Genomic DNA, 60,948 nt, shown 5'->3' on the forward strand with positions numbered 1-60,948 from the left:
CCCACCAAAGGACAAGAGTCAAATCCTCAGCTGGTCCTGAATGCAGCCTGCTCCACTGGATGTCCTCTCCCAGGGTTTGTTCCAGGGTTTGCTCTCTGGGGAGCAGGGATCCCCCCGAGAGCCCGAAACACAACCCAGAGCAGGTGAACAAATGCTCATGGTAAAGGGACTCTGAGTATGAAGATAAGGAAGGGACACTCCGGATCCGCCGGAGCTGTAACTGTTTAACTGCTCTGAAATTAATCTGTTTCCTTCTCCCTGTTCTACTTGGTGCTGTGCTGCATTCTTCAAAGGCAACGGTTGAATTCCTCGATGCTGACTCAGAAAGGAAGGCTCCTTTCCACTGCAACCCGTAACCGCATCCTTGCAGCGCCTATAACTTTCCCCACTAAATGGACTCATTCATTAGTACAAGTTTTTTATTTTATAGAGCTTGCATTCCACCTCCTAGGGGTGAAAAAGTATAGAAGAGAAATGTCACGGTGCGCGGCATGAGCACAGTAACCTGAGCAGCCCCGGTAATGTAAGATGGAACAGAGCTGGCCAGCACAGCTGAGCGAGAGAGGGGACAGTGGGACACTTGCGGATCCCCAGTTAGAAGGGGGTGTTCAGGAATAAAGGATGAAGCAAGCCATAAATAAAAATAAATCAACAACAACGACCAAGAACACTTTACTCTACAGGACTAGCTCCACTACAACTATATACATCTGATAGGCTAGTATTGTACAAGAAATCTGTAGAAATGCAGAGAACTTGTGGTGGCAGAACGTAATTCCGGATGGGATACAGCCAGGACACCAGAATTTGTGCTTTATAAAGAAGCTACAAAGAAAGGGTAAGTATTAGTGTTCGAGACTCAAAGCTCATCTCCCCACCTGAGTCACCTTTCTGTCCTTCGCTCCTGTTGGGAAATATTTAGAATATACTGCAAATATTTAAAGAAAAAAGCCCATGTAAACAGTTCACATGCTGTACTTATAAATTAACCAATAAAGCAAAGCCAGGAGGGCAAAGGGCTGGTAACAAAAGAAAAGAAGGACCTGGCTTTAGACGTGTGACCATCCTGGAAGTAATTTCTAGGAATACAAACCAGCAGCTGTACTTCAGACTGACACAGCTCTCGCCTGCACGATCCTGCCTACCGCGTTTAGCCAAAAGAGTGAGATTGTGGCAAGTTTAGACAGAACCTGGGCTTTGGTGCACTGGCCTGCGTATTTATGCTTTATAACCACTGTCTGCATTTTAAGCTTCTACTTAAAACCAGGTTTCAGCACAAGCCTGACGTTTTCTTTTCTCCTTGCAGTTCGAACACAGGTATCTTGTAGGAAAGGAAAGAGAGCAATTGAGAGAGAGATGGAAGAAACTTAGGAGGGAAACTGAGAAATAGCCTTTTTTTTTTTTTTTGTCCGAAATGCCAGCTCTCAACCTTATCTGCCTAGACTTCAGAAACAGAGCATCACTGAATGAGTCTAGAGCAAGACCATTTATATTAATAGGCTTTTACGCATGCATCACATATTTCACTATGGGGTTTTAATACCACAGTTTAAAAATGAGATTTTAAAAAGTATTATTTAAAACCTATTGAATTTATTTGTAGCACAGATTTTCTTGAATAATTAAAGCTGATGGTGTTTGGGGCATGTATTTCAATATTCAGTATAAATATCAGACATACTCCCCTTCATCTTAACTGCACATTTATCTATTTTAACGCAATCAGCTCCAATCTTTTGCTTTAGACCTTTAGCACTACCTACTTAAAAAAATAACAAATCAGTCTAACAATAATCATCAACTAATAAAGAGACAAATCTGCAGTTATACCCTCCCAATACATTTGCCTTAAACACAGTAAACCAGAGGTAGGAGTGGTTTGGGGCACCTGTCCCCCGCCTTCTCCCCACCCTGGGGCTGCTGTTGGAGCCTGGGAGCCATCCCTGCATCCACGCAGCCCTGCATCCCTGCCATCCCTGCATCCGCGCATCCCTGCATCCCTCCCATCCCTGCATCCGCGCATCCCTGCATCCGCGCATCTGCACATCTGCGCATCCCTGCATCTCTGCATCCGCACATCTGCGCAACCCTGCATCTCTGCATCCGCGCATCCCTGCATCTGCGCATCTGCGCATCCCTGCATCCGTGCATCCCTGCCACTTAGGAAGTTCCTGGAGTTTTTAAGAAACAGGACCCTCTAGGGGAAAGGGGGCGAGAACTCACTGGGAGATGTTAACGCTCTACCACCATTTCTCTGTGCTTTCACAGTTCCTGCAAGGCGCCTGCCTCTTGGCAAGAAAATTGCTCCCCAAAACTCTGCCAGGTGCCCTTGCTGTGCTCTTTCGCTGTTTCTAGTTACCTGATTCTCTCATAGGTTTTCCACTTTATTATGTTTAAATACCTTTCTTTAGTTGTGCTTTCTTTAAACTTTGGAACTTGCAAGACTGCTTTGTTAATTTGTAATTCACTCAGTTTCCAAGCCACCGAGCACTGAAGGAATAAGCAGATTTTGTCTTTTTCTCCTCAGTTTCTCTCATACCTCTTCAACATGGGCAACTTATTACAGCACAACCCCAAATTTGGGCTGTGGAGCTGACACCCCACTGAAGAGCCGTCCCAGCACAGGTAGATGAGAGGACACGGCAGGAACCTCCGGGTCAGTTCTGCTCGGCTTTTGGCTTCTGAAACTATTGATGGGAAGCAGCTCCTTGGAGAGGAGATCAGCCCTAGCAGACAAATACATCATTATTTTCAGGCTATTCTGCATTCACCATAAACGCCAACCGAATTCACCTCCATCAGTGACCACACCTACTTTGAACTTGAGCTTTTTACCGCAGGGGACGTTCATTTACACATTCTGTAAGCTACCAGCCAGTTGTGGCTCTGTGGAATTAGCAAAGACTTAGAGAAATGACAAGGGATTTGTTAACAGCGTGCACGCACAAGGTCAGCTTTTGCCTTTTTATCCTACAGAAAAGGTGGAGTTACCTGCTGGGAAACTTCTCTGCCCTTCAGGATGCGGCAGAGCCTCTGCCCGCATGCGATGGCAAAGCACGCGCTGCCCCCAGGGCAGCACCAGGCGCTAAAGAATCACACTGAAGAATCCGACTCTATACGCACACTGTCTCTCTTTTCTTGCATCTGAGCACGTATGTGTGCGGCTCTCAAACTCTCCTTAAGAAATTTATTTGAGAGATGTGCTTAATGGGATAAAAAACCCCAACATCTTACCTCTTCAGAAGTTTTCATTCACGACCTAGTAGACATGATAGAGATTCACAGCTACTACTTAAATTATCCAGTCAGCTGGAAGGGAAACCAAACCAAACCAAACCAAACCACGCCAAAATGCAGACAAATTAAAAGAAACATTGCCAACAGCGCAGCGCTGGTGTCAAGACAGATGCCGAATTTTGGATCAAAGCCTGTCTTCTAGGGCTTGTCAAGCTGTTTCGCAGAGATGCTTTCTTTAAGTGTTACTTTAAAAAGAGAGAAGAAAAAAAAAAGGCATCTTAAGGGAAGCTAGCATAGCCATACTGAAATGAGAGCGTGCAGGTGAATGAATGCGAGAGCTCAGCTCCCCGCTCCCGCAGGTGCCTGCTGCCCCCAAGTGATGGGAGGCAAACTCCAGGAGAGTCTTACTGATTTCTAATTCTGTATCTATTAAACTTGGTATTACTTGAAGCACAGATGATGTACATTGGCCAGATGAATGCCGAGATTTGTGTGTCACACCTTTCTCCCAAGAACATTTGACACAGGATTTGGGGGCTCCTGGCTCCGTAACGAGGTGGTTCTGGTTTGTTGTTGCCGGTTTGTGTGTTTTGTTGGTGTTGTGCTTTGTGTTGGGTTTTTTGTGTGTGTGTGGTTTGTGGGTTTTTTTTGTTTTGTGTGGGGTTTTTTGTTTGTTTGTTTGTGTTTTGTTGTTGTTGTTTTGTTTTTTCTCGCTTAAATACAGGTTGTTATACATAAGATGTTTCAATGACTCCAGCTCAGGTCCTCCAGATCAACCAGCGATCTTCCCTGGAACCATGGAACCTTCAACAGATAATCTTAAGATCCAGATGCGCTAAAGCAGGTGAGTTTTCTGTTCAGAGAAGTTGTGCAGCTTCACACCAGGGTAACTGACTTGGGTATTTCTTTTGCCAAGATGCCAGCATCTGGGAAGTACAGCTTGCAAGGGAAATGCTGTTGTGTGTTAAATAAAAGACTTTCAATTATAGAAGATATTTAACGCCACCAGCGACATCAGATTTTTTTTTTAATACAGTCGTAGCTAAAATAGACTGATTTGAAACAAGAAGGTTCACACACTCTCTTAACCCGAAATAACTGAAAGCCTAAATTAAACAAAACTAAATGTTTCAGTTACTATTTCTGTGCAACAAGCCTGTAATTTTCAAAACCATGAGTGCTATAAACTGTAGGTTTCCACACCTGTTGGGGCACATCAGGCCAATGGGAGTCGGTCCAAGATGATGAAATTACAGGGCTGTGTCTCGATTGAAAGCAAAATCCTTCGTCTTGGAAAGACTTGGATGCAAACTTAGTTTCCCGCACAGTGAAGACAAAGACTCATTCTGCCTAAAATTAGTGGTCGCTAAACGTGTGCACAGCAGTCGGTCGAAACAAGGCGGCCTTGACAGGATTGTGTGTTTGTGAAGGAGTGACGGCCCAGGCTGGTGAGAACGGTATCTTGGGCCGGAACACCGTCCCCATGTGTATGATGTGTGAGTGTTGGGCCTGTTCATGTGTGTTTGGAATAGCATCAAAAAAACCAACAAAAACAAAACCCCGACAACCCGTTTAACCTCTTAGTCCAGGCCTGTATCTGTAAAGCTATAAATTAAGAAAGGCTAATTAAAGAAGGCTCAGCTCGGCTCACCTCTGCCCGGCCCTGCTCCCGCTACCAACAAGAACTCTGGGTCTACATCTCTGCGTTTCCGTATGCGTCTGTAGGCATCGTTCTTAGCACCGCAATCTTTTCCTGCTGTTTCTGCTCCTCAGGGCTTCAAACAGTTCAGGACAGCATCTGGGCTTCGGCAGGAGATCCGGGTTAGATTTCAACCCAAATGATTATTTTGGGGGTGGGAGCCCGGCCATGTCCATGAGAGGAACACCGGAGCGCTCACACTGAGCTTTCCCCACCACTTCGCGCTTGGCACTTTTCTTTGGGACACGGAGTGACCACGAAACCAGCACCCAGCAGCCAGACTCTTCCCAGCAGCGCCCGGCGAGGGAACGAGCAACAGCATCGTGGAATGTCCCGCGGAAGGGACCCACGAGGATCACCCAGTCCGAGTCCTGTCCCCACGCAGGACAGCCCCAAAATTCACACCGCGTGTCTGAAGAGGCGACAGGCACAAACTGAAACAGAGGAAATTCGACACCACTTTTCACTGCGAGGGTGAGTCACCACTGGAACAAACTGCCCAAAGAGCTTGTGGAGATATTAAAAATCTCAGTCCTGCTTTGACAGGTTTCGACTACGTGACCTCCTGCAGTCTCTTCCAGCCTCGGCTACTCCGCAATCCTGTAATATAGCGATGCTCTTTATGTGAGAATTACCCCACCGTCTCCCAACCTTCCCTCACAGCCCTGGCGAACAGCCCCGCGGCTCCGGGTGGGCCGAGCGTCTCGCCCAAGGCAACGCCGTTCAGCAGAGCTGCCGTAAGAAACCCCGATCCTGCGCCTTTCGCCAAACAAGCGAAAAAAGCAGGAGCGCTTCACCTTTCCCGTTTCAGCCAGGGTGCTCCTACCTGGGGGAGACGAAGCGCACGTGAGAGGCAAAGCTGCTTTCGGAACCTCCGTCCCGGAGCAAGAACAGGGGAAATTGTGCACAGCTGGAGGCACCATCGCTTAAGTCAGCGAAAGAAATATTTAAAGGAGATCACAGAACATGATTTAAACCAGTCTTCGGATGTTACCTTTTTATTATACAGCTTATAATTGCCATTATAATGACGGAGGCACAGTCTTAAAAGAATAGGGAGTGCGAAGATGCGCGTTTCTAGATGTAAAGAAATGCCACAGCACTACATTAACATTCCACAACAGCATTCATTTCTGCATTCTTCATACCAAAATTGAATTAAAAAAAAACCTCTCTCAAGTTTAAAACATATTGTTGGAAGTTCTAAGCAAAAAAATAAACATAGTTTTTAATAAATAAAAATACTTGCTTGCTTCCATTGTGTTTTGTCAGCTTCACATTCCTTTTCACATAAAATTTCAAGTGTCTACTCTTTCAAAAGTTTATTGGTAAGATTCAAAGAGCAATTTTTAAAGCCTCAAGCATATGTACTTTTTTAAAATAGAGCACAGGTTTTATAAATAGCTAGTTACAGAATAGTTACAATACACAAACTAGTAATAAAATTTTGTTTGTAACTGTGTTTCCAAGTGATATTTTAAATTCCTGAATCCAAACTGTCTCCAACAGGAGTAACATATTTACATATTAAAACATTTACATTTGGGAAAACATTTCACTCCCACATTATTTCACTTGCACTGTACATTCAAACTGAAAAATATTTTGGTTCTTGAACAGAAAGCACCTTATATAATATTTTAATCACAAGATAAACATTCCGTAGTCAATGTCACACCTTTGGAGGGGGGAGTGTTGGACAGAAAACCTGTTTCCAAAGTTCTGAACTCTGAATCTCTTAATCAGCTACACGTTACTCAAACACACCAGGCACCAAATTCAAGTTCAAAAGACAAGCACAGACAGATTTTCGCGAAGAGTAAAACTGGATTTAAAAGGCCTTTGTGGGTCAGTCAGCCCCGGTGGCTGCTCTTCCTGGCATCTTCACACAAGCCTCTTCCAGAAATGAAAGCAATTTGCTTTCCACCCAGCCAAGCGCCAAGAGAAGCCGCCTTGGAACCTGCCAGCTGTTGGCATTGGACACCTTCACCTCGATTCCAGCCTGGTTTATCACGACCGCCTCGTACCCGTGCGTTCCTGGGCTAACGCTGGTCTGTGGCTCAGTTCTTTCCCCTCTCTAGAGTCTGGTCCCAACGGCACCAGGAGCTGCAGCCCCGCTCCCGCTCGGCCAGCGTCCCGCTGCTCCTCATTCCCCCATCCTCACCTCTGCGCCGCACTCCGTATCCTCATTTTGAAAAGCACAGTCTTATTTTGCTCTACCTGGATCCACTGCCAGGTTTCACAGAAAATTGGAAGAGCCTAGAAAAACACATCTGTATTGGCAAAGCGGTGATAAAAGCCACCGTAAACACGTAGCCAACGTACAACGCGGACAAAAAAAGGCCGAAGCCACAGCGCTCTAACACATTCAGAAGTAATTTAACAAATTCTTCAAGGTCTTTTATCTACCAATCAGGAATTTAACCCTAAATCACTGTATTTCCTGCAGTAAGAGTGTGATGTCTGTTGTTTACGTGCCATATATACCATAAGCAACACCTGCAGCACTGGACCTCCCACGGGAAAGTGTGAGCGGATCTGCTTTCTGTCCTCCCCCATCAGCACAACCCAGACAAAAATACACACAATAATTCCCTTTCATCTGCAGAACCCTGCCAAGAACGCCACCGAAAATGAGTGTGGAGGAACAAGAAAACTGAAGTCTTTGGACACAGTTTGCATGGTTGTGAAGCATTAAAAACCCATCATAATAACACGATCAAACAGTTTTTAGGTAACTACCTGCTTTGTAAGAAACAGCTTTGTTGCTGAAAACTGAGAACATCTTACGGAATGACTTTACAGAGACGTGTCTCAGCATTTCCCAACACTACAACACATACATATAGCCATAAGCTAATTAAAAAAATAACCCATATTCATGTATAGATATTAAGAACCTAAATCCTGCAACAGAAATATTGTTTCTTAAACTAGCGGCAGCAACAAATGTCGTTGTTCTCCTCATAGCAATATAACAAATATACTGATTTACTAACACCACATTCCACAGCACAACTCTTCTGTTTTCATACACCGATATTTTTCTGGTAGTTCTCAGATAAAATGCAAAAGCTATTGACTTAGGACTTTTTACATACACACTCTCTGAACTGACATCTGACTTCCAGTTAAACACTAGAACATTACAGAGGTGTCTGTATCATACTCCAATCTGAACATTTCTCCCCTACCAGCACAAAATGGAATGACACGTTTACACCATGGACTGCATCTCATAATGTAACTCAACACTATTGAACCTACTAATTGCTTTAGATAGCTGTCTCCGCAGAGGATTGAAAGAACCAGGCTTATTAAGTAACAAACGGGTAGCTACTGGGTGATGAACACCTTTATTCCTCACTGAGAATAGTTTTAATATTAGTGATTTAATGATCAAACCCCACATTTTGCTATTTCAGTTCAGTAACAAAGACTGTCTCAATTCACAAAGCCTGGATCTGAACATCCCAAGCAAATGAGGTTTGGATCAACCTACAGGGCGGATTCTGGACCATTCCTGGTACGCGGCCACTTGTCTTTACAAGTAACTGATGTTAGTGCAGTATCTGACACACAATCAGTTCTTTGGTGGTGTTAGATATCTGTAAAGACTGAACTGTCAAGATTTTACGAGCAGTCTGCACGACACCCGTCCCAACTCTCCTGGTTCATTTCAGGAGCGCCAGGAGACACCGGCAGCGAGCACTGACTGCACCGCTGCCTTCCGAAACGCGGAACATCTCGGCTAATGCCACGTCACATTCACGCCGTGTTCAGATGGCGCAGGAGTTTTTGGCTGAGGAGAAGCTGGGAACGAACCAACCTCCCAACCCATCCCACCTTCAGGCAGACAACGGCGGGAGCAGGAGAGCGCCGGGGCGCGGATGTGCGGAGTGAACGTCAGGATGAGCTCTGAAAGCAAACCCCAAACCTCGCAGGAATCCAGATCACTAACAGCCAGATGATCGGAGGCCAGGAGCGCTAAAAGCTGGAACCAGATGTTTGTAAAAAGAAAAGGCATTTGAGAGGAGACATTTCTGGTAGAAGGCAGGCTACGGAAACAAGAGGGGCCCCGCTAGGTTTGGAGTAAGGCACATCTATCTGCAAACACACAACTTTTAGTATTTCGCAGATGCAGTAAGTTATAATTTTTTAAACACAGTACTAAACCTGACTATGCATAAAGTAGCCTATTATAACGCTGGGAAACAAGTCTCTGGTTCCTTCGTTTCCTTAACTGTATTTTGACATTTTGCCCACACCAGACTATACTGCAAGCTTCATGGAACGGTAACACAGCCCTGTCTGCGAGCACTAACAGAGCCTGCACCATTTTTTGGTAAGACTAGTTTTAAAAAAAAAAAAAAAACCACCCTGGATAGTCACTGCAAAAACTAGCTTTCTACATCAAACAAGAAATACACCTGAAGAGACCTCCAGACATGCACACGTACATGCACAGACTTGTAGACAGCTGTTTTGGTTGGTTTTTTTCAAGGCAAGGGGTGAGTCTGTCACAATGCGGTGTCGTCATCTTCTCCAAAATCTCCCACCAAAAGTGAATGCTTATCTGGTTCGTTAAGAACTACGCTGTTCACTGAACGCTTGTCTGAAAAGAGAGAATTTATAGAGGCTCTGCTGTAATTGATGATTCGATCCATTAAGCTCAGTTTAGGAGAGCCTGTCCCAGTCTCATCAATTCCAACGTGGACACTGATTTCCGACGGGCTCTTGTGCCTCATTTGGCCACGGGCTCGGAACTCCAATTTCTCAGAACTTGGTTTCTGGTACCTAAGGAAGAACGAAACAAAGGATGACGATACATCTCAGGTTGAAATAAAGTACACTAAAAAATGGAAAGAAACCAGCCTACATGCTATGATCATGCACAAGCCAGAGACATTTATAATTTGATTGATGATGCAGTGATGCAAGTTTCAGATTTTGCAAGGCTACTATACAACCAGACGCTGATTCAGCACTTTACTCGGGGCACAGAAGCACAGGTAAAGCTGACGTGCATCACTCAGTATTTAACTGCTTCAGCGGTGCTGAGCATTTGCAAAAAATATTGGCAAAATGTATCTGCTGAGAGTGGACCACTGTAGCCATCATTTACCACCTCTTCTACTCTTCTTCTGAAACGTCATGTGTAGCATTCCCACCGCAGCGCTACGCTACTCCTAACCGGGGAAGAAGGAACAGGAACGCAATGACAAATGCAGCCGCCTCGTTTGATTACAGCAAAAATTGTGAGTGTGGGGTTTACAGCTGCGTTGTCTCAGAAGCCACCACGTCCTGACACGACTTCTCAAAAATACACAAAGGCCATGAGGGAGTTTTTCAGTTCTGAACACACTTCTGCCTCGTACATTTCTCTTCACATTAGAAATGATATTTTTTAAACAGGACTGTTGGAAGCGCTTTGGACCAACTGATTCCTCTTCTCAGGCAAGAACAAAACCAACTGCTGCTAAACACAGACCTGCCTGAACTGTTCTTCAAAAAGCTTGGAAATCTGTCATAGTCCCACACTTATTTTCAAAGCAAAAGACTCGGGCTTCAAAGCCAAATTACGAACCATAAAATTGTTCATACTCACATTTTTAACAGCAGTGAAGAAAGCACAACAGAAACAGAGGAGGCAGCCATTGCTGCAGATCCCATCCAGGGCTGCAAAACCAAACCAATGGGCAGGAAGACACCTAGAAAAAGAAAATAGCAGTGGGTTCAGAGCAGGAACACAGCATTATTCATATATTAACACATACAATTTCACATGGACTGTCTAACTTTAGTTGTACTTCAATATGTTAATAAATAGGATCTTTGTTTAGTGTTAAATGACAAATATATAATAAATATTTGTGTTCTACCTCAGCTAGAGCTGCAGGTGAATACAGCTGGGTGCACCACTTGCAGTCTGAAATTCAGAGGGAGGCACACAGTGACCGCCCTGTAGTAAACTGCTTGTTTACAGGATCAGGCTCATCCCATAAGCCTTTTATCTTAAAGTTATTTTGATATACCACTGCGAGGTCCCCAGGCAGAGAACTCTACACTTACTAAGTCAGAAATAAAGAAAACGGATACTCTTCCACACAACGGTAAATCACTGCAGTCTTCTACTCACTAAGCACAACCTTTTGACTGCAGGGAAACAGCCACGTACCAGCAGCTATGGGAACTCCAATGAGATTATAAATTAAAGCAAAGACGAAGTTGATCCGGATCCTTTTCACAGTTTTCCTCGACAAATCTATACTTGCTACCACATCCATCAAGTCATCCTGCAAGGTAACACGTTTATTAGAGAAATCAAAGACAGAAAAAAAAGCATAGCGTCATAACACTCCTATTTTAAAGCTAACTATGATACGCTGATGTAACAGACCACACGTAGTCATCATTCTGCAGGCTGCTCCAGTTTGTCTGCACAGAGCCTGTACAATCGGCACCAATCTTATTCCAGATGTCACCGTAATCCAAATAATGTACACAGTACCAGACAGTACAGCTTAGACACCAACCACAACTTCTGTCAAGATGTTGTAGATATGCAGGAAGAAGTGACTGTAACCTCAGAGGGACTGTGGTATGTTACTGAAATATAATTTACATTTCCCAAAGGTCAGGTCACTTTTTCTTCCTTTGCCCACTCTCAGACTTCCCCCAAAATTTGTAGTACCCAGAAAACCGGGAAGTTTCCTCCATAGGATAATTACCGCTACCCTCAGCAAACCCGAAGACAACCTCTGCTCCAGCTCTCCTGGTTTATGACAGCTGTACACCTCAGCAGTGGGCTGGATCATTCGGGACACCTTGGGCCTTCTAACCCCTCTTATCGTACCATTTTAACGAAGTACTCCTATTTCTTACCTTAATTAGAACCACATCAGCTGCCTCAATGGCTACATCAGTGCCTGTGCCAATAGCGATCCCCACGTTGGCCATCGCAAGAGCTGGGGAGTCATTGATACCATCTCCAACCATGGCCACCCGTTTACCTTCGTCTTGTAATTGTTTCACCTTGGCTACTTTGTGGGAGGGAAGAACCTCTGCAAACACTTTGGTGATGCCAACCTAAAGAGAGAGGAGGACAAAACTCTCCTGCAGCTTTTCTATGAGCTACCAAAGCTCTTCCCTCTAATAATGTGACTAGAAAGGTTCAAACCCACGTTATCACTCATGAGCTAAAGACCAAACCCATCTGATATGAAACCAGCTCTGAATTCAAAGCTGATGCTGTTCCAATTCAAAAAGGCTTTTTCTTTAGTTCCCCCCTTATTCTGAGGTTGTTTACATTTCATTTTTCACAACAGACCAGTTCAATGCCAGTCACGAGCGACACCACCAGGACACAACATCCGTCCTCTATGTGGGTTGTAACAAGCTTCAAATCCAAACTCAGGTATTAATGGAACAGTTTACCTGAGAGGCGATGGATCTTGCTGTTTTGCTGTTGTCACCAGTCATTAGGACAACTTCTAATCCCATACTCTTCAAAGTGTACACTGCCAGCTCAGCTTCTGGTTTCACAGTATCAGCAATAGCTATCAAGCCACAAAGCACTCCTAAAAGAACAGAAAGAAAGAGCGTGTTTGTAATAAAGACCTTTAATTCTTGTAATAAAGATTTTTATTCAGTAAGGCCATTCCCAGAAACAGTAATATCAACAATAAAAAGCAGAATAAGAACAGGTGTCAGGGCAGAAATGTTGAAGGCAATACAAAGCGTGGACTGTCCAACAAAATAAATTCCTTCCATCTTTCTTCCCCTTTGCTCACTTTGAAGTCTTTGCATTATGTCCAACTCTCCTCTCCACTAAAACAGACAGGAAGAGGTCTTCCTCATATGAAAAATCTTACAAAACTAGCGAACAGCCTCTTTTCATGCCATTGTTCTGCTTCAAGTATAGCTGCTACGACATGACTACTTGTTACTTTCTGTTTAAATAGTCGACAAACCAATCCCTGGACAGAAAAGGCAGCACCGAACTTACCATCGACAGCGGCCAGAACGGCCGTGCGGCCTCTCCGCTCGTGCTCCGTCATGGCTCGATCCACTTCATTTTTAACAAGGAGGCAGTTTCTGTTCATCCATTCCCGGTTCCCAATGAGAACAGAGTATTTTTGAGAAGTCATAGCGGCTGAAGAGAGAAAATACAACCCTACCGTCATACGGAGAACCAGGACGCCTCCCTCCAGACAATCCTACCCACATTCTCCCAGTATGTGCCGAAATAGCATTACAGAGAATCCAAAGAGAACCAAGTCTTTCTCAATACTTTCTGCCCTACCAATCTTTTCATGTGTTCTTGACAAGAACGACACTGACATTTCTTCCTAAATGGGTAGTTACCATGTCAGCGGATCAAGAATCACAGGTTAAAGGACAGTAAAGGACCGAGTCCCTTTCTCAGTGCTTCTAACTTATGTGTAACAGCCCCCAAATAATTGAAAGATCTAACAATGAGCTGCTCTGGATTGAAAAATCAGTCAGTGGTGGAAATATACAGGATTTTGGCTAGCAAATGTAACTTGGGATGAAGCCAAGGAAAAAAGAGAGCTGAAAGACAATTCCTGTACCATTTGCCAGTCCCATATTCAACATGTAGCTTCAAACTGTATTTAATCAATACGTCCTGAGTGGAACGTGAGATAAACTAGTGACCAACTGTTTCACATGTGCCTTGATGCAAGGCCAGGTCCCCAGGGCAGAAAAAAGTGACTTCATTCTCAAGGACCCTAAAGACACAAAAGCATGAATTATCCATTTTTACTCTATAAACCAGAGCTAGCTTACTTGGTAGTTCAGCATCAATAATCAAAGCAGGCTGCACCGATTCATCTGTATTTTCCTCAATTTTCACAAGTGTCACATTTTTAATATTGTTTTCTTCAACCATTTTATTTTTCCTGTAGAGTAATGCTTCAATATTGGTGACTTTACAACTAATGCCGCAGCCTGGAACTACCTGAAAATCTGTACATGTTCCAAGGGTTTCCGAGTCCAGTTCCTAAAGAAAAAAAGACCCAAATGGAGATTTTTAAATACATGAAAGCATGCCACGTTTACAAAGCCCACAAAATAAAGTGCAGTTGAACTCACTCTAACAGGAGAAGAGGGATATTCAATCATCAAAACGCAAGTTTGAGTATCCAGTGTATCTACTATGGCATTAAGTGATTTATGTGGCTCCACAATTTTCAGCCTTCCCAGCTGAATGCATCAATTACTTTCTAAATAACACAAGACTATTCATACAAGTTAAATACGGCAAGAGAGTTCATCTATAACATACTCTTTTCCTCCATAAACAACATACCTTTTTGCAGTATTTTGTTATTGCTACTCCAAGAGGATGCTCGCTATTACTCTCCGCAGTCCCCACGATCGCCAGCATTTTATTGTGTGGTAGCTGGTTACCCTCCACTAGAAACTTCACCTGTGTCACTTCTGGAGTCCCATGAGTGATAGTACCTGTTTTGTCAAATACAACCACCTTGACCTGCAGCAAAACAGGGAGACTTCCATCAGCGAACAAAGCTTTAATGTACAGCTTCCTCAGGCGGTTTTCTAACACGTACAGGTCAGGCATCACTCAACAACACGTGCTGGCGTACACGGGACGATCTGCTCGGGTGGCAACTGGCAAAGCGCCACCGATAGCAGCCTTCGAAGTTCTTTAACAACAACGAAACGCTCCTCACCTTATGCGCCATCTCCAGCGGCTCTCCCCCTTTGATGAGGATGCCGTTCTGGGCGCCCACGCCGGTCCCCACCATCACGGCCGTGGGGGTGGCTAATCCCAGCGAGCAGGGGCAGGCGATGCACAGCACCGTGATGGAGGCTTGGAAGGCAAAGCGGATTATCACCTCGGCCGCGGAAATGCTCTTATTGTAACCCTAGTGACAGAGGTTTGGTTTAGTAATAAAAGAAGTCGAACCATAGAAACGACGTGTTCAACTACACAGTGCCTTTGTTGTTAAAAAACTCTGCAAATACATAAAGTATTAAAAAGCGCAGCACAGGCAAGTTATGCAGAGGCTAAGATTAATGACTAAATTAATGACTAAGTTCTGTTCTATGCTGCATATGTCCATGATCTGTTTTATTTATAGGATATTTTCCTAATTAAGGTACCGCGTTATAACTCTTTTATGCTGTAATGTGAAAAAAGCTACTCTATCAACAATATATACAGTAACGAAGAAAGAGGATATGAAGATTGCTTTCCTGGAAACTCATAGATTCTAATGAGAAACGGTCATGAACCAAGAAACCTGTGACCTAAGCAACACTAAGGTGCAAGTTCGGATGCTGATCCTCCTCTGGCACCTGTAATGAATATCGAATTCCACTGATTTCAAAGGTTAATTCACAAAGAGCTACACTAACATACTAAATTGGAGGTCGTGACGTGAGGGACTTACTTTCCCAGAGAAGGAACTGAAATTGGGAAATTTTGATGTTTAGTATTTACTTCTTATTAACTTTTTCTTTTAATACTAACTTTAAGGAGATGATTAATTACTGTGAATTCTCTTTAAGTATAAACGTAGGAGTGATATACTATAAAAATATATCTAATATGAAAAATATAAAACAATATCTATAGTCAGCAACTTTCCGCAAGGATAATTCAGAAAGGGAACCATTGCAGCTATTTTTAAGTCTCCTTAAACACTCGAAATATTTACTTACCAGAAAGTATTTTTCTACTATTTCAAAATCCACAAATCCAATTATAATCCAGGCCAAAAGGGTGACCACAGAGACAGCCACAATACAAGGAACGAAGTAGCCACTGAGTTTGTCTGCAAATTGCTGGATCGGAGCCTGGGAAGGAGAAACACACGTCAGCCCCAGCAACATGACACTTACTCTCTTCTGTGCCTTTAGACATAATCACAGCTTCTGTTTGCCGCACATCTGGCACACCGCACTTTATAATTACCTATTTATTTAATAAGACGATAAGACTTGGAGCAACAGACCATATCAAGGTTCTTATTCAGCAAGATACTTCACTATGCAACTGCAATTCAAATTTAAACAACTGTAACCACTCTTCAAATGAATTGGCATGCTGAGGCCTAAACGGCAAGACAAAACCCAAAGGCTTAATTTGATGATACTCTACCTTTGACGTCTGGGCCTCCTCCACAAGTTTAACGATCTGGGAAAGAGTTGTATCGGCTCCAACGTGGGTTGCCGAAATCAGCAGTGACCCATTCTGATTAATAGAACCCGCGATAACTGTATTGCCAGGTTTTTTAGTCACAGGCATTGCTTCACCTAAGGAAAGGTCAACAGCAGACACTGAGGTATCTTTTCCAGCAATATTACCATAGCTACCAACTCCTAACATGCAATTAGAAGAATGAGGATAACATCAGCTTCAATTTTCCTTCTTCAGATTCGTTTAAAAGAGAAACATTTTTACATTTGCAAAAAGCAAATGCTTACCGGTGATAAGAGATTCATCTACCATAGAGTGCCCTTCAATAACACGACCATCCACTGGGAATTTGCCTCCTGGGACCACTTTGACAACGTCACCTCGTTGAACCAGTTCGACATCGACTTGCTCTTCACTAGAATGATGTGGTGTTTTAACAAAGAGACTGTTAATTGAATTACCCGTGCGAAAGGACTTGTCGCTATACACAAAGCATAATCCCATTGCTTGACATCGTTATCGTATATGAACATTGTCAGAAGAAAGGCCATTTTAAAGAGCGCTACAATTATTTTATCATAATTGTATTTACTTTCCAGTGGCGAAAATCCACTCATTTTCTTGCAAAAATTAACAAGATTCTAATAAACCAAATTAGAGCAGTGTTATTTTTTCTGCATTTTAACACTTACATCTGGCAAATCTGCCAGCAAATCTGAAGTTATTTGCTTCACAGTTATATAGAATGGTAACACTTGTCTGTAAATTAAGCATATTAACAACAAAAAAGGAACAACATAAAAAGCAAATGACAAAGCAAGATACCTTAAAAGAACGTTATCAGGGCCCAAGGTAACAATAGTAGCTTCAGTAGCTTGTAATGAAATTAGTCTTGCCAGTGCTTCTGATGTTTTACCCTAGAATAATAATTTTCATATTTTTCTGACTATGCTATTGAAAAAAAATTGCTGGGTAAATGACAACGGCATATGTTGCAATTTACCCTATTAAGAACACACTTTCTGCAAACAGACTTATACTAAGTCATTTCATATTTTCACTAGTGCAGTTACTGAAGATGATTTTACAACAAAGAAGGTTAAGAAGAACCTAACGAAGCTTTTTCACAGGAATTTTTTTAAAGATACGCAACATTCTGAAATTATTCTTAGCGTCCTGAAGCTCGTAGACATCACGGGCTTTCATTTTCCTTACCTTTGCAACATGCTCCAGCCACCGGCCCAAAGAGATGAACACAAACAGCATAGGAGGCGTGTCAAAAAAAGTGACAGGGTTGACTTTTGCTTTCTCAGCCATTGCAACCAGAAGAATAACAAACGAGTAGACGAACGCAATGGAGGTTGCCAGAACTATGAGCACGTCCATGTTCGCAGTTTTGTGCTTCAGTGCTTTGTAGGCCTGGATGTAGAAGTGCCAGCCTCCGAATATCTGCAATGAGAGCATCGGTTGTATTTTACACCCACATCTGTAACACACAGCAGCAGCGTTTCCATAAGAGAGGGAGACACCCATTTTATTTGTGCTATTTGCCTTCTCCACCTCTTCCTGCACACAATCCCGGCTCTAGCCGAGGGCTGCGGTCACCACCTTGGCCCCCGGCACCACTTATTTTGGCCATCACAACCTCAACAGCATTTCGAATCAGCATTACAGTCACTGGTCAAATGGAATCGCTTCACCGCCTTCTATTTTGAGTGTTTAAGCCCAACAGACTAGGAGGTGTCACATCCCCACTTACCTGCACAGGGACACAGAGTAAAAACGACAGAAAATTCATAACAGACAATCCTGGCAGGAGCTGGTACTCCAGGGCCATCGAGGAGTGAAGGGCCTCCAGCTCCTCATCGCTCATGTTGTGATGCGCGTGAGCATCCGAAAGCCGACTGTCCATAACCATCATGTAAATCATCAGCCCCATGACAGGAATACAGAAAACGAGACTCACAACAAAAGACCTTTTCCACCTCAGATTAAAAAAGAAAAAAAAAAAAAGCAAAAATGATTGTTTTGGAGTCAAGTGCTGGATAACATTTTAGTTAGCAAGACTGAACACTCATCATAACTTTACTGTTGATTAAAAAAGAAGAATCAAAGATGTTTATGGAATCTAGATATGTTCAGGAATACTTACTGCCGTATTTCCTGTTTGTGATCCAGATGACTAGCAGATCTATCTTTTTTGACTAATGAAGTAGTGAAACCTAAATCCTGAGGGGAAAAAAAAGCATAACAATAAAAAACCAGAACAGTCAATCTTTAAAGACACTTTGTGCTCACATAAAGTTATTGCCAGATTATTGATGGTGCCAGCCTTACATTTGATTTACTTTATTAACATTTCTGATACAATTGTTACTATTGTTACCTTGCAGAGAAAGAAAAGCAATCTGATGTAGAAATCAACCTTTCTAGAACATTAAAATGCTATTCTAAAGTGTGGCTTTCCAAAATGGTCATTCTTGAAGCACAGAAGTAGAGAAATTGAAGGACAAATATATAGGTGGTATCTTCAACTCTACCACAGCCTGGCTTTCCTAGTATTCCTGTGTAAAAACTTAAGCAAAGTCATAACGGAGCACTGCTTTTGAGCCAGAACACACGTATTATCTGCAGAAACCTGCACTAAGAACGGAGCAGATGAAGAAAAGAGAAATTTTTTCCTTTAATAGTATTCTCTTCCGCTTCTGGGGTGTGCAACTTGTCAAAGGACACTGGACATTTCATGAGACTTGGTGCCTTCATGAAACTTACCTTGATCACTTGTATAACATCTCGAGGACCTATAATCTCGGGGTCATATTTAATGTGTGCTTTGTTGGTCGCAAGAGCTACCGAGCAGTACAAAACCCCGTTAGTCTTCATGAGGGTCGATTCTATTTTGTGTACACAAGAAGCACAGGTCATTCCTCTCACCTGTAAAAGAAAGGTTCCTTTCTGTTACCAAAAATCACAGGTTACTCAGTAAATGCATCTTAAGAAGTAGGAAAAGTGCCTATAACTATCCCGACTTACTTATTGCATATTTCTGGGGTTTGAGGCAGTGAGATGGGGCGCTCTCGTTAAGGATGACGCGCAGCAGAGACAAGGTTATTAAGCAAAGATGAGGTTACTAAGCTGTGCTAAAGCTCTGCTGGCTCTTCGAGCTCAGAGCTGGGAATTCCTGCGATGGGCAGCGTACTCAAAAAAACACAGGAATATTCTCTGACTTCAGTGCAGCGAGTCAGCACGGGTTGCAGGACGAGATGGAGTTTGTGATACATACCTGATGTAGTCCTGTACTTTATTTTGTGTAAATTAAGCTCTATCGTACAATTAACATTTTAAGAAGTAGATGCTTACAAAGGCACATCCAATAGTTAAAAGTAATAAAGACAGGGGTAGTTGGTTTTAATTAGTAGCTTACAACAAGCTCCAGAATTCCATCTCCTTCACCATAGTTTTCCATCACAGTAGCTCCAAAGCCCAGCTCCCGTATGAGCTCCGCAATGGCCGAAGGGTGGATGACAGCAGGATTGTACCTCACTTCTGCCTTCCCTGCCATCAAGGCAACAAGTATCGAATGTATTCCTAGAAAATAAAATGTGTGAATTGCAGATCACGTTGAAGAAAAACACCGCATTTACGGTAACATGACGGCACAACAGCAATTTATTGAAATTGAGAAAGCTGCCATATTGTAGGTACATACAAAGAAAAACATCATTGTTTTTGGAAGATGCATCAACACTGCAACAGAACCATCCCAGCCTAGGTGTGACAGATGAAAGTATTATTCCACATGAGTTGCATATTTTTAAGTCTAATTACAAATGTTCAACCTATGCTATATTAAAAGGTGATCTATTTTTAATTAAGTTCTTCTAAAATACAGCTCTGCATATTTTTCTGATCTGCATTTAGCATTTCTAAAAGCCTTTTCTTCAAGAGAGATCATGTATGAGAAAGGGTTGATCCAACAATGTGCAATCGTACTGTACATTCAGTGAAAAGGATTTCTATTAACCCATTTTCTAGGATGAAAAAAATAAATTCCAGGTTAAGTTGGAATACAGCTGCCTTCATTACAACAATTAAACACAGTCTACATTAATGACTCTTCATTACATCACAGCTATTTGCTCCTGCAAATATAATCATCACATTGACAGAACACTGACATAGTTGCCTTGACTCACAGAGCTAAAATTAACTTATGGCTCTTTAATCCATATTAACACTGTCTCTAAGAGTTCCCTTTCTAACACAGGCATGTATACCTCTGCCTTTAAGTTGCAGACCTGGACGCATCCCTACAGTACAAAAGATGTTTTTTACTTTCAGAAGGATCCACATTTGAGCCCCGTGCTCTCTTTGGAGCTCTGCAACCCCTGCTGTTGGAGGCGGGCTCCAGCCAGCCTGCCGGAGCAGCAACACCACCACTGTTCTCATCCTACGAACCGGGGGCGAGCAGACTCTTTTCACCTGGGACACACACCGGCAACGGTGCTTCTCTTGACAACCCACCCATTAAAAACGCTGTACAACAGCTAGACGGATTCTCCAAAAGCAGCCTTTAGAAATGTCCTGGATCACACTGACGCATCTCTTACCATCTTCTCTTCTCAAGTTTCTCTCGATGTTGGCTACACACGAAGCACACGTCATTCCCGTGACTTGGATGTAGCACTTGGAGATAGTCTTTGCCTCCTGTCCAGCAAGGTGGGCTGGCGACGCTCTGGAGGGAGGTTCGGATTTCTGAGATTCCAGACGCAGCGGGGGCGAGGGCTGAGCCATCGCCACAGGTAGCTCTGCCTCTGCTGAGAAGGAGATTGCAATCCGTGACATTAGGAAAAGCCATTGCAATGAGGCACGAGCTGGTACTATACCAGTCAAACACATGTTGCTGTAAATCAAGACCAAGAAATGGTAATTGTACACGCCTTGTCAATCAGATTCATCCATCCGCTTGTTAACAGAACAAGACAAATGGTTGGGCCACTGATTAACTTACTGATTTGCTACTATTCATCTGTTCTGTTGCATATCCTCTGACCTCTTCTGTAGGTTGCAAGCCAAACCTCTGCATTGCAACCTCAGTTTTACACACAATTTTATTTACTTAATCTGGGGCACAAAGCTAAATTTGTAAGCAAGTGTATGTTTTGTAAGTGAAGTCAGTGGTTTTGACCTTAGGGACGGGCTCTCAAACTACAGACAACCGCTTCTTACAGCAATTCAGGAGATGCTATGTTTATGCAGGAGCAGCATGAAAGGAATTAGATGGGAGCACTCGACCACTTCTTCAGCTGTTGCCGTAAAATAGCCCACATACTGTATTTCTTAAAATTTAGTTTTACTGAATCAAGACACGGAGCTTCCACAGAGCTGGCAGAAGGAGGAGGGAAGGGGGATGTTATACAGTAACAAACTGGAGTACCATTCCAACATCGGTATTTGACCTATTTGTATTTCCAGATCTCAATAATGTTTAATTAATGCAATGTACTAAAGGAAGTGCACACATATTTAATTATCTCACTGACAGCGAAGATATAAAGCTTCTCTTGGCAAGCAAGAAGTATAGCCCGACTGCTAGATTCCATCATGGGTACCAAATCCCAAGCAGAACTGCACAATCCTTTTAAGCTTAAAAGTCGAATATGTCATTACCTGACAAAGATGCATCAAATCCCATATCCTCTATTGAGGATCGCAAGTCTTCTGGGGATGTTTGTAGAGGGTCGTATTCTATAGTCCCATTACAATTTGCGAGAGAGACATGAACAGATTTTACACCTGCCTTTCGGGACAGGACTCCCTCAATGGACTGAACACAAGAGTTGCAAGTCATTCCCTCAATATTTATCACAACGACCTGAGTGAGCGGCTGGCCGGCGTCCCTCGAAGCCGGGGGAGACAACTTCAGTGGAGACGCCAGCGTGGGGAGAAGCGCAACGTTCTCACCCTCGTCAGGAAGGCTGACCTTGAACGTCCCTGGAGACACGGCCTCTATGGCTTTTCTCAGCACATCTATGCCAATTAAGTTTGGGTTATAGTTTATAACAGCAGACTTCTTCTCTAATGAAACAACTACACTTGTTACTGACGGGAGTGCCGATACAGTACTCTGAATATTGAGGACACACGACCTGCAGTGCATGCCGTCGATTCTGAAGACGACTGTCTGTGTGTCATTCCCGGTGGAGTTTTCTTTCGGTGCGAGCTCGGCGCCTTTGAGCGGAGCGTTCCGGAGCCTCTCCAGCTCAATGGCACTGAGCTTGAGGGGTCGAGGCTGCTTCTTGGAAGATGCTGTGAAACCCGCAGCTTCGATTTGCTGCTTTATTTCTTCTGCTGTAATTAGGTGAGGTTGGTAGACAACAGCAGCTTCCTGATTGTCCAGGGACACTGAAAATTAAGCAGCAAAAATAAGCGTGCATTATTGCCCTAAGAGCAACAGATCTTGTCAAAGCTCTCCAAGAATGCTTTATATGCCCAGAAATGTAAGTGCAACAGAAAGGAAATTTAATTGGTTTAGTAAATATCAAACAATTTAGTTCTTCAACCATTTTTTGTCTAGTACTACGACAATTTTCAGCTCCTCTTTTCCTCAATTTTTTGTTCTTTCCCCAGTACTTATACAAATGGCACTACTATTGCTTACTAAATTTATCCTTTTATCAGGGGTCTGTGGCAATACAATTATGCCACAGCTATTTACACAGGTAACTTCACACCTGTTCTTGCTTTTGCTCCATTATTTGAAATGACATTAAGAAAAAGTATGTAAAATCTATTCTTCTCTGCAACTAGACAACCAGTGAGGCAAAGTCACATTCTAACAATTTATGAATTTGCAGTTTCTGAAACTTGTGTGATACTGACGACTAGAAAAATGATGTTAAGCAAGTTATCTGTGAGAATGAGTTGGTTATGGCAAAGGAAACACCATCCCTTTGGAATGATGAACAGCCATGTCTGTGTTCATCAAGATAATTGTCTTGCCTTTTAGATACAATCACATATATGCCAATGTTTGTTTTAACTGAACAGAAAATACAAACAAATAGTAATTACAATAAGAAAAAAAATCCATCTGGTATTAGAGATTTCTATCACTTTTCTGTAGCTTTCTGTAACAGCAGGGTCAGCTTCAATTTACATAAAGACACGCCAAGGTTTTACCTTTAATGCGCTGGATCCCTTGCAGTTTGCCGATCTTGCCCTCGATGGTGCTGGTGCAGGAGTGGCAGCTCATCCCCTCCACCCTGAGGCGCAGCACCACGCTGCTCGCCTGAGGCCAGCTGGCATCCTCACCGGCTCCAGGCGCCACCTCGGGCGCGGAGATACTTAAATCTACCCCTGGGACCATGTGGATAATCTGCTTGCCATTTGTAACAGAAGAAATGAAAGTCACCACTGCGGTTTTTTGATCCGCGGACATTTTAACATCCACTATGCCTTTGTTCTTTAGCAGTGCGCCACAAATCTGTTTAGACGTTAGAGCTGACTGAGTAGGAATTGTAAGAAAAATAGTGTCAAGTAAAACAGGTTGTGGGTTTGAATCGGCTAATGCAGCATCAAATCCCATGTCATGTATCGCTTCCCGCAGCACTGCTGGACTCTGCACTTTTGAGTCATAAATGACGACTGCATTCTTATCCTCTAGAGATACCTTGCAAAGGAAAAAAAAAAAATTAGCAAACCGTGATACTAAGAGATGAGAACTAATGCCCTGCATGAGACTAGAAACAGCTTTTATTTGCATACATTAGTAACACTTGTCCAGTATAATTTTATCCATTGCTACTCACCTTGAAGACTAAAGCCACACCAAGAGCCACCATAAAGTAACTTCTCATCCGTGTCACAACACAACTAGCAAGAACAGATTGATTTTCCCCCACCAGTTTCAGAATCCTTTACAAGTCTGTCTGGCCACTTTTACTTCGACCAGCATCAACACACCTAACGAAACCTCCAGAGCCAAACTCTCTTGCATGACGATAACAAACCCAATCCAATCCCAACAGCAAAACAGCCCACAGGAAAAAATTCTTATCACACGTACAGTTCTGCAGTCAGTAGTAATTACCCTGAGGCTGCAAGGGTGGAAGAAAACACTCTTTGAAAAAACCCACGGATGTCAGTAGCAATGAAAGGAGTTCAGTATTTCTAGGCAACTTAGGCACAGGCTGCTAACTTCCAATGAGCAATAAAGTGCATCAGATTTCACAGAACGGAATTCAGGTTTGAAATCTGACATATGACAAACATTAAAGAAACTGTTTTCCTCTCCCTGTACATTTGGGTGATCCAGAGATGTCCTAATTTGGTACTAACCTTTCACGTCAGATGGTACAAATACCCTCAATTTAATTTGCTCCCAACTGAAGATATATCAAACACAATTACCGCAGTTTCCAAAAGGGAAAGCCAATGGCTGCCAGAGGCCCAACGCGTAATCATTCAATTCTATCTTTCCTCTGGGCAAAGGTACAACCAAAAGACCAGAGTCATGATTAAATTAGACCAGCTAAATCACTTTAAGAGCCACCTTTCTTCATTTTGGTCCCAATTATGGGCCTTAGCAGAATTAGCAACATGGACATTTATTGGTTTCATTGCAGTTGGAGGCAAAATAGCCCAAAAGCAGCTGTGTTTGTCTGTATTAGTCATCTAACATTCATCTCCCTTGCTGAGCTCATTCATAATCACTAAACGAAACTCTGTTTAACTATTCTCAGAGATTTCTCTGAGACAAATGATCTGGGTAAATGGAAGTTCTGATGCTGCAATGAGGGTAATTATGAAATATGACCTTTAAAAAGTTTCTTAGTCTGAGTAGAATAGGACTATAAGTTTTTACAATATATTTTCTTGCCAAGAGTAGTTTTAGATATAGTATTCAGCTTTGGGAAAAAGTATTTATCTTAAACCTAAAGACAAAACTCTTAATACTGTCCTTTTAAAAACCTGCTTCATTCCTTATGTAAAAGACACTATGGGATGCACATTGTCTTCAATCAAGTTGAAGGGTGAACGTCTCTTCCTTCCTTCTCCTATCTCAAGCCATCTGCACATTCTCAGAAATCAGCTGAAACAATAAAAACGCGAGGTTGCCAAGATTAAATCTTTTGTTAGAATAAGGGAGAAAGGTGCGGTTCTGAGGTCAGGTTATTTAGGGGTATTTTACAGGCTGCTTTTAGCCTTGACTTCCCGCTGGCGGACACCCAGCGACGCGCCTGGCCGTCCCGCGCGCACACGGGAACAGCGGCGCCCCCATTTCCAAAACTCTCTGTTCAGCCACCCCGCGTTCTGGTGTCAGAGCAACGTGTCACCTTAAAGCTCCATTACGGTTGGAGGAAGATGAAAGGTGATGCATCTTGTAAATATTACCGCTGTTCACCAAAATTTCTGCGCGTGCACGTGAAAACCTACTGCGGGCAAAAGGAAACTCTACCAACCGGTGCATCGTTTCCCTTTGTACAGAATTTTGCACCACAACGAGCCCTTCAAAATCAGCCAGAGGTCACGTTCACATGGCCCCCCAAATTAAAAGATGGTGTATCCTGTTCTGTGAAGGACAGTGTTCATTTGAGACCAATTCACTAAAATTTAAACGATCTTTTGAGGAAACAGAAAGATATTATTTGCATTAGCGTAAAATCAACCACTGCAGAATGTTACAGCATCATTTCAGAACCTAGATACTAAGTAATTAAACTCTGGAACATTGTGCTGCTGCTATTGTCAGGAATATTGTTTCTAGCACAGATTGGGTCACAAACCTAACAGGAATCTCCCAGCTTTAAATGGTTTCCATTATTAAAACTACTGTAAAATGATGTATTGCGTAGGAATAATCATCTCACCCTCAGATACTCTACAGCCCAATATTTTGCCCATGACAGAAAAATACTACAAAAAAAAAAAAATTGATATTTCCTCTGAGTTGAGAAGGAAAAAAAAAGTAAAATCGAGTCAGACCAAGGAAGTCTGGATTAAAGGTAAACCAAGTAGCTCCATTAACAGTTCAAGAATACAGTTCTGCTGCTCTTTCTCTCATTTCCTCACAGAGAGTAAAAAGGAAACTTTTAATGCTTGAAAGTGCCAGCAATACTTACCATTGTCACCTGGATTACCTACTAATCTTATTTCACAAACCACAACAAAACAGCTTTATTTTCCATGGTGAGTCAACTGCCACATGATTAACTGGACACCTCAAGCCCACGAATGCTTTTGAAACTGTGCAAGTGACCTCTGTGCACCATCCGTTGGAAAGAAAAAGCTCGGAGCCTTGTAAGCAAATCCTGACATTTATTCAGTAGAAAGGACAAGCACAGCTTGCTTTTTTTACCAGTGTAAGTTCTAGGGCTTGTGCTTTATCTTATTTTAAAATGTACTGTTCTTACCTTTTTTTTTTCCTCTCATTACTTCACAACACTGAATTAATTGTAAGGCAGAAAATCACTTAAGAGTAATATAACGACTTGGCTCCCACTGCAGTAAAGCAAGCACTTGGTTTTCTCTTGTACTAGAAATGCACCAAAGCACTTCTAACATCAGCGTCCTGTGAAACGTACCGAATATACTGCTTCCACACATCTTCCTCTCATGGTGCATACTTTATCACCGTTTCTCATATAAGAACAAAGCTTTGTAAGAAATAGCGATAGCGTTACTTACTTCAATGTGATGGACACCATTCATCTTCCCGATGTGCTCTTCAATGGTCTGAACGCAGGAATTGCACGTCATCCCCTCCACGCCGATGACCACGGATTTTGCCTCCATTGTGAAGTTCTACTCAAGCCTTCTCATTGCTGTTGGCCAAAAACAACAAGACATTTGTTCTTAGATCATTTCACAAAAGCTGAAATCAAACCAGGGGTTTAACAGGCGATGTACGTGGCCGCTTGTAACTCTTAGAAGATGTCAAAGCCTGAGCAAAGCTGAATGGGAAGGAGAGTTTCAGGTATTTATCGCTAGGAATTTTGAAATATCCGCTGTGTGTGAGATGAAACTACAGGGAGAAGCAAGTGAGAGAGACCCCAGCTCTTGGAATGCTATGACAAAAGAGGACGGCGTGGAAGCCACAGGTGTTGTTCATGTTCTTCCACACTTACATCTCATCTATTATCCTATGCTAGCAAAACCAAGTGGTATTGAAATTAGCCCCAAGAAGCAAATCAAGCTTTTTCTACACCTCATTGGGAAAAGTCTAATTTCTGTCCCTCTGAAGATTATTATTTTTGCTTACAAAAATAAGCCCAGAAAAAAAAAAATGACTGGATGTAAATGAACTTAATTTATAGAAATAATAACTAATACAAAGGGCTTCTTTTGTCCAATGCGTAAACTGTTAAGTAACAGAGGGGAAAAGAGTGCAAAAGAAGCCATTTCTAGGTTGTTTTTTTTTTAATCTTTTGAAAATTTGCATTATTTTTTCCAATGCCAGGGAGGCTCGTGACCAGGAAAATGATCACAGTCAACTGCTTAATATTTGGCTGCAGTGGAAGCAACAGCAAATTTTGATGATTAACTGAACAGCTAAAGTTAAGCATGTGATTAACACTTTTTTTTTTTTTTACCCCATGGACTTATCTTGGAAAATTAAATTACACGAAGTATTAACAATGTTTAATAAAATTAGTTTTCTTGCTCCTTGGTGGCATTTCAGAACTGCTGCCTGTTATAAACAGTCTGAAAGTCTCTGGTTTTGCTTTGAGACATGCAAGAAACTGTGTAAGAATACAAGGCAGGTTCATCGTAGAAACACAGTTACCTCACTGATGCACAAAACTAAATACTGAAGCTCAATCAATAAGACGACAGTATAAGCCTCTGAATTAGTGAAGTTTCCAGTAGATGAAATATATATTTTTCCTTTTGTGTGAAGAACCAGGAACACATTGCAAATTTCTGTCACCCACTAACCCACGGGTGAATTTTACTATAATTTCCAGGTCAAAAAAGAAAAAAGGAAGTGTAACTATGTAAACAACATGAAAGATAGCACGAGACGCCGATTTTAAAGATTTATTTTCCTAATGCGTCTCCTAAAATCCTTAAATGACCAGCTAATTCATCTAAACTGCGGCGTGAACCTTTGTATTCTGATAGGCAGTAAGAGTTCTGTTTGAGAGCTACTCGGTAAATGACTGGACAAACGAAGAATTAGCACACATTAACGATAAGCACGGCTAATGACCGGAATGTTCGGCAAGGCATGGAGGAAACCTCGCAGTCGTAAGGACTTTGAACGCCATGTGCAACAACGTAGGAACCTTTTCCACTGCCACGACCCTACCTGCAGAGTTATCGCAGATCTCGCTTCTCACCTGTTCTTACAAGACCCGAGTTATTAGAAACACAGGCACAAATACTTATAGGTAAATATTCACACATGACGCAAATACAGAACCGCCACACAAGAGAATTGGGCATCAGAAGAGTGTATTTTAAGCAAACTTCATATGGCAGGTCCTTTCCCAGGCTCACCTGCACACTCAGAGGAACAACATGTTTTTAAAACCACTATAAAGCTACCCAGGAAAATACGTGCTTTCATGTCATCGTATTGAAATACGATCCTTACTGGTTACCTCAGTTCTTCCACAAGGAAGGCTCAGAAAATGAGCCATTTCTAAGCAATACTGTCTCTTCGCATCAGCTACATCATACTACTGACACTAAACTGAGAAACGGCACGTTCATCCTCTGCACAGCCTTACTGAGATTTCTCAAGATCTGCCTGGATTTCCAGTGCTCCTGATGCTTGACAGAGACCTTGTTCTCAGGAGAGCGCAGGGCCAGTAACCAGGGGCTGTAAGAACACGCACATCACATCCTTTTTCCTCCCCTTACAAAATGCCCAGGACAAGGAGTTAAACTTAAAAGCCAATACATGCTTACATCTGAGACAGTGTTCTGCCTTGCTATATTCTATGTAATTTCCAACGCGCTGCCTCCCTCAGGAGTGCTTCCTGCTAGAAATACTTTGGCTGAAACTTAAAAGTAGTATTTTGTCATAATTTCCTCCCTCTGAAAACATTAAGAAAGGCTCATGACTAAGCAGCCTGAAAAATACTTGTTACACCAATAAATTACGACTAGATACACACAAAAGGTGTACAAATATTGACGATTTGATCCTAGGTCTCCTTATACGTGTTAATATTTTACCAAGTTCACATGGAAATGGCTGCGGAAGTTGAAAGATCTCCATGGGGCTGTGTAGCAACCCCTGTGTACGACAGCGACGCCTTGAACTTGGAACACCCCACTTCCTCACGCTTGCCTTCCATATATATGTTTTCTCCCCCCATTTTAAAAAATTTATATGTACATATAAAATAATGCATATATACACGTGCGTACATATATGCACTAGCACAGACGAGAACCTGGCTGTGCAGGGGACGGTTATGGCTCTGGCAAGATGCAGCTGAAACACTCAACAAATCTGACACTTCTTTAACACCTAAAAAGCTTTCTAGGCGACAACGTATATTTTATAAGCTGACACTGAAGATCTCAGTTATTACCACTGACTGCAAGGCAAATGACTACTAATAAATAACTTGTAATTCCAAGTTATTACAGACGTTATTTTAAGTGAGATGCCAATGTTTTAGGAAAGAATAATGGGTTTACTCTTAGCCAATGCATTGCTCCATCTATAAAGACCTTCATCATCAATTAGTAAAGAATTTTAGGACTTGACAGTGGGAACAAATGGGAGTGTCCCTCCCTGCCCTTTAATCAAAAGGCTTCAATTCAACTACTGCGGCTGTGCAATATCATCTAAAGTGGCTTACAAAGAGACATGGCTTTCAACAGAATTTGAAAAAGCTTTTTGTATTCTCTACTATGCTGTTTACTGCTTAATATCTTCAGAAATTCCGATTTTCTGTCCTCTTCCATCCCTTTTGCCCGTGTTTTGCAGTACACAAGGCAGCAGTATTTCCTTGTTTGTATATCAATACCATAAACGGAGCAGCAGAGCCCTAAAAATAATCTGGCTTTGCAACAGAGCAGAACCAAACATGGGAGGCTACCTGTGGACGAGCAACGCCCAGTGACAGAAAAAAGATAATTAAAACCAAAACGATATTTGCCAATAGATGTAAGTCCACGTATGTTTTTTCAAGTATGACTTCAGGCTTAACACAAGATAAAATCCAAACATTCCCTTTTCTTGAAGAAAGTCAGCCAGTGTTTCTATTAAGTGAATTAAGCCACAGAAATAATTTCTAGTTCCAACAGCAACTTCTTCCTATAGAAAGGAAAATTAAGCAGTGATTAGGCACGAAGTGACTGAGAAACTCAAGATCCATCTCTCTAAAACATTTTTTCTGATCTACTAACAGTAGCCTTTGTAAGCAAAATATCTGAAGGAAAATAAGATTTGACGAAGTCAAAGTTAAGTTGTTTACCACCTCAAACTAACAAAAAGGAAAGAAGAAAATATGAGCAATGCAAATTAAGTTAGCACTGATAAAAACGCAGATTCTGAGCTCACCTCACAAAAAAAACCACTTTAGTGCTTCTGGTATCTGAGCTAACCCAGACGGCACAGTGCAGCAACGCGCTGTGCACCACAAACGCGCTTTGTGCCTGGTTAGGGTCAGGATACACAACTGAGGAAGAACACAACGTTTCTGGCCAAGCGTACAACCCCAGTTTTCACAAAAGTTATATATATATGTATATAAGTGTCTTGAATTTATAGCTGCTGAAACTAAAAAAGGTCAAAGCTAGGCAAGAAAAAAAAAATTACATAAACAGCAGAAACAGAATGTCAGATTTAAATGACAGCCTCTGAATGGCGGAGTCCTACTTTATAGCTTGCTTTATTTATGGCAGCAGAAAGCTAAATTACTAATTACGTTAAATGGAAAAAGGGACTTGTCCCTAAAAGTCTTCAAAGACCTATGAAAAAGAGCAAAAGACAGCAAGAAAGGAAAAAGCTGTAATGTCTCATCCTTGCGCTAACAAAAGTGCTGGAAAACGGGTTACAGGAGATCTGGACCAATACAAAATAACAAGGTTTTATTACATTCATTGGCAAACAGATACATTGGAAGATATGACTAGATATATGATGCTTTATCACCAGAGAAACTGCACATCTATGACATATCTGCCACAGCTACGTGATACTCTGAAGAGGTTGTAATTCATGTTGCTCAAGACTTTAACAAGTCTTGCTTGGTCAGCAGACGATGGAAACTGCTCTGAGGCACTTTATTTCTATATAAAAAGGCACACATTGCAAACATCTCACTTCTAACGAGTTTTAAATTTTACTGCTATCTTCAGTGACTGTATAAAAGATTTTAAGGAACTTTACACTCTCAATAATTACGTGCAATTTCTAGAGCATGGATAGAGAGGCAACAGCGAAACTGGGTCTGTTCTTGCCCATTTTCATGAGATTTTACCCTGAAGCATCACAACTATTTGCCCTTCTCCAGAATGGTTACACTATCCTTTTAGCGACAACATATGAAAAAACGCACTTGTGCACAGAGCGCTGCCGTCGCAAGGCAAAACACTAAGTAAGATGTTTCAGAGGCAGCTCAGATCTGAAAAAAGGACCTTGTAGAAGAGGCTCAGTGGCCTGTGCATTCAAATTCACTACAAGTCTTTCTCTGATGATCATCAGGAACAGAAGAGCTAGTTTTTCAAGTCCATGAGGACACTCACTGTGTACCAGGAGATCCCAGGTGCGGTTGTCCCCGATAAGAACAGCCTATTATGCTTCTGTTCAGCTCCTGTTTGATACCACTCAACCTTCTGGCATTGGCTGCATCCCAAAGAAACCACAGGAGCGTCGATGTGACTCCAGCATCGGCGCTCGCCTGGACCTGGGAAAAAGGAAAAGAAAAAAAAGGAAAAAAAAGAAAAAAAAAAAAAAAGGAATGCGGGAGCAGTTTGCACAGAGCGAAGCGGCGGAGCAGGAAACACCGTCTGGGATTTTCGGAGCCGCGTTTTCGACCCAGAGCCCGCGTTAGGGCGGTCTGTTCGAAACGCCGAGTCAGCCCCGCACCCCGCGCTGCTCGCACCCCCAGAGCCCCCCGGGATGACCCCCCGGCGCCGTCTGCCCCGGATCCGGCGGGCTCCTCGCACCCCTCGCCCCTCCGAAGCGGAGAGACCCGCGGCCCGGCGGCAGCGGCTGTGCCGGGGCCGGAGCCCCCCCGGCCGCGGGGCGCTCGGGCAGCGGCGGCGGCACCGGCCCCGCCGCGCCCAGGGGACACGTAGCGCAGCCCCGCGCCGCCTTCCCGCGGGGAGCGCCGGGCAAAGCCGCCCTCCGCAGCCACGGGCGGGCCGGCCCCGCCGCCGTGACAACGGGCACAGGGAGCCGGGACAGCCCCGCAGGAACTGCGTGCTGGCTCCGTCCGCCCCGCGGCCGAGGCGGGGGAAGAGGGGAACGCCGCGGGCGGGGAGGGGACGAGCAGCAGGGCCGCGGCGGAGCAGCGCGGGGCCGCACTCACCGGAGGCTCCGGCCGCGCAGAACCGGCGCCGCCCGGGCCGGGGTCCCGCCTGGCGCTGCACCCCCCCGCGCCCGCCCCGCCTCACGTGACCGCGGCGCGCCCGCCTCCCGCCCGCTCACGTGACGCGGCGGCGCAGGCGCGGTTGGGGCCGTGGTGGCGGGAGAGCGGCCCGGAGCCCCGGCCGCCAGCCGCACCGCCGCACCACGGGCACCCGCGGCCCAAACACCGTATCTTGCAGCGGGCTGGGCGATGGGTGCGGCACAGGCGCCCTGCGCAGCACCGCGGCTCAGCTCTCCCAGCTGAGGCCATTCAACGCAACCTATAGATCATCGAGTATAACCCATAAATCATCAGATATAACCGTAGATCATCGGATATAACCTGATGTTGCTGCTCAAAGCACCGCAGCGCGAAACGGCGCTTAAACCGAGCTGGACCTGCTGGTCAAATGTGCATTTTCACCTTCACCCCAGCAAGAGTTGGGAAGAAACCGGCAATTAAGATCCCCGAGAAAGGTAAAGGCAGCAACTTCACACACTCTGCCGTATCAAAAAGCAGGATATTTTTGTATTTTCAGGGATTCAAGCTCACTCCAAGGTTTCTAGAGTCTGCATATACCTCTCATCTGTTTCCTGACAAATTCTGATCACACAAGAATCATGAGAAAAGCCCCATTTCAGCATCAGCGCAGAGGACGGGGACAGTGCCCACCCCTGCAGAGCCTCTCCTGCTCCAAACCTCATCTGAGTCCTTTGAAGGCCTCAGAGAGAAGCAACTTACTTGGAGAGATTCAAGACACAAAAATACTTCTGTGAAAAAAAAGTGGGATCTCAACAGAAAATACAAACTTTGTCTTCAGATGTGCAGTAGAAGCGAGAGGTGAACTCTGCACTGGGAATGCACGTGTGGTTCACTTAAGCACCTGAGGTTTCTTTAAGCACACGCATCTGGCCAAACATACAACTATTTAATAGACAACTGTATAATAAAACACTGTATAACAGACAACGTTTTGGATTTGTCCATTATCCATAACTGGCCTTGACAGGAATGACTGCGACCACCTAAAATATGATTTAATTGTGCTGAGTTTTTACACTATTTCATATACTTCAGCAGACAGAGGAAACCTCAAAGAGCCAGACAAGTTTCCAGGTATGTTTATTAGACCAGGAATGCCACTGTACAAGTGGTAATCAGGGAACAAATGCCTTCGCATGATGATTTTTTCAGTGAAAGTTCAGACCAGTTCATGACAAGCAAAGGCTGTTACTCCCTCCATTCTTTTGGAGTGACTCTGCCAACAGGTGACAAGCCCCACTCAATTCCAGCACTTGTAAACACCTGTAGGAGGGTAAAAAAGATCAATATTATTAACTCTGAAATCAAACCTTCTGACAGAGGGCTATTTCTGTTGCTTTCAGTTTAGATTTCTTGTATTAGAACATGACATCTCATTCATCTTCTAACAAAGCAAGTAGAATATACTTACACTGAATAATATTTAACTACTTCCGTTTTCTATTTCAAAACACCTATCTTTAGAATAAATAATCTGGAACATAAAACCCTGTCAGTATACTGCTATTTCTATCTATAAATTTTTCTGCTAAAAGCTTAGAAGTCTCAAGTAAAATAGGGAACAGTTGTGCTTCTACTACATTTTTAAATTAAGCAACAGACTGACACAGAAACTTGAGTAACAACTCAAAATCAAAACCTGAACTAACACAACTTTAATCTCTATCACATTACTATTCATTTATCTAACAGGCTCCTAAATTCTGACCACTTAGGTTATTTCAAACAATTATGCCTTTGTGAAACTTAACAGCTTGCGAGATTACAGCTCTAGTGACAACAGAGCGGTGAAAAAAAGGATGACTTACATATCCCCAGACAGCAGCAAAAACCGCGGCTCCACCAAGGAGCACCAGGTTTCCGTATTGATCGTGGAAGTTGGGCTCATGTTTGCGATGAGCTTGTCTTACCGCAGTGCGCTGAACGCCACGAGCTGCTGAACGTTAAAGAGAAGCAGAAGTACGGAAATCAACTAAAATATATATCTAAAACATTCACAATTCTCATCTCCCACCAACAGAGAGGCAAGCGTAAGCACTAAGTCTGTAAGAAAAGCTGAAAAAAAAATATTTTGGGCTTAGAGTTTAGGAATTATTCCAAAACACAGGATATACAGAAAGCCATGCATTTTGTTTCAGCTCTCACAACTCCTCTCCAGAAAGTTATTCCTGAAGTCTAATTCCAGTAAGGAAATCCTCCAGGTTACCTTTTTCATCGATATGTTTTTGAGCTCAAGTACACTTTTAAACATTACTATCTGTCTAATAAAATATTGTGTTCAGTAATTAAAAGTTTCAGAATTGCGTATGTAAACACCCACACTGTCAGTAGGTGCAACCTGCTATAAGCACTTTCGGGATGAAGCTCGTCCTGTACGGGGTTGAAGACAGCGGGTACAGTCACACCTTTGTTACGGCTTCAGGATTTTTGACGGGAGGAGAGGGACGTGAAGTGAAAGTATCTGTGGGCCTTGGCATGAGGTAAATGACAGCGAAATACAGGAAGATATTTTCAGATGACAGTGTATGAAGTACGTTATCAATGTACACTACAGAAGGTGAACTTATTAAGGAGAAGACAGAGGGAAAACTCAAACCACCAGCTTCAAAACACAGAAACCATTTAGTAGCACCATACAGAGCATTTGACGAGACAGTGGTCCGCGCACAAAGGCAGACATTACAAAAGATAATCTTTTCGTTTCAGGTCAATGGCTCACATTTACCCAAACATGACTAGAGAACACGATGACGATACTCATAATGCTGCTACATCCCCGGTGCGCTCTGTCAGGCTGCACAAGTTTTATGTTGTGTTTTGTTTTTTTTTTTTTTAAACAGCAAAAAAAAGAAGCTTTAATATCTACCAAGAGAACCACTGCTAAGCAGTTTTCTCTGCGGAGCGGGTGTGAGAGGCCGGGTGAAGCTCTGGGGGGTCTGTCAGCGAGCCCTGTCAGCCCGCCCTGGAGTGAAGGGGCCGCTCACCGGCTGCCCTCATCACCTCAGCTCGCAACACCCGGACGAGCCTCCAGGTGCTATCAGGGAGGAAAAGCACAGAGGGAGGGAACCCAAGGTCAGCTCAAGTAAAAGCAACTAGAAGAGGCAGGAAAAAAAAGGGGAAAAAAGGCAAAAAAAAAAAGGCAGCACAGGCAGGCCGGCGAGAGCGCGCGCAGCCCCTCAGCCGCCCTCAGGACGCCCCCTGCCCAGGGACTGTCCTCGAAGGGAAGGAACCGGGGGAGACCCCTCTGCCAAACCGCCTACACCCGCGACACACCCCCGGCGGTTCCGTGCTCCAGAGACCCTCCTCCCTGCTTACCGGTGAGGCTCAGAGCGGCCCTGGCCACCGAGAACATGCTGACGAGGGGAGCGCCGCCGGTACCCTTGGCGAGCGGTGAAAAACAAAATGGTCGCGCCGGAAGTGGCCGACGCGCCGCGCTGCGGAGCGCTGTGGGTAATGTGGGAAAGGTGCCGCCTCCGTATGGCTGACCGGGACCGGGGGTGGCTCCGGAGCCGGGAGAGAGAGATGGCGGCTCCGCTGCGGTTTGCAGGCTCTGGAACGCTCCCCGGGAACGGCTGAGGAAAGAAGGACAGACGGACACGGCATGAGGAAAGCGCTAAGAACCTCCCGGCGGAGATGGTTGTTACAGTGTCAGGATGGCCGAGTGGTCTAAGGCGCCAGACTCAAGGCGTTCCGCGCCTTCCCGTGGCGGGCTGGGTATTCTGGTCTCCGTATGGAGGCGTGGGTTCGAATCCCACTTCTGACACCACTTTTTTTTTTTTCCCCTCTTTCTTCTTCCCTGTGAATTATAAATTTATCAACGGGCCAAAGAGCTACAGCCAGAGATTTTAGTGCCAACAGGAACCGCAGCGACGTCCGCGGCGCCAGAAACGGTTTCCATAGTTTACACGTCCTCGAATAAAGGAAAGGAGAAGAACGGAGAAAAGCAGGAGTAAACCCGCGGCTTTCTGTGCCGGTTACGCTCCAGAGCCCGTAACCCGCTACACGCCGGCTGCGGCTTTCCCGAGTGCGTTTACAGCTTCAACAGCCTTTCCCTTAACGCGACCCACCCGCGACCCACCCGCGCCCCCCCCGCGGCGCTGCGCCAATGGAGCGCCTCCAGCTTGCCTCGCCCTTATAGGCTGGCCGCAGCCCGGGCTGGGGACAGTTTTAACCAATCGCGAGTCGCGGGCCGGCACCTCCGCCAATAGGAAGCGAGCGGGCGGGGCCGAAGTGCCGGTGGGTCGGTCCCTGCGCGGGGCGCGGGACGGCGGAGCGAGGCGGCCATGGCGGCGCTGCCGGTGCTGGCGCTGCTGCTGCTGGCGGCCTGGGGCGGGCCGGGCGCCGCGGGGCAGAAGCGGAAGGAGGTGAGGGGCCGCCGGGACCCCGCCCGCGCCCGCCGCTCTGCCCGGGGCGGGCCGGGGGCGCTGGCCTGCGGCGGAGGGCGGGACGGGGCCCGTCAGGCCGCGGGCGGGGCGGCGGGGCCCGGCCTGAGGCTTGGCCGCGGGCGCGCGTGGGGAACAGGGGCCTTGTTAGGGTCACACCGCTCTAATTTATGTTTTATTTTCGAGTGTGTTTAATCCCAGGTTCTTCTGTTCTTGTGTAAGAGCGTGCGTGCCTGGGTGTGGGGTGGGGAGGGTGAACCGACCGTCCTCAGCTGCAGTCACTGAAGTGTCGCTTGTTCCCACATGCTTGACTCTCAGGGTTCGAAAAGATCCCTCGGTATATACTTGTGTCAGTTGTAAGTCAAAGGAGCAGTTTATTATTTACCCTAAAAAATGTATCCGAAGAAGAGTGTTTATAAGGACTAGAGAAGTAGCTTGTGATAAGTGTAACACTTGGAGATTGTCACTTACCAAATACTTCTTTGTATATTGTTATGGAATTGATTGGCTCATTTTTAAAGAAGAGCTTAGTGCTGAGCACTCCCGAGTTCTCCAAATATGCACCGAATCCGGTTTTTCCCGGCAATGCTGGCAATTAGATCTTGAGCTCACTTTCCTCTCTATTGTTGATTCCACTTCCACCGGGTTTGGAAATCTGACACGGTGTGTGATGCTCAGGATGGAATAAATCCTGTGGCGTGGTTCGGGGCAGTTTGTACGTCTGAAAGCAATCTTACAATTAGCAACATGACAACATACTAGTGAGCTGGAAGTCCTCACCAGCGCGTGTAATACTAAGTGCTTAAAGGCAGAGTGCTTAAAGTTTGTATAATACTTAAGTGGTTAAAGTAAATGAATAATATTAACATGATTGTCAAAAGGATCTGTAAATGCCTTCAAAAGTATTAATGTGTCTTAATGCCCGTGTTCTTTTGAAATACAGTGCAGCTGTTTGTTACATCAAACCTAAAAACCTTCCAAGATTCTACTGTGAGACTGGTGGGGGAAGCACCCAAACCAACAGTGTTTCCCTGACTTTATTTTCAGATGGTGCTATCAGAAAAAGTGAACCAGCTAATGGAGTGGGCGAGTAAAAGATCCGTTATTCGAATGAATGGAGACAAATTTCGACGCCTCGTGAAGGCACCACCCAGAAATTATTCGGTGATTGTGATGTTCACTGCTCTTCAGCCTCACAGACAATGTGTTGTGTGCAAGTATGGGCTTAATTTAGTCCTCAATTAGAACTTCAAAGTCATCATATGCTTTGTAGGGAATTAAATTTAAGAATAGGATGAACTTTCATGTACATGGGAGGAATATACTAGGGCACGTTATAGTAGGATTGTCTTTGAAATTAAATGTGTGGCAATATCTGTGTAATATGTCTGTGAGAAAACAACATAGTCCTTAATTATTTGTTTCCCTCCTAAAATAATCGCTGCTTTGCAGAACTGATATTCACACTGACAGGCTTCTGCAGAAAGACAGGGTGAAAACTCAACTTTCCTGGCATGAGCTGCTGAAGAAATGTTTGTAGAATTACTGCTGGCCGTGCACCCTAGAAGTTGCTGTTAATTAATGTGCTGACTGGAACTTACTTATTTACAAGTAAAATATGCTGAATCCTTAACTATATTATGGCTTTCACATATTAATCCAGAGGTGGCAGAGGTCTGTAAATAGGATTTTTTTCTCTAGTTAGTTGGAGTCAATTGGTTTCTTGTCCCCTGACGTAGAAAAGAGGGCCCACCTGCCCTTGTTCTGGTGTGGACTAGCAAATCCTGAGCTGCCGGCTTCCGTGGCAGATTTCACTTAGAAATTACCACTGCTTGTGTTTATCGACTCAACAGAACTTGCTGTTGGGTTTAAACCGAGAGCGGTGCCAGACGGGCTGCGTGGGACGCAGCCGTGAGCGGGGGGGAGGCCGCGGCTGCCCCGGCCGCTCCGTAACGCCTGTTCTGGACAGTGTGACGCAGCGTCTCGCTCTCTGTGCGTTACAGACAAGCCGATGAGGAATACCAGATCCTGGCAAACTCCTGGCGATACTCCAGCGCGTTCACCAATAAGATTTTTTTTGCTATGGTGGATTTTGATGAAGGCTCAGATGTATTTCAGATGGTAATGTCTTTCTTTTTCTAATGTTATTTTTAACTCGGGTTTTGGGGACTGAGGGCAAGAAAGTAAAGATGTGTACAAAACTTAGTGTTACAATGATTAAAGAGATAATTGGAAAGTTAAAAGCTGCCACTCTCAGAAGAAATGAGAAGAGCAGAGGGCAGCAGCATGTTGGTGGTAACGGTAACAGAACTGACAAATCTGGGAGAGGCACAAGGAGCAAACTGGCTCCTCTGGCTTTTTCTGTCTCCTATAATAACTTACACTGTAATTTTTAATGGAATTCTTCTATGATACGTTAAGAGGGGGGACAGAAAGCACAGATGTTGTTAGGAACAACTATTACAATTCTTAGATTACTAGAGAATGATAGATTTGGTTTTCAGTATTGGTTTGCTTATTTCTTTTCAAGTACCCTGTCATTTTGCTCTTCTAACGTTATGTAACCAGATTTCTTTTAAATGTATTAGAATATTCCATGTATGCTTGCAATTGTAGATCAAATTAATAGTTCATTACAGTTTTGCAAGTCTTCACTCTTTTTTTAAGATACTCATCTGTATTTAAAAACTACACAATTTAGGCAATGATATTTTATTTAATGGAAGCTTTTGGACTAGATAAGTGGGAAGAGATGGCTTCTCTTATTCTTGTTAAATTTTCCCATAGTGTTACATCAAAAAATCATTCATCAAGCTATATCCTTTATAGATTATTGTATATATTCCTATTTTGCAGATTTGTCTCCGAAAAGTAGTATTTATAGAAGAAACTAATTTAAAAAACCTGAAATGCTATGAGAAAAACAGTGTTAGGAAAAGATAGAACTGCATTTTATAAACAACTGCTTTTACTCACCCATTATAATCTCCTCTTAACTGGTCCAAGTCTTTTGAATTTGTCACTATAGATCTGAGTACTAACAAACAAACATCAACCACTTCAGAAACCGTGCTCAATTGCGATAAAAAAAAATAAAGCCCGCACAGAAGTAACAATTTCTTTCTAAGGCATCCAGAACGGCTACTCACAGAGCTAAAAATAAATTTGTTTCTCAATACTAAAAAGAAAAAACAGCATGGAACACAATGGAGAAATTGCAGTAGTACATTGGTTATTCAGGTGAAATACAGGAACTCAAGTTACTCTGTGCTGTCTTTACTGTTTTTTTAAGTCATTGTCAGTGAAATATTTTTATCGATGAGTTCCTTTTTTCTGATTGATTTAGCGACAATGTTGCACGATACAACCGGAACAGAACTGTGTGTTACTAAGTAGACTTTTCATGGTGCTGTATCTTCTATGGATTTTCTCAATACAGCTAAACATGAATTCTGCTCCGACCTTCATTAACTTTCCTGCCAAGGGGAAGCCCAAGCGGGGTGACACGTACGAGCTGCAGGTGCGCGGCTTCGCAGCCGAGCAGCTCGCTCGCTGGGTGGCCGACAGAACCGACGTCAACGTGAGTACGCGTGGACCCTCCCCAGCACCGGCGCCCCCGCACTGCGCAATTCCAGCTATGAAATGTGTCACTTGTGTTCTGTGGCTAACCGAGCTGCTCGCACATACGCTAAACAGTTCTTGTCTACAACGTGCTGTTTGGGCACGTGACTACTCTTGAAGTTTCCTTGCCACCTGTGTTCTAATATTTTCACAGAATCACAGGATCCCAGGTTGGAAGGGACCTCCAAGATCATCTGTTCCAACCTTTCATGGCAAAATCCCAGTCTAGACAAGCTGGCCCAGCACCCGGTCCAGCTGAATCTTAACAGTGTCCAGCACTGGGGAATCCACCCCGTCCCTGGGGAGATTATCCCAGTGGCTGATTGTTCTCATCGGGAAAAATTTCCCTCTTGTGTCCAGTTGGAATCTCCCCAGGAGTAACTTGTACCCATTGCCCCTCGTCTTTTCCTTGTGACTCCTTGGACGAAGGGAATCTCCAGCTTCTTTGGAGCCACTCTTTAATTACTGGAACATGGTGATGAGGCCTCCTCTAAGCCTCTTTTCTCCAGGCTCAACAAGCCCAGTTCTGTCAGCCTTTCCTTCTATGGTGGCTTCCCAGTCCTTGGATCGTCTCTGTGGCCCTTCTCTGGACCCTCTCCAGTCTGCCCACATCTTTTTTCTGTAGCAGGGACCAAAACCGAACACAGTGTACTCACCTTCCTTCTCCCCCTTCTGTTCTTATGGAAGAAGAAACTGTCTTTAAATTATTAAGTAGGGTAAAGATGTATGAAACTGAAGTTACAGTAATGAGGGAAGAAGCATTACTTACTTCCCTAGACAGATTTATTACATAGAAAATCCTGGGGGCGTGTGTGTTGGTGTTTTTTTCCACTCTAATCTATTGTGGGTTCTGTTGGCAGGAGTGCGGGTGTAATGTGTAATCCCATGCAGGGAAAATAACTTAAATATCCTCTGTTCAGATTCGTGTGATAAGGCCACCCAACTATGCTGGCCCGTTGATGCTGGGGCTGCTGCTGGCTGTCATCGGAGGCCTCGTGTATTTGCGTGGAAGCAATCTGGATTTTCTGTATAACAAAACTGGCTGGGCATTTGCTGCTTTGGTGAGTAATTATAACTCTTGTCTGCTTGTTATTACAAGTTTTGTAGCAATTGAAGTCTTTAAAAGCTTTTGTATTTAAGGATGCTTAAACCTGGCAGAGGGAAATGAGGTGCGTTTAGTTTTACTTTTTGGTATTCTGATAATATTATTTGATCTCCATCTTTTCAGCTCAATGCTTGATTAGATGCCTTTTATACAAATAAAATGTAGGACGATTCGTAGCCTAAGATTGTATTCCAAACCTGTACTTTTTGGTATGAAATGAAATTGGGTGGGGAAAAAAAAAAAAAGAAAAAAGAAAAAAATCCTTCTTAAATAGTGTTTCCTTTTCAGTGTTTTGTTTTAGCAATGACATCAGGCCAGATGTGGAACCACATTAGAGGTCCACCCTATGCTCATAAGAATCCCCATACAGGACAAGTGGTGAGTCTTCTCTTTGCTTGCTTTCTGATTTCTGTTGTAAGTCGTGAGGCTCAGCTCTCCTGCAGTGAGCAGGGCAAATTAGACAGCTGCTGATTAGTTCAGAGAGGATCTGTCTTCTCTCAAAATATGTCTGTAAGAGCAGGGTTGGTTTGGTTTGAAACAGGGGTGTTTGAGCTCCAGTCAATATTTGGATTTTCTGCCAGTTAGTTTTATCCTTTTCTTGGCTCAAATAGAAGAAGAAACTGTTTGCAAACATGTACTTTACTACTAAGAAATCACCAAATACTGATCTTAATCCAAACCAAAGTACTCTGTTGTGTAATCGCTGTGTGATAACTCGAACCATTACCTAGAATTCCATTTTGATAGGAAAGTCACTCCAACAGTCTTTGGTCCAATGACTCCTTAATTCCGTGAGAATGATGACATTGGTTCTGTGATGTTTGTCCTTACTCTTAGAACATCACTTAGTGGTTTTTTAGCTGCATTGCTTTCTATGCTCAGAAATAACCTTTTAAGAGATAGAATAAGAAATGCACTTCTTAATCTGATGGTAAACAGTAAATTAACCTTGATATGTAGCAGCATGTTCAGTTTTTTGTTAGAAACTGCTCAAAGTGCTTTCCATGCAGTGAGGCATTTGCCAGCAGCTGGATGGACGGTACCTGCTGGAATCAGGAGTTTATTTTTTGTGTGAATACCTAGCATTCAAAGTCTTTCTGTGTGCGGATGCTTGGATTATTCTAGTAATCACAGAAAGCTAAGGATGTACGAAAATAATGCTCTAGGGAAAGAGGATAGCATAGAGAGTAACCAAACTATTTGCTAACAAGTTATTGGGATGGAGGGGTTCCCCCTGCCTTTAGAACCTAGGGTAAGTGTCTCTTTCATCCTTCCTGTTGTTCCCCATGTCCCCAAAATGTAAAAAACAGAAAAAAAGAAGTGATACATGTTGGAGGAAGCATAATAATGATGCTTTTTTGCTTAGGTTCTGAGGGCAGATTTTTTTACATTACGTGATCTGTTCCATTTGTGTGACCTCCTGTGCATCTTCTAACCATTCCTATTTCTTTTCATGTTTTCAACATTTTTTTTTAGCTGTGACATTTGCTTTCCTTCGTCTTTTACATATATTGTATCTGTACTGATGAAGAGACATGAGAACTCTAAATTGGTAATGGCAAAATAAAGGTGTTTATGTTGGTTCTTACGTGCTAAACAGTCCTAGTGCTGAGCCCAGCAATTTCATGTTTAACCTGGTCTTTTTACCTCATACCCCATCTAATGACTTCCATACAAACACATCCTTCTTTGAGATTCTTGAGGTAAATTAATGTCTGACATTAGACTTGGGAAATCTCATTTTGGGGAAAAATCAGTTTTAACATCACTTGAAATGTACTGCTCTGTACATAACATAGAATGAGGTACGCTGTAAAAGTAGTCAGAATGTGTGGAGAGCGCTGCATTGCTTCAGGTGCTTGCACGTCGCATGTCCGCTTTTCTCAGGTATTTTACTCGGAAGGGAATTAATTTGGTGAAAAGTCCTTTCATGCCTGGTTAGGTGGGTCAGGTCCTCTGTATTCTTGCATAAAAAGTAGATCTGCTTATCAAACATTTTTTTTCTACTTAGATATAACACCACAACCACAGTGATGTAGAGCTTCTCATAAAGGATTCAAAAATGTTATTCTTCTACAAATTTCTAATTTTCCGTTAACCCAGTTGGTTAGTAAACTGCCAGTGTAAATAAAACTGAGCCAACTCACTGAGTGGAAGTTCTCATATTTTAAATATTTTGTTTCTTCCGTTGACACCGTTCTGAAGCCTTTTTGAGACTGCAGGACGCAGCGTCGGCGGCGCGGGCAGTGATGCTCCTGTTGCTGGAGCGCCAGGGAGGTGATGCCCAGGGTTTGGTTCTGGAGACTGTCCCTGAGCTGAGGGGCAGCGTGTGTCACCTCAGGGTCTGTGCCAGGGAACGGACCAGCCGGGGGTGCTGGGGGGGCAATTTCGGTGCTTTGGCTGCTCAACAGGGACTCTGGACCACGGAGGTTGTAGCTGCGTCCGCGCTTGTTGTAACCTGAATGGGACTTTGGGCTGATAGCACAGAAGGATTTTTGATGCTGATGTAGCTCCCCACAAAAATCCATGGTCAATAGATGAAATTGCTTGTGCTCCAACTTCTGCCTCCTGAAACAGACAGTGCAAAACCCAGTTCCGAGCTCTGTAGCTGTGATTAATTATGGCAAAGTTGACTCCAGTCTTTTCTGAATTCCATTGCTCTTTGTCTCTTACAGAACTATATCCATGGAAGCAGCCAAGCGCAATTTGTGGCAGAAACACACATTGTTCTTCTGTTCAGTATCCTTCCTACTGAGGAGCACATGGTTGGTGATGATTTTTCTGTGGGCTTGTGTTGCTGCCTTTTCTAGGAGAGGGCTTTGTCCCGGCCCCTCGCTGTCACCTCGTGCCGATGCAGAACCTTGCAGAGCCGTTCTGTGTTGGCAACTCCCGCTTCTCCCGTGCCGGAGATCTTTCCGTCGAACAGAAAAATGTTGGCTGCTTTCTCACCGCCGCCTTCTTGCTTGGTGACTGAAATAAATACAGCGCTGAAGACGCGGATCTTTGTGGAATCATAAGATTCTTCAGGATAGACCCCGTTCCTCTCTGCATGTCTCTTATCTTTTCAATCTCACTTACTGAGTTGTTGCTTTGGTGTTGAATTCCTTCCTCTACTACTGATCTTACTTCTTTTATTTCTTTGCTTACCTTCTTTACTTTTAATGTTAGCACCTGTTCATGCGAACAATTCAGGATTATTCCATGCCAGTATTGTGCCATCAAGAAAGGCAAGCGGAAACTTGCAGGTTGAGAGTTTTCGCCGTAGTTGTATGAAGATGTCATAAGAATACTCCAAAATTCAGTGTTCTTTTCGTTCCCACATGTATGGTTTTGATCCATCATCTGTAACATTCCTCATGCAAGTTTTTCTTCCTTCTCTCGTCACCTGTGTCAGCCTGTGTGTTTTTATCTTTCATTCAAGATTTTTTGTTTTGTTTAATATTGTCTCTTTCCTTGCAGCTTCACAGTCCCAAATCGTTTACATTTGATAGTATACAAGGATACAGAATAGCAGACTTACTGTAGGCACATCATTTCAAAACTTCATTCAAACTGCCTGTCCTCTTCACTGCTTGACAATGATTAATGTCTCTGCTGCTGCCACACTGATGTTCTTAAACAGAGTGATTTCTGCTGATTTCTCCCTTTTCTTGTTTTACATGTTCAAAATCCCAGCTCAGTAAGTGAGTGGAGTAGAACAGTAGTAGGAACGGCTGAGCTGTCTGGGAAGGAATGTTGTTTTATGACAAGCCTTTTATGTGAAGGCCTACTATACTTTCCAGTTTATTTTAAACTTGGTATTTATTTTCTATTAAAAGTTGACATTGTGAATGCTTTTCAGTTGCTTTTTTCCCCAAAGCTGCTGGTTTTGCTGGGAAGTCTTGAATTTTTTCTATGAGATTTAACATCCCGGGTATGGGCTGGGAGCTGAATTTATGAGATTAGGAGCAAGTGTGTTATATTGAGTCTGTTGTATTTTGTTGATTGAGCCTTAAACAGCATCTGTAGATGGTGGCGTTACTTTAGGAATGGTTCTCCTCCATGAAGCTGCTACTTCCGACATGGATGTAGGCAAAAGAAAAAGTAAGTACTAATACTTTCCTCTCTAAGAGAAGGCATGTTCAGTAAAGATTTGTGATATGCTATTGAATAGAAATGTTTTTACACTGTGGGGTTTTGTACTCTACTCACCTCTAAGCAGAAGCGAATCATTTGGTTTTTCAGCAGCATTTGGAGTTGCTCAGGAAACGGCAAGATAAACTCAAAGCCTTTTTGGGAGATGGGGAGAAATAAAGCTGCTTTGCAGCATTTTGCTAGGGAGGGAGAGAAGAAGTGACTTGCTTTCTCTTACAGCAATGATGTAACAGTGATTCACCGTAGGAGTTGGAAATAAAATTGGTGTCAATCTAGTTCTTCTTGGTGATTCTAACAGAGGTCTCATCTGACCCAGTCTGTAAACATGACAGGATGCTTTTGAAAAGTCCCGTCACTGTGGTGTTCTCGGGGCCAGCTGTCACGTTACCCAAACCTTGTTCTGCATCTCTTGCAGTCCTGTGTATTGCTGGCATTGGCCTGGTGGTGTTGTTCTTCAGCTGGCTGCTGTCTATCTTCAGATCTAAATACCACGGCTACCCGTACAGGTACGTCATTGCCTTCCTGTGCGTTGCGATACAGCTACAACAGCGCAGACTCTTTTTGTAGAAGTGGGAAAACACAAATGAGGACTTAACTTCTAGTAGCACGCTCAGTCTTTTTTGTTTGTTCTGTCTTGGTCACCTGGACTGTGTGCTTGTGAATGAATCTGTTCCTGCCGACTGGAATGTCCTTGTGTGGCAACATTAATATAAACCAGAATGGAGAAACAGGCAAAGGGCCTATTTACTGAAATCTGATTTGATGGGAAATACTCTTGAAAATGCCCCACTTGCTTCTCAAAGTGTAGCAATATTGGTGAATATAGTCACCAGAAATAATGGTGTTTGGATACCACGATTTTTCAGTCTGGCCAAAGGAAAGATTGTGGTACTCTCCTTTTCATGCCGTTACATCTTCTAAAATATTTCTTTTCATCATATCTCAACCAACTTATACTGAAAATGTGTCTCTCTTTTCCCAACTTTTCTCTTCTTCCCTGTTCGTACATCTTGATTATTAATCGTTATTTATGAGAACAAGGGGGGTGCCTGATGCTTGAAAGCTTCGTACATGTTGAGATTGCTTCTGTGAAGAGTCTAGCGCTATTCGTTGACTGCTTAATACATGTATTTGATCAGTATAGAATTATTGTGTGGTTTTATTAGGTTTTAAGTATTTTGAAGGAACAAATACATATTGAGGACCAGCTTCTTAACCATCTCAGCTTCTGCAAAGAGTTTAATTTGTCTGGAAGGCTGATCCCATAGGCAAATATTGTCCCCTTTCTACGAGAAGTCAGTTCTTAATAACAATATCTACCTAATAAAACTTTTTATTTCATAAAGACTTTTCTCAAGATCAGAAGAGAGTTGAACTTCCCTGTTTAATAACTGCTCAGCTTTTATTGTGGGCTATGCAATGGTCTTCTGTCCTTCTGCTGACATTGTTGCATGTGAGATGTAGTTGTCTCACTCACTCTGAAGCAACTTCTTCACTGCTACTTATGTCATAGTTACATGAGGCCCAGCTTCTCATTCTGATTTTCTCAGCATATGTGAAAGGTAAGCGGAATGTTGCACACCTTTGTTTACTATAAAATTAATGTTTGTTATTTTGTTCCTGCAGTTTTCTGATGAGTTAAAGGATTCCAGAATCTATAACACTGGAAAGGCGACGACTCTGAAATTGCATGGAACGGAAGAGCTCAATATGTATGGTTCGTGCTACCTCTCTTTCCACTGAACGAGACAGTTAAACACGGAACCAAAGATGACACGTAGTGCCTTAAATGTAACAAGCAATTTGCTCTGAAGGACACAGAGTATTAAGATGCAATCTCTACTACATAAGCTTTACATCTTCTTAAAAATCTCTACTTCTGGTGAAATTCCGAATTAATGCTTAGAACTACATTTCTGTAGACTAACTAGAAACAGTATTTGAAATTCAGCCGGATAATCTGTTTTCCATACGTTTCTTTTGTCCCTCCGGTATTTATCACTTTATTTCCTGTTTGTGCACAGCAGGTGGCAAGAGCTTCTCTGTCGTGCCTTTTCACAGTTGAGAAAACACCTTCATGCACCTGGAAATCTTTTCCTTCAGCCTGTGTGCAACCCTTGGAGCACACTCCAAATTCCGGTGTGGAATGTGCCTATTCCGAGAGCTCTGTCTCATTTTGGAGAAGAGTATGTTGCTACTGTGTGATGCAAGAGGCTGCTTCACAGATGAAGGGCGAATTTTCTACAGGTAGAACTGAGTTATTAATGCAGTTATGCATTAAAGCTTTCTTTGCCACCTGCTGAAACTGCAAATTTTAAGTTATAAATGTTGGCTCAGAGCCAAAAAGAGGGTCTTATACCGACCAGCACTCACATTCTCAAAAATACAAACTGAAGGCACAAAGGTAACCAGCTGTCTGTAGCATGCATTAAGGGTTGCTAATGGGCTTTCAAGTTGCTGCTCGGAGCCCTAACAAACCAATCGGTGTCAGATTTGGGGTCACTAGGTTAAATTCTTGCATTCCCCATTTGCTTTCTCCAAGTTTTTATCCTTGGGGAGGACACAGGTATCTGATCCCAGGATAAATAGTGCTGCCCCAGGAAGGATTTGTCGGCCTTACAACTGAACACGTGCGCTTCTTGCTGTCCCCTTGTGTTCTCTTATCTCACAAAGAGCCTTTGCCTTGAGGATTCCCGAGGGAAGACATTGTGCTCAGCCCACACTGTGTGTAGTTCAGCACTTGTACCACAGGGAACCCTTGGGGTGGCCTCGGAGGTTACTGCTCAGAGGAAAACAGGATCAGACTTTTGTCTCCTGCTTCTGCCTCTCTCCGCCTCAAGAGGTTACAGAATCTGGATGCTTTAGACTGAGGCTCAGAAAGGACTTGATCATTCAAAGTAGAATGTTATTCTTACACAATTTTGCTAAATTAACACACGTCTCAAGTGCCTTAACTCCACTACTTTAGTTGTTTGATGTTTCAGCTTGTTGAGATGCATTTTTTTGTATGCCATACACAATGAGAAGCCTTAGTGGAATGCATCAGTTTTGTGCCTCACTGGATTTTGGACAAGTTTCAATAAAATTTCTTAGTCTAATCCATGCTTCAGTGTCTTTTGAACTTTAAAATAAAACAAAACAAACCTCTTTTCTTCCACTCTTGCTTCAATGTGCTTCAATACATGTCTGGACATAGTAAATAACCTGAGTATAGCTGAGTAGACTGGACTAGTAGCACATACGTGTTTATGTGGGAAATTACAGCCCCAAATGCCGATACTAGAGATCTGATGTAGCCCACTGATAGCATAAAGGTTGCATGGTTTTTATTTGTCTTTGGCACTGCACTGAGGTGAAAATCTTGTCCCCCTGGAGCCCCGGACAGATCCACTGATGGTGTTTCTGGAGGTGGAATCTAGTTAGCATTACGGATTTGCCTGGAACAATTCTGTGCTGCTGGACCTGTTGCTACTTTACCCACCCTGTTGGTACAATACTTCCAATAAACTTCTAGCTTGGTTGTGCATCAGGTTGTTAGCAGTGCGGGTGAAAGGGGCTCACAGTCTCATTCTGAAGAAGTGATTTTTTTTTTCTTAAACTTTCAGCCTTGTTTTCTAATTTTTGGTGCATGTTTTCTACCTCTCGCTCGGAGCTGGAGCACGAAGCCTGTTCTCAGGCAGCTCCACCCCGGCGCTCCCCCCGCAGCAGCAGCCCCGGCAGGGCCGAACCATGAACTGCAGGGTTTGGAAACCGCAGGACTCGGAACCCGCCCCGATGGCGTCTGGCGGAGCGAGCGGCGGGGAGACAAATGATTGTTCTCGTGCAGCAGCCTTGTCTTGCAGCGAGGGCTGCTCTTCAACTCTTTGGATGGATTTGTGTTGCTTTTGTACAATAAATACCGGCATTACATACGTACAGAGACCTCTCTCATAAATCACCTTAAAATTTGAGTTCAACATAATCTTTAAAATCAGTTTGTATTCCACCTTGTTGTCTGACCATGCTATTGCTGTGGGCAGCGTTTCACATAGTTAAAAGCAGCTCGGGTACTGTTGTATTACGCACCCTTCTGTCACTTCAGAGCGTCGATGGTTATGGCAGGTACACCGGATTGGAAGGGTCAGGTCTCATTCTGTTAAAGCACGATTGTTTCGGCTTATGGGGAAGCATTTATCAAAACAAAAGGAGCTTAGAAGCTGAAGTTGTTCCCATAAGGAAAGCATCAGTACTGAATCTTGGCACTGTGGCTTTGCAGATGCACAAAAACTTTTAAAGCCATCAGTAACATCCACACAGAGACGTGTAATTGCAAGAGTATCTTTGTACAAATTAAACCTTAAGATTAAAACAGCATACAGCATATGGTTGCCACAGAAAAAGCTTGGCAGGCGAAGGTTGTCTAAAAATAGTCTTATCATGTCTTTGTTCAGGTTTGGGGTGGGTTTTTCTCAGATAAACATGCACCCTGAGGCCAGGTCACTGTCCTGCCAAGCAGCACTGGGAGAAACCACAAAACAAAGCCTTTCAGAGCAACAAAACTCCAGTCCCTTAGGAATTGAAGCCTCCTAAATCAATTCAGTTACACACAAGAGCTCACTGTGCACCTACGGATCGGTCAATCCAGACAAGCCAAAGATTCAGCATGGATGTGTTGAGCTCTGAAAGAAAAAGTGCTTTAAATGCTCAGAACCCAGGAACATGCTGTAGCTGGCAGAAGGTTACATTGCAGAGCTGGTAATGGAAGTTCACATCGAGTTCATTCTTACTTTGTTAGCATGAATACACACACCAAAGAAATTCCTGTTATGGCACACAGAGACCTTGATAAATAAGTATTAAACCCAGCAGCAACATTAATTTATTTTTGTTTGTTTTAATAAGTCAAATACACTGTGTACTGGTTGGAAACCTTAAAAAGGCATGAAGCTGCAAACCCACTGGGACTGAACTGAACGAGATTGCAAGAAGACAAAAATTACGCACTGAAATTCAACACGCTTTTTCCATCAGTAGTATGTTCTACAGCACCTCTATTACTAACGCAGGGAAAAATGGCCATTTAGTCTCTGTAGTCCATTCAATCACTGGACATAAAAGATAAAATAGATTTAGTTACATTATCAAACCCAGTCTTCGGAAGGAATACGCTCAGCTATCAATGACCTGCTTCTCAGTTAGGATCAGAAAGGCAAAGCTTGTTTAGAGAGATTTAACTGTTCTTTTCTTCAGCCTGGGGGAATATTGAAAGAGCAATTTCTGGATTTGCTTTCAACATACACACAAATATATCATCTGTTTTGGCCCTAACTGTGATTCATTTTCCCCAGTGCTCCTAAACCTTTACACTGCACCATCAGAACCTTGATAATATAATTATAAAAAGTGCCTGTTTGCAAAGCCTCACCAAAATCTGCACCTTCAAACACAGCAAGAACTTTAAACATCTTTGGCATTAATTGTTTCTAGAACAATCTGTTTCCACACAAATGCTGACCTTGCATTAGCATCCTCATCTTTCCATTGCCAGCAACTAAAAGCTGCTATCTACACTGTGTAAGTGTTCACCAGTAATTTAACGTTTTAAACAGCAACATACAGTGAATAAATCAGAGTTATCACATGAACCATTCCTTATGCGTTTCATTTCTTCTTAGCAGAGAAACAGCAGAGGCACAATAGTATGTTCTCAATGAAAATATTTACAGTCCGAGGATGTGGCATAAGTCGTGTTTGAGTCCATGCAGGTATTTTTGGACAGCAGTCTACACTTCAGTGCATTGTAGAGGAGGGAAACATCACTTTGGGATTGTTACTCTAGCCAGTTCAACACCATTTACTGCTTGGCAGTGCTTTTGCTGAGCCATTCGCTATGGGGCTATTATTCCAGACATTTTTTCGCCGCGGCACCAACAGAGCGCCCCGGCAGGCCGTTCCGCAGCGCCCAAGCACCGTGCCACAAGCACAACTCATGCCTAATACAAGCAGGAAAGATAAAGAAGCCATAAATTATTTCTTACATTTTTAATACAATAAGAAAAAACTACGAAAACATCTAACAATAATAATAAAAAGTAGAACATCAGGTGTTTTGGGGTTTTTTTTAATCTTACGAGAGATCTTAAACAATTTCAAAACCTTAGAAAATAGATTCAAGCGTGGAAAGCTACTTTACTGATAAAACAGCATTTCTTTATGATGTGCTTTTCTCCAGTCAGGATAAGGAAGTGTATGCATATCAAAACTAACAGAACAAATCATTCACACTATCAGAACAAACCAATTTTTCCATTCCAAGAAACAGCACAAGTATTTTAAGCTGATTTGACTGTAGTATGCCAAAAGAACAAAGTGACATAAAACCAGCGACTGACAAAGACAATCCAGGGAAAATACACAAAGCAGACGACCTACCAAGTCTTCAGTAGCCACAATTTAGTATGTGGAAGTGCTGAGCTCGTCAGCTGGCTTTGTTCCACTGTACACAAGTAACTTAGTATCAAACAGCAAAAACTGGTAATATTAACTCCTGTTTACAGATTAGAGCAGAACCATGTTCACTTTAGAGATGCCCCTTGTAAAATTCGGATGTTACAGCAGAGTCAGCAACCGGGAACACTAAACCAGCCGGATGGTTTTGTACTGAACAGAATAAAAAGCATTTGTACATTCTCTTCTGCTCATTCCAGCACAGGAATTTTACCAAGCAGCACAGAGCTGCAGCATCCCTCACTTCTCCAGCTAGGATGGAGAGTTTTTTGTTTGTGCCATGAATGACTCAGTTGTAAAATCACTGATTTAATCTAATAGCTATACTATGACTTAGTATGCTCCATAAAAATGTTTTGTGAAACAGCATTTTCAGTTACTGGTGGCTTCTTTTTTTTAATATTAATCGCAGAAGTCAGATTCAAAAGCAGCCTGCATTCCAATAGCATGAAAATAATTGAGAAGAATAACATTAGATTAAAACACCACCTCATATATTCTAAATCTCCCAGCCTGCCTATAAAAAGCTTAAAAACTACTATACAAATTAAAACTTAAATAAAAATACCCAAATAAGTATTTATTCCCAGGAGAAGTTTATCAGGTACAGACAGAAGTGTGTGTTCTGGTGAGTGTCTTCTGAGTTCAGCAAACAAATGCTGTAGTTGTACCCATCTCTACATTTCAAAAGTCAAAACCTGTTCTGCATATGCAAAGCAGATCTGTAACACTACTTATATAATCAGCAAATTAAAAATCCCATAAAGCACAGGGGTTTCTTTTCAAACTTGTACAAGAAATACAAACATATAAACCTCACATATTCTGTTAAGAATAAACAGTAATTAAATGGGGGGATCCTTTCTTCACTACATACAGAAATAAAAACGCATTTCCAGTATTAGAAAAATCTGGACTCCTTGCATTGTTTTGCAGGAATTCATACTCTTCAGGCTGAAAAATAGTTACAGAAGAGCTCTGAACATAAAGAGCTTCTCAATAGAGCCATATTGCTAATTCTAACTTACTGATATAAAGACCAGAGTGCCTTAAAAAGACATCAACCCACCCATTTCACCTAAACATCCCACTATTTGTGGGATTGTATCACAAACTATAGATATTTTACACAAGTTGGGTATGGCTCATTTTCACAGTTTTCCCGATTTAAGTCATAAAAACAAGTGAGCTGCAGTCGTAACTGCTTTTGTATTCGGGTTGCTGCTGCCATTGCAACCTGTATTCAGATCAGAGTTACAAGTTCCTCTCACATGTTTTCAGTTACAAACAAGTGTACTCTCCCATATTTAAATTTAAATTTTGATTTTTTTAAACTCAGTATAAAATAGAAACGTACCAGTTTGAAACAAATCTGATACTCAGATTTATTCTTAAATTCCCAAGTTAAGATGGACAGTCTTAACCTGTAGTCTTGAAAACTATGTTAAAGAAGCTGACAGCTTTAAACTGCAAATTTAAAGCAAGACACACACAAAAAACCCAGAATCAATAATTAAAGGTAACATTTAAAATGACAAGAAAACTACAGTAAATATCTGCATGAGAGGAAGATAGTATTTGTGTTCAGAGCTGTTCTTCTAAGTTGAAAATAATCAAAACACCTGTTGTGAATACAGTACTGAAGGGAAAAATTGAAGGCTTCACAGTAAGACATACTTCCAGTACCACTTCTTTTTACTACAATGTTTCCTGAAAAGACAGCAGGGATCCAAAACTTGCAAACTCCATACAGGAAAAATAGTCCATACTTCATAGCAACAGAATTAACAGTTAAAGCAAACAGAAATCATGTACAGTCCTATTTCTCACACTGTAAGACTTCAAAAGAGATCAGTTTGAAGTGGTTCACATGTATGTGACAAGAGTTGTTGGCACAGGAACTCCAAATAATTCAGCATGCCCTATGTATAAATCAACATCAATTAACTACAACCAAAGTCTGAGAAGCTCAAGCCAAAAGGAAACCTGATGAGATCATTCAATCCTTTTGTACACAAGAAGGTGACATTAGCTTTCCAATAGATTATTTGGGAGATTATGCACTCGGAAGCTGTATTTGCTACTTTCACACACAGTGGAAATTATTGTCAATCCTACCCAGCCTCTGACAGCCAAGAGCAGGTAGCTTTGATAATTCTATCTACATGCCACAAACATCTTCTTCAAAAAAGGGAAGTTGCTACTGTAAAAACAGATCTTTTCAACTTGAAGTAATTACATGTTTGGTCAGAATTGTACATTAAGAGGATCTGGTGTTCAAACAGAGTTTCAGCATTACATACAAGAAGGCTGGAAGAGGCAGCATAGCTGCATGTAAGGCATTTTAGGAATTATTCCAACACAGCCCACTGCCTTCAGCATTTTATTAGGTTCAACTAACATAAGCAACCTCTCACATTTTAAGACTGTTACTACTAAACCCCATGGTCATTGGGATCAACCCTGGAACACCTGGAGGCCTTCTGTAACAACAGACGTAATGCAAAGAGCGAGCGTTTCCCGTGCGGGGAGAAGGGCCGTCCGTACAGCCGTCAACTCATCGCGCAAGAGAGGTCACCTCCCGCGGCCAGTCCGCGCTAACTGGACCAGTCCTGAAAGCGGAAACAGTCACTGGCGATCTTCCACACTGTGTTGGTCGGCGTGGCTTGTGCTGTCAGCAAGAAGTTCTGATTGAAGTAGCGCTGCTTGTCGCCATCAAATTTTACTGTCCCACTTGTCACTACGAGGACCGTGGTCTGGCCTTGAGTAGCTTGCTCTTCACAAGTAGAAAAAGTATAAAGAAAACAACTCAACCAAAGACTAATGGGCAAAGAAGTAGGAAATGTACGTACAAGTTTCATTCAATTCTGTTATACAAGTTATAGGCTAACAACTGGTTACACATTCACGAAAAATACAGTTTTGTCGCATCATTGCTATACAGACAATGGTGTATTCGCTTGCCAACACCGCTTTTTAATGGCTTTTCTGTTTTCATCTCATGTTGTTCATTTTAGAGCACTACAGCAAACACCTGAGGTTTTGATTGGAAGAAACTCTCATTATTTGAGATACACATTTAGCAAGTTGCATACACTTTTTTCCCCACTATTAGGGATTATATCTTTTTCACAGCAGAGCAAAGCAAGCATGATTGACCACAGGCTTTTTCCTCACTTATATTCCCAATATATCCATTGGAAGTAATTTATTAACTTCTCAATATGTAAGCCTTTCTTTAGCAGTTGTCAATCAGAAATCTAAAGAACTTAACACCTATTCTAGATGTCAAGAAATCCCAGTACACACAGGTTAATGAATTGTTTCACATTGCACTGCACGGCAGTTGCAGCCTCCTGACTCTCAGACACGATCAAGGACAAGGTAACCTGATGAGCCAGACGATTTCAATACATGAAAATACATCACATCTGAATATGATCTTAACAAAAAAGTCCTTAAAGTATTTTCGCAGGCATGAGAAAAAGGGTGGAGTTGCTGCACCTCTTGAGTAGTGCTTTATTTTTGCACAACCTGACATTTCAACCCTCAGTATTTTCTCTAAACTTATTCCGAATGAAATATTAAGCACTATTATAGTTGCAGTTCACTTTCAACAGCTGTAAAAAGACTGAAAAATAAATAAGTAAATTGTAATACAACCTTACCATGAACGGGCTGGCAGTCCAACACATTAACCTGGAATTCACTAGACGGCAACATTTCAAAAAATTTACTCAGTTCTTCTTGCCCGGACACTGCATTACCATTCCAAACTAACGTTGCTTTGTCCAAATAAAGTCTTGCTAAAGCCTGCGTGGTTATGAAAATACACATTTGGGGAAAATGTGTAAGCGCAGACAATAGACAACATAAAAAACAATATTCTTTGAATCCTGATGTTGTGAATTACTGATTTCTTCAGTTACTTTGATAGATAAAATGCTCTCATGAAATATTAGCTCCTTTTAACAATTAGCACTCCTGACCAAGAATGACCAGCTAAAACATATTCTGCTTTATAAGTTGCATAGTGACTCATGTGCCTCCAAATTTAAATACTAATGAGATTCCTTTGACAAAGCTGGTGACAGAACTTACGTACAAGGTGAGTAGGAAGTTACATGCAACTGCTGATATTTTCACACAATCTGAAAGTTATTAAATGACGACTATAATACATTTAAAAGAACAGTCTCCACAGCTCTCTTTTGGTGCAAATATCAACATGGTCAGTGATAATTTCAGGGCCAGATAGAGCTGTTTCCACTTTATCCTCAGGCACTCCTGAATACCCCCAGAAAAAGAAGTGATGACTGCTAATAAAAGAAGTTTAGAAAAAAGCTAAATCCTGACCTGAGAGACAAATAAAGCAAGTTTTATCTGCCTGTATTGACCAAATCTTGTGCCTGTAATACAGTGGGACACTAACTGAACTATTATCATGAAGAAGTCTAAGGCACTTTCTAAAAGGGCTCCTTTTACAACAGTGCTGCACAGTAAGATACAGAATCCTTGGCAAGAGGAACAGAGGTCTCAACCTGGCCAATACCACACATGGTAACCAACATTCCTTCCTTTCAAGTGTAATGCAAGTTAGGAAAAAAAAATAAAGGCAAAAAACGCACAAGACAGTCCTAACTGTTGTCAAAATATCTACGTACCCTTCTTCTTTTATCCATTGTCTCATAATAAATGTTGACAAATTCATCTGCAGCTCTACAAGCTTGATCCACATAGGTTTTGAAATCCTGGAGAGGAGAAATCATAGCAAATTACTTAAAGCAGGCCATTTTATGCAACCCAGTCATCTATGCCATTTCTTCAGACAGTCACTTTGGTTGGTCTTTTCCATCCTCACTGAAAGATCATGTCAACTAACGTTGAAATTGATTCCAAATTCCTTTCCTACTTGCTGGAGGTACCACCTGTTAGCAAAGTGACAGTCTTAGGATTCATTTTGAATGCAAATATAATTATTGTGTTTAATTTGTAAATATTTACATTGACAAATGGGCTGCAAGTGGTGTGAACATGTACATATTAATATTTCTGAAAATTAGCAAGAACCCCATCACACTGCCACCATAGTCCCATTTTTTAAAACACTTCTAAACATACGTACATATAAAATGTAATAATGTCTACAATTGGATATATACATGTAAAAAAAGAGAGAGAACAACACGTATGCTGGATGTATTCCAGTGTAAATCCCTCTAGTGCTATAATATCCACCGGTAAAAACCAAACACTCCTCTTCACACCTCATTATTTCCCTTCCCTGTCTCTATTTTTATTCATCCAAAGGTAACGGTCTTTGTTGTCACATCACTGCACTGCGATCTCGTTCAGTCATTTGTTCAGTTTGTTCGGCCCTTGATCTCTGACAGACCCTGAACTGTGACATCCTGGAAAGCAGTGACTCTGGATTTCCTTTCCATACATCTGTAAAACTGCATTTGGTTCTGTTACACTATTTTGCTTAGAATTTTATCATTTATCATTATTCTATCTCAGCATTAGATTCTCAATATTTGCAACTCAATCAGTGCTTCACAATTTAACTACTTAATTTTTCTTGACAGTCTTTACCAAATATACACCAGAACTACCATGAATTCCTCCACTACTACCACAAGAAACACTTCAGAGAAACCTCCACACTGCAAAATACTTACCAGCCTATCAAATAATCCCTGCACAAAACCAAATAGTCTCACGTTAACAATCTGGACATACTGTTCTTTTGAACTGCCTCTGTAAGGACACGAGCTTGCTTTTCATCTTCTTATCTTCTCCAGCAGCTTCTGAACCCACACACCAATTTCAAACAAATACAGCAGTCTTAAAGACACTGGATTCCAGCAAGTGCCAACAGAAACTCTTTGGCGCCAGGAGACAAAGACAATTAGGCCTTTCACTAAGGGAGCGGTGATGATAACTCAGCCTGTTATATGATTTAGAGCAGATGGCTCTTGTCTCTCCATCAGCTCACACAAACTTCTAACCAACAGCCAAACTGACAGAATTGCCATTTAGCTGCCAAACAGACAGAACAGGTGTGAGGGAGTGTTACAGAAACACCAGGACTTGGGATGAGCTGTTAGGGCACCTGCGATATACGTCAAATGGAAAATAAGCTTTGTGAGTTTTGATACCCTAGACAAGTTTTTATAGTCATGCCCTGAAATACAATTTAAAATTCTGGGAACAAGGTAGGCTGGAAGAAACTTCTGGAGGTCATCTGGTCCAAATCCCTGCTCAAGGCAGAGCCAACTTCAAAGCCTGACCTAACGCAAAAGTTAGACCCGGCTGCTCAGGGTTCCATCTCCAGTCATGTGCTGAACATCTCTGAGGATGCAGATTTCCCAGTTCCTTCGAGCTCCCGTTCCAACACCCAGTCACCTCACGCTGGAGTCTTTCTACCTGGCATTTAACCGGAGAGCCATAACTAATATAAAACAACCAACTAAAAGAAAAAAAAAAACCAACCAAACCAAACCAAAACAAAAAAACCCCGAATCCTTGAAGACTCTGACAGCAATTCCAAGAAGTTCGCCAAACTACGTGGCCACTGCAGCCGGTGTCTGTGACACAGGGCGGTTCACCACACAAACCCCGCGCGGCCCCAGGCCTCTGGGGGAGGATGCAGCGGCCCGGGGCGGAGAACCCCGCTCAGCCCCCGCCGGCGGCCCCACCCGGGGCTCCCTCTCCGTCTCCCGGGCCCCACCCGGGGCTCCTCACCGGCCCGCCCGCCGCTCCCGCCATGGCGGACTCACCACAGACGCGGCCATGGAGACGCGAGCCGAGGCGCGCGGGCGGGCGGCCGCCGGATGTGCCCCGCTCGCGGGCCCGCCGCTTCCGGCCGCACGGCTGGCCCCGCCAGAAGCGTTCCGGCCGCTGCCGGAGCCCCGCGGGGAACACGGGCCCCAGCGAGCCCGTTCCGGGGCGGGCAGTAAAACCGCTCCAGCCGGTTTGCCATGGGCCCGGCGGGCCGGACAACGGCGGTTTTCCTCCTAAAACAGCGATTTTTGGTCATTGTGAAGGTCTGGCGGTGGCTCAAGCACAGGACACGCCGCAGCGCGACGGGACACAAGTGTCTTTGCTGTGGCACTCGGCTGTGAGGAGCGATTAATGAGGGAATGTTGTTTTTACAACTGATGTGGCACCCGACCCCGGGGCGGGGAAGGACTGAGAGACATCAGACTGTGAATCCTTCATGTAAAACAAAGTCTCTTCAAACCAATCCCGGAATGCAAACGGATTACTGTACTTTAAAAGTTAAGCTAGGGGGAAGGGCAACCAAAGAGCCAGGAATCCTCCATATTTTGAATAAATCAATAAGGGGAGGGGGTTGTTAGAATTAGATGAATGAGGTAGGTAAACCGAGGCAGGGCCGAGTGCTCTGTAAACCCTGCAGTACCAGGCCTAAATTTCTTGGAAAAACAACACAAAACAAAACAAAAAACCCACAAACAACCAGAACCTAAACAAACAAACCCCAAACAACAACAACAACAAACCAAACCCCAACACCACCCCAGTATTTAATTAAAAAAAAAAATAAAGAGCAGCAAGAAATGTTAAATATTTGCAGGTGGCGTGGGAACTGCTTGAAGACATTAGAAATATGGGATACTCGGAACAAACACATGCCACCGAGCAGGCGTGTTTTACAAAAGACCAACAAATTCTAGAATGCTTAATAAGAGGCCAATGTAGAGAATTAGAAGTACAGAAACATCCTCCAAAAAATGAAGTTGTTTCCAAACGGAGAAAAAGCAAAACACACAACATAAAGTTTGGCTAGTAAGATTTGAAAAGGACATAAGGCAAATAAATATTTTACTAAGTTGGAAACATTATGAATGAAATCCCTTTTCAAACATGTCAAAAGCAAGAAATCTTGCCAGAAAATCCGTTGAGCCAACAAGTGATCAGTGTGTGCCAAGAGAGGACAAGGCTGTGGTAGAAAGCTAAACAAACTCTTCATGTCTTTGATCGCCACAAAGGAGTTTTATAAAGTATCTTACCTTGGAGCCTTTCTTAAAAGGGAACAAAAGGGAGGATTTGTCATGAAGTAGAATATCAGTACAAAAGGTGTTAGAATGAATCCATAAAACAAATAGTGAGGAGTTATATACCAGGTGACGTGCTCCTAAAGGACATACTAACCATGGTATGGAATCTCATTTACAATAGGCTCTGTCCTCAAGGAACGGAAGGTGGCAAATTTGAGGCTGACTTTCTAAAAAGGCTCCAAGATGGACCTGTAAACCTGAGGTCTGTCCGACGCAAATTGGTAGAAATTATACTGAAGAACAGAATTAGTAGGCTGGTCCTCCTCGTTCTTTTCATATTGCAGATATTTTGTCTTACAGGCCTTTCACGGCGTTTGCTCGCTCTCTACAGCCTGGACAAACCCCTCTCCATCTTCCAGCTGCCTCCAGCTGTACTCACGTCACTTCTTATCACAGTACTGGCTCTCTCTAGCTTCTTACTGTCAA

At 43.0% G+C, this 60,948-nt stretch overlaps 4 protein-coding genes and 1 non-coding gene across 9 annotated transcripts; 2 read left to right on the forward strand and 3 right to left on the reverse strand.

Annotated features, from left to right (window-relative positions):
• Positions 1–5,951: 5,951 nt before the first annotated feature.
• Positions 5,952–32,707, reverse strand: ATP7A (ATPase copper transporting alpha). 2 transcript variants are annotated; one of them, XM_065643014.1, is made up of 24 exons: positions 32,630–32,707; positions 31,842–32,002; positions 26,817–26,953; positions 23,310–23,799; positions 21,798–22,532; positions 20,738–20,941; positions 19,552–19,715; positions 18,900–19,061; positions 18,280–18,356; positions 17,887–18,112; positions 17,343–17,576; positions 16,953–17,044; positions 16,415–16,542; positions 16,089–16,243; positions 15,650–15,784; positions 14,656–14,850; positions 14,271–14,453; positions 13,748–13,961; positions 12,945–13,091; positions 12,374–12,516; positions 11,822–12,025; positions 11,115–11,232; positions 10,545–10,647; positions 5,952–9,733 (listed from the first exon to the last, which is right to left on the reverse strand). In XM_065643014.1, exons 3-24 carry the CDS (start codon positions 26,922–26,924, stop codon positions 9,457–9,459), a joined length of 4,494 nt encoding a protein of 1,497 aa, XP_065499086.1. In that variant the 5' UTR covers positions 26,925–26,953; positions 31,842–32,002; positions 32,630–32,707; the 3' UTR covers positions 5,952–9,456. The 2 variants fall into 2 exon arrangements, with proteins under 2 accessions (XP_065499086.1, XP_065499085.1); XM_065643013.1 differs by having other exon boundaries at positions 20,738–20,944.
• A 1,066-nt stretch (positions 32,708–33,773) lies between these two features.
• On the reverse strand, positions 33,774–36,134 carry LOC135993548 (cytochrome c oxidase subunit 7B, mitochondrial). Its single transcript, XM_065643482.1, has 3 exons — positions 36,026–36,134; positions 34,519–34,643; positions 33,774–33,973 (listed from the first exon to the last, which is right to left on the reverse strand). The coding sequence occupies exons 1-3, from the start codon at positions 36,060–36,062 to the stop codon at positions 33,899–33,901; spliced, it is 237 nt and encodes a 78-aa protein (XP_065499554.1). The 5' UTR covers positions 36,063–36,134; the 3' UTR covers positions 33,774–33,898.
• A 223-nt stretch (positions 36,135–36,357) lies between these two features.
• On the forward strand, positions 36,358–36,473 carry TRNAL-CAA (transfer RNA leucine (anticodon CAA)). The gene is made up of 2 exons: positions 36,358–36,395; positions 36,428–36,473. It is a non-coding gene; the product is annotated as a tRNA-Leu (tRNA).
• Positions 36,474–36,939: 466 nt separating this feature from the next.
• Positions 36,940–49,050, forward strand: MAGT1 (magnesium transporter 1). Of its 2 annotated transcripts, XM_065643107.1 has the most exons (10): positions 36,940–37,074; positions 38,140–38,309; positions 39,096–39,213; positions 40,532–40,672; positions 41,634–41,774; positions 42,107–42,196; positions 44,494–44,557; positions 45,827–45,901; positions 46,368–46,458; positions 47,579–49,050. In XM_065643107.1, the coding sequence occupies exons 1-10, from the start codon at positions 36,994–36,996 to the stop codon at positions 47,592–47,594; spliced, it is 987 nt and encodes a 328-aa protein (XP_065499179.1). In that variant the 5' UTR covers positions 36,940–36,993; the 3' UTR covers positions 47,595–49,050. The 2 variants fall into 2 exon arrangements, with proteins under 2 accessions (XP_065499179.1, XP_065499180.1); XM_065643108.1 differs by lacking the exon at positions 36,940–37,074 and having other exon boundaries at positions 38,165–38,256.
• Positions 49,051–50,823: 1,773 nt separating this feature from the next.
• LOC135993334 (NTF2-related export protein 2) lies at positions 50,824–59,288 on the reverse strand. Of its 3 annotated transcripts, none has more exons than XM_065643112.1 (4): positions 59,221–59,288; positions 57,103–57,189; positions 56,107–56,251; positions 50,824–51,924 (listed from the first exon to the last, which is right to left on the reverse strand). In XM_065643112.1, the coding sequence occupies exons 1-4, from the start codon at positions 59,233–59,235 to the stop codon at positions 51,776–51,778; spliced, it is 396 nt and encodes a 131-aa protein (XP_065499184.1). In that variant the 5' UTR covers positions 59,236–59,288; the 3' UTR covers positions 50,824–51,775. The 3 variants fall into 3 exon arrangements, with proteins under 3 accessions (XP_065499184.1, XP_065499183.1, XP_065499181.1); XM_065643111.1 differs by lacking the exon at positions 50,824–51,924 and adding an exon at positions 51,938–55,214; XM_065643109.1 differs by lacking the exons at positions 50,824–51,924; positions 59,221–59,288 and adding an exon at positions 51,938–55,214 and having other exon boundaries at positions 57,103–57,209.
• Between the last annotated feature and the right edge of the window lie 1,660 nt (positions 59,289–60,948).

This window comes from Caloenas nicobarica, chromosome 12 (genome assembly GCF_036013445.1).
Source record: "Caloenas nicobarica isolate bCalNic1 chromosome 12, bCalNic1.hap1, whole genome shotgun sequence".
NCBI classification, from domain to species: Eukaryota; Metazoa; Chordata; class Aves; order Columbiformes; family Columbidae; genus Caloenas; species Caloenas nicobarica.

Coding starts and splice junctions, on each gene's coding strand:
- ATP7A (XM_065643013.1), bottom strand. CDS start 26,924: ATGGAGGCAAAATCCGTGGTCATCGGCGTGGAGGGGATGACGTGCAAT. Junction 16,244..16,414: donor AGATGAATCTCTTATCACCG/GTAAGCATTTGC, acceptor ACCTTTCCTTAG/GTGAAGCAATGCCTGTGACT. Junction 12,026..12,373: donor CAAGATCCATCGCCTCTCAG/GTAAACTGTTCC, acceptor CTCTCTCTTTAG/GTTGGCATCACCAAAGTGTT.
- LOC135993548 (XM_065643482.1), bottom strand. CDS start 36,062: ATGTTCTCGGTGGCCAGGGCCGCTCTGAGCCTCACCG. Junction 34,644..36,025: donor GGCCGCTCTGAGCCTCACCG/GTAAGCAGGGAG, acceptor AACGTTCAGCAG/CTCGTGGCGTTCAGCGCACT. Junction 33,974..34,518: donor TTGCTGCTGTCTGGGGATAT/GTAAGTCATCCT, acceptor ACCCTCCTACAG/GTGTTTACAAGTGCTGGAAT.
- MAGT1 (XM_065643107.1), top strand. CDS start 36,994: ATGGCGGCGCTGCCGGTGCTGGCGCTGCTGCTGCTGGCGGCCTGGGGC. Junction 40,673..41,633: donor CCGACAGAACCGACGTCAAC/GTGAGTACGCGT, acceptor TCCTCTGTTCAG/ATTCGTGTGATAAGGCCACC. Junction 45,902..46,367: donor GGATGTAGGCAAAAGAAAAA/GTAAGTACTAAT, acceptor CATCTCTTGCAG/TCCTGTGTATTGCTGGCATT.
- LOC135993334 (XM_065643109.1), bottom strand. CDS start 57,207: ATGATTTCTCCTCTCCAGGATTTCAAAACCTATGTGGATCAAGCTTGT. Junction 56,252..57,102: donor CAATGGATAAAAGAAGAAGG/GTACGTAGATAT, acceptor ATAACCACGCAG/GCTTTAGCAAGACTTTATTT. Junction 55,215..56,106: donor GGACTGCCAGCCCGTTCATG/GTAAGGTTGTAT, acceptor CTACTTGTGAAG/AGCAAGCTACTCAAGGCCAG.